This window comes from Nipponia nippon, unplaced genomic scaffold (genome assembly GCF_047370975.1).
Source record: "Nipponia nippon isolate SJK-2023a ecotype South Korea unplaced genomic scaffold, ASM4737097v1 scaffold_24, whole genome shotgun sequence".
NCBI classification, from domain to species: Eukaryota; Metazoa; Chordata; class Aves; order Pelecaniformes; family Threskiornithidae; genus Nipponia; species Nipponia nippon.
The window spans coordinates 7,264,343-7,336,431 of NW_028262341.1; the positions used below are offsets into that span (position 1 = coordinate 7,264,343).

The following is a 72,089-nucleotide window of genomic DNA, read 5'->3' on the forward strand; positions in this document are numbered from 1 at the left end:
TTGTCAAGTTGGACTACTCTTTTTTTCTGTTACGAGAAGCTGTGTTGCCCTGGTGTTAACACAAGCATCAGTTTGAAGAGGAACAAGGAGACATGGTCCCCTCCTCCTTTGCTTTGGAGCATAGAAAGGTTATTTGCAAATCAGTTTGTAACTGAAGCTAGGAGATCAAAGCTAAAAATAATCCTTTCTTTCACATCTATTCTCACTTGCATTACCCAAGTAGAGTAGACTGTAAAATCTTCACAAAGAGATCATAAGTGTTTGTGAGATCGCCTTCAGTGTTTGTAAATTGATCTGAAGTTGAAGCATCCTATCAATATACTCCAAAACGTATGCTGATCTTTTTAACTGAAAAAAAAAAAAAGTGGATCCAAATGGGTAAGAACAAAGCTTACATGTTTCAGTTCTGCCTGTCTGGGCTTTGAATAATGCTTGCTGCCAGATTTCATCTCATTGCTGCTAGCCTGTCAAAAACAGACCCAGTTTTTCTGAGGACTTGCTTTCTGGCTAACACCAGGTATCATGCCTCCAGCTGCATGCATCTCGGCGAGTGCTGGCTCACCCAGATGTTTCTGAAGAATCTTCTTTCTGCAGTCGTGTCCCATCTGCGGTGCTGGGACTGGCGAAATCCAGACCCGAGGCGCTGCCGTACGCTGCCTGCTCCAGAAGAGGGTGCAGGCAGGCAGCAGAAGCAGCCCTGCCTGTGGCAGGTAAGGAGCAGCAGCCCAGCAGCTTCTGATAAGTGTCTCCCATTAGATGACGGAGCGGATGTTTGTTCTGCACGGTGGCTGTGGGATGCGTATTTCCCGGACAGGTGTCCAGGTAATGCTGCTGTCACTGATGCGGGACCAGGGACAGCAATGAGTAGGCGCTTACAGAATATGCAAGGAATTTGCAAAATGCCTTAAAAGCTTTTGAAACATGAAAGCAGTTGGAGTTGTTTTCTCCACCGTGTTGAAATTGTAGGCAGGCTCCACTCTCGTCAGGTACATCCATGAATCCCAGCCAGTGCTGAGGGTGTGCAAGGAAACCTTCCAGCCTCAGGCTCTGTTGACAGCATAATGTCACAGTGGTTTTGTTGCCAGTCTGAGTGAACTTCTGAAAAAAGGGGTGGAAAAAAACCCCAGCAACAAATAAATGGATATGAAATGCTATTTCCCTTACTACATTTGTTGGAGGTTTTTTTTGCTGGTCCTTAATTATTCGAAGCACTGGCAGAGTGATTTAAGAGAGTCGATTCCCTGGATGCTAAAGCATCCAAGCATAAGGTGGTCATGCAAAGGGACACTTCCAGCTGTTTCTGGTGCCTCATCAGGAAGTAATACAGGAGATTTGCCTGGGAAGTGACTATTCCCTCTTTCTGAAAGGGAATGAGGAGGCTGAATATCATCCTTGAAAACTCAGTGGATGTAGATGCCAATTTACTTGAGTATGTCCTCAGATAGTTTGAACTTCATTAAAATGGAGCTTTTGCAGGATTTTAATGCATTACCCTGCCTACAGTGAGAAATCTGTAGCCATGCCCCAGTGTTACTGCCCCTGGCCCATCATGATGAGTGGCCAGGGACGGTGGTTCCCCTTGCTCCCGCCACGCAGGCAGGGGAGGAGATCCCAGTGTCTTGTGGTGCAGCACCCCTCAGGTGCCACATCAGTGCAGCTGAATCTGAGTCTGCCCCCACTTTTGATCATTCCCTCCCCTTTTCCACTGCTGTGTATCTTGAAGGAAGCGCAGAGCTCAGTGAAGCATCAGGAAAATGGCTGAGACTAGCAAAATCTGCCTGATGTGTCAGAGAAATCCTGTTGCATTATTGCTGTGTGGCTCACAACAGGCTCTCTGCATGAAGAGTATGACTTCTTTTTTTTTTTTTATTTTAAATTTAATCTGAGTTTCAGGAATGACCTGTGCCTGAGACATTATCAGCAGGGAGGAGAAGTAAGCAAACCAGGTTTTTGGGGAAGCTGTCCACGGAGAGATGACCTGCTGTTGTGCAACAAGGAGTTCCACCCGCTCCTGCTGCACAGCCTTCATTAGTCAGAGCCCAGCCTTCCCTGCCTCCATCGGCTTGTTTGATCCCTTAGAAACAAAAACAAAAATTCCCCAAACTGGCTTTGGAGGTGGAGTTTCCTAAAAGAAAACAACGTGAAAACTTCAGGTTGCTTTCATCCTCCTGTCAATCTGCAGTGTGATGTTAGTGCATGGGACTCCAGCATCATCTCAAATGCATCCTGCTCCCCGTGGTCCCTCCGGGGTTTCTTTGCCCCAGCACAGGGTGGATGTGCACTCCTCCAAAATGCCTGCAGAGTATTGCAGCAGCTGCAGAGAAGAAGCTATGTCCACCCAAGGTCACACCTAGGAAACATTTTGTGCTGAGGTCAGATGCGATTCTGGTTTCTGACATTTGAGCAACACAGAGGCTCTTGGTGAGGGTTCTCTCTTTACTTTCAGGCACAATAATCGTTCACAGAGTTGAGGCACAGGGTATCCTCAGAGGCTATTTTAAAATGGTGAAGCGCCATCAAAAGGGAAGAAGAAGACATGCTCTATCTGTGTTGTGGTTTAACCCCAGTCAGCACACAGCACTGGGATGTGTGGAATAGTAAATTCCTAACCCAGTGGGATAGGGGAGAGAATCAGAAAAATAAACCCATGGGTTGAGGTAAAGATGGTTTAATAGCACAGCAGAGGAAGAGAAACTAATAATAACAATAAAAGAATATACAAAGCAAGTGATGCACGATGCAATTGGTCACCACCCGCTGACCAATTCCCAGCCAGGCCCCAAGCAGCAGTCCCTGCCCCCAGCCAGCTCCCCCAGCTCTATATGCTGAGCATGACGCCATACGATATGGAATAGCCCTTTGGGAAGTCTGGGTCAGCTGTCCTGGCTGTGCCCCCTCCCAGCTTCTTGTGTGCCGGGCAGAGCATGGGAAGCTGAAAAGTCCTTGACTGGTGTAAGCACTGCTTAGCAACAATTAGAACATCAGTGTCTTATCAACATTATTGTCATCCTAAATCCAAAACACAGCGCTAAACCAGCTACTAGGAAGAAAATGAACTCTATCCCAGCCAAAACCAGGACAATCTGTTGGAGTGAGATTATGTTTACAATGAGGATTTCATTCAGGGTTTTTTTTAGTATTATAGAGGGTTTTTTTATTATTTTTTATTATTATTTACTATTATTATTATTTTTGTTACAGTGATTTTAGTGTTACAGAGAAAATTACTTATTTTTAAGTGCTTTTGAATGAAAAGGAAAGTTGTACCTTACCAAGGTGATAAGCACTTTGTACATACAGAAATTAGACGTAATTCGTATTGTGCTGTTGCTTAAAGGCTGGAATTGCTGTGTAGAGAGATGGTGTGTCACTCAGCATCACAATGATGAACATCTTTAATGTGGAGATGATTAGGGGGCACAATCAGTGGCTGTGTCTACCCTTCACTTTTAGCTGGAATCAGCAGGAAGAAACGTGTTTGGTGCAGTATGTGGTGAAGGTTGGAGAAGCTTAATCACATTTCTCTTTGTTCCTCTCCAGCAGCCCATGTGGAGTGCATCAGGCTGGCCTCAACTTTGTTTTAACAGTAGATGTTTATGTAAATAGTCACTGAGATCTAGCGACACAGTTCCCTCTGAGTCAGTCCCCAAACTATGGTTTAGTTCCAGGGTATTAAGAAGCTGGAAAAATGAGGCATGGCTCAGAGATCCTGCTTTGCTCTTTGCAAGAAGTAAAAGCAGTAAATTCCAGTCTTGGTTTATTTCTGATTTCCAGAATAAACTTCTGCCTAAAGTTCCCATGGAAATTCTGCAGGAATCTTTAAAGTTACTTTTCCTACAAATTTATACTCTGCTACATACACCCAATAAAAATCTGATTTATTCTGGAGACACAAGATTGGGGATGAGGTGTGAGGCAGGCAGAAGCCAAGGGGTGACTGCTACATATTTCGTAAAGGCAAACTTACATTAGAGTAAAGGTAGAGAAGACCAAACTGCAGCATTAATTTAAGGTACAGTATAGTAGGCAGCTTAAAAATAACGTCTGAAGTTCTGCTCTTACACTACATAACGCCATGGCTCTGTCGAGGTTTGTACCCTGGATGCCATGAGAGGCCATGTACTTCATCAAAGTTTGCTTCCTATCTCAAGCCAAGCCAGGCTGCTGAGAAGCAAACATTGTTTTGTTTTTAATGGCACGGTAGTTCTGTGAGGCTCATTATCTATAAAAAACCAAGACAAAGCTATTGCCCCTGGGAGTTTACAGTGTTCTTGGGTTGCTTGATGTCTTTTTTCAAGCAGTGTGCAAACTGTAACTACATGAGGAGCACAGCATTAGGGCGAAGGTGTTTGTGTGAATCCCATTTTCACTGCGTCATTAGGGCCAAAGCACCACCTGTGGGGCTGGCATGTGATGCTGCAGCAGTCTGAAGTGTTCGTGTTACCGATGGCATAGCTGTCTGACGTGTCTGTGCACAAACAGGAGAGTTTTTGTGATCAGAAGAACAAAGTGCAATTAATAAATTAGGTGATTCAGCTCTTTGTTTTTGTGCATGGTGGAGCTGCATCACGTCACAAAGTGCTGCAGGTTGTGGTGCAGCAAAGGCAGGGCAAAGCATGAAAATATTTATCAGTGTGAGTTTGATGTTTAGAAACTGTTGACAAGGATAAGCTATTTTTAATAATCATAGAAAAGCACTCTTGCCAAGTGGCACAAGAATGGTCCTTTTGCTGCCCCCTCCTCTCCAGCCACCTCCACAGGGTGGGCTGATCCACTGCCATGTTGTGCACCATGATTTGTCTCATTTGGATTTTTTTTTTTTCCCCAAGATGTTCTGAGGCCCAGGGTTTGCATACAAGAAAGTTGCACTTGCTGTTCCTGAAGAGACAGCAATTTAATTCTCTATACACCCTATTGCACTACCAGTTCCAGCACTTACTTACAGTGAGACCTTCAATGTAAAGTGCTTTTATGTAGCCCTGCCACAGTTAGGCTGGATGTCAATGGGCAACTGGAGACCTATGTGTTATGGGTGCAAGCAGCCATTCAGCTTTGAAACCTGAGCACACAGAGTTCAGGGAGACACAGAGAGATGCAGCTTGCCCTGTACTCAACAAACCATGCTGCCCTTCTCTGAGAGAGTCTGACCTATTTTCGTTTTATTACATTATGCCTTTATGAAAACTCTGGCAGTCCTTTTTTGCAAGCAGTGGGTCACTGACTCAAAATATTGTTGGTCTTAGAGGAAACTTTCTATGCGTAAGATGTTAGGCAGCTTTTACAGAAAACTCTAGATCCCAGTGCTCTGGATCCAACACTATGTTTTGAACTAGAGAAATTTTACCCCAGCTATGGGAAAAAGGCAGACCCAGCCCCACCAAATAGCTGTAGGCTCCTGCTCTCTCTGCCCAAAGCAGTCAGGGTCGGTGCAAAACTACCTGCCCCCTCAGGAGGAACAGAGTATTGCCCAGAAAAAAGGGGCAGGCCGCCAAGCATCACTCCCAGCACATGTGCATGCTATTACTGCACCAGACGCAGCAGGAGCAAGGGTGAGGGCACTGACTCGGCTATCCAACGTGGTGAGCTATTTTTTAAGACCTGGAAAAAGTGGCAAATTTTGCATTGCAGATGTTCTCGCACACCTTGGTGCATTGGGGATCCAGCAGAGGTCAAAGCTGTTTTTTTAACGCTCCTGGCTCAGCTGCAGCCTGAACCTCCCGCAAGACTGGTGTTGCGAACAGATCTTTGGGTAGGAACAGGCTGAACTTTGGGATACCTGGGGAAAATTGAACCTTTTGATCATCAGTGCTCAACTAATCCCTGATGAAGGACAGTGATAAATACTGTTACAGCAGTCTGCCACCATACCCTGGAAAAACACGCAAGCCTTGCGCATAGCTGTGCTGATAAACACAGAAAAAGGCTGGATTCTAGCAGGGAGCGTGCCAGTTCTTGGCAGTGTGGTTCAGGAAGGCAAGCTGCCTTACTGTCACTCATGGGAGCAGGGGGATTATTGCTGTGCATCTTTCTTGAATTCTTCTTGTGACTGTCTTAATTTCATTGCTCTTATTTCCTTTTTCCTCTGGTATTTTTGTCTCTTGCTATGTGCTTCTCAAAGTGCTTCATCCAGCAAAGAGATGAATTGGACATTTAGTTGAATACTCCACGGTACTACAATGATCCCAGGGGGTTGTGTTACAGGGGAGAAGGAACCCTTGCACTGGCACAAGCCCCTTGACAGAGGTCGTATCCTCTGCACCCTTCTGCATGGTGTACCTGGATGCCTGGATGCTCACCAGTGTGCCACGAAAAGTACCTCCTCATAGCTTTTTCTTTAATTGCTATTATTTGTCTTCCACAGCTGAGGCAAAAGGGGAGGGAAGAAAAAGTGTTATTAGCCACTTTTGACATACCAGGAAATCTGAGTTGAAAAAAGTCAGGTTTGTGGGTACTAGAATTAATGAAATCTGACTTCCTACTGATTTATCTCTTGTGGCTGGTTATTGTTGGAGCATCTAAGGAGGATGAAAGGTCCAATTAAAATTTTTCCTGTGGTTAAAGGAAATTATATGGGTTTTTCCCCATGGATTTTCCTTCTGAAATGTAGTGGAGCATGAACACATCCTGCTGAACTCAGCACACAGATGACAGTGATTCTGTGAGAGTCCTCGGTGATCTGTAGGAAGAAAATAATTTCTGAAACCATTGCCTTCAACAGGGGAGGGTGTCCCCGTATATATCAATTGCTCTTGCATAGAAAGCATCAGCTTGGAAACAAGGGGAAGAAAAGCGATCTGGAAGAGGCATCATGCACAAAGGTGCTTGGAAGGTCTGTGGATTATGGCCCCTTCTCCCCTCCTCAAAAATCACAGAAGAAAGGGAAGATACCACTATAAATGTTGTTAAAATATGTTAAAATTTTTAGAAAATAAAAGCATTAAAAACACTCAAGTGCTTCCAAAGATGCGGTTAGGTTACACTGCAGGAGCAGCTCAGTGGGAGAGGAGGCTGCAGGCAGGTGTTCAGGGAGGTGGGTATCAATCTGTATGAAAGAGATGCCCTTTGGATACAGGTGGAGCAGAGTCAGCTGGAGCCGTTCCAGGACAGCCTGCAGAGACGGCAGGGCTGGCCTTTGGAAAGGGGTTTTGCTGCACATCAGCTCCCACGTCACCCTGCATTGGCAAAGATGCCAGGGAGAGGTGAGATTATTACCCTGCTTCCAGCCAAGGCATTGGCTCCTGCTGTGCCCAGTGTTTGCTTTGCATCAGTTGACCTCCACGGTGGTCAACATTTGCTTATCAAAGGCTTCCACTTTCTGTCATTTCAGAGTGATCCCTTCCTTCCCTTGATTACGCACTCACACAAGATCCCTGCTCTGATACGGCTAAAACTGCACTGATAACTCTTTGCTTTTAGCACCATGGCAGGGATTGACTGAATTAATCAAGAAGTCCTATAAGAAAAACCCTGAAAGATATGGAGAGGTTCTTCTTAGGAAGCAAACCCACCACGTCTTCGCTGAAATGTTAATGAAGGAAAAAACAATTTCAGATTTTCCGTAATCAGTTCAGGTTTGTCTTGTCAGTCAAAGAAAACACACTGGATAAGAACATGGCTCTGTGTGCTTGGTTGTAACCGTAGTTTTTAACTCAAGCCCTCAGCTAATTCTCTTAATTAGTGTGGTCACAGAGAGATCAACAAGCAAGCACAATTCTAGCAGGTGGCAGCAGAGGATGATCAACGTAAGCCCTCTTTGAATAGTACAAAACTTCAGTTGTGGGAATCATTGTCCTCCTATTCTAACATTTCTCTCAGCAACACCTGGCATAAAACACTTGCAAAAGTGATGTTTCCTTTTTTTTTTTTTTTTTTTTTTTTTATGTTGCTAGCATAATTTGTGGATTTGCAGTGGGACTAGGATGAAACGAAAAAAGAGGATGAAACACCTCTAATCAGCAAAAAAACTAAAAACAAAAAAAGCTACATTAAGTGTGCGTTGGCTGACAGGTCACTGATGTAAGAAGTGGTTGAGCACAGCATCAGGAGAACAGAGGTGCAGTGCAGATTCTCTTACAGGAAAAGCTGGTTACTTGAAATGTGAAATGATACAGTGAGTAGTGAGTGAAAACTCCTCTATATGAACAGTAATTGGCAGAAACTGGAGACAAAATGCTGTATTTCTGGAAGGCACTTCCAATATCCTTCTTGTAGGTACCTGTAGTGCATGGAAGGACTATTCATCTTTGTGGATAATCAGTCTGAAGCATTTGTTTATGCAAGATGCTGACTGATAGTCTTTGAAGATAGAAATCTCCTGTTTAGTAACCAATCTGCTCCCTCACAGTGCTTACCAACACAACTCCTACCATTTTAGAAAGATAAAAGGTGAAAAGGTGTCTGTTCTCCACGTCTGTTTGATCTCTGGCCCCATCACTGAGATTTGTTGTGTGAAGAGCTTGGCTGAGGCAGTGCTGGGTCCCTCTGAGCCATCTCCTTCCCTGATGTCATCCCAGATGCCTAACACGCAGGTAGCTGCTCTGCTTTGCCTTTTACCTGTGTATTTTTCATCATTGTACCCTGTCATTGTCAATGAGTTGGATGCCCTGTGTACAATTTACAAGAAAGGGAGGATGAGAGAGTATCGTCCTAGGGCAGGTTTTTTAGAAGAGGAGACAGGCAGTGCCCAAGAGACTGTTGTCAGTGGCATCCCATAACCACCTTCTCAGACGTCCAAGCCTCAGTGTCTCTTGTTTGTGCTCTCTTCTACTCATGACGATTTTGGCTGGAGCCACCCCATGGTCTGTCCTGTGCGTGATTTCTTGGTGCAATGAGTTAGGGATGCTTCTGAAATGCTCTGTGGAGTGTTGCCTTACCCAAGGACCTTGGTGCTTTGGAGGTCAACTTCTACAGTTTGCTGATTCTCTATCGATAGCTGATGTGTTTCCCTTATTTTTATACCATTAAATTCCCATAGTCCTTCAGCTCTGGTATCTGGCATGGATGCTGAATGTCCTGTTGGGTAAGCTGTGACTGCATGAGACTTGGTCTTATTATTCTGTTTTTTCAAACTTTAAAGAATTTCCTAACTCCAACAGGAGTGTGGCTATTGCCACAGCCAAGTTACTGGTAAGAGCAAATGAACAGGTTGTGTATAATTAGAGCATGCGCCTGCAATAACCTGCTCCTTTAGCTGGATGCAGTGGCATGGCATTTGTAAGAGTGACACATGAGCAACAGGCGACTCCTGCCATACCATGATGCTGATCTGGGATGTCAGCAAGACTTCTGAGTCAGGAAACACTTCCAGATGTACTTGTGGTCCCATTCTGCCAGATAGCTAGGAAGATGCTTTCACTGGGAAACCGCACAGCAAGGCTTCTCTGAAGCACGACCATTGTTCCCACACATCATACCATTGTTTTGGCTGTCAATGGGCCTTGAAAGGCGCTAGAAAGGACAACTTTGTGTGTATTGCTCCACAATTGTCTGCATTATCTGCATTTGGTACTTACAGCACTGCAAGACATCCTAGGGGCCACCTTCCTTTTGCTTCTCTTTAAGCACTTGCTTTGTCTTTGCTCTCCTGATCTACAAAATTGTCACTAGTTTCCAGCTCCCTGTTCTGCCCTTCTCACCCTGTACTGGTTCTCCTAGCACTGTCCTGGGGGTGGAGGAGCTTTATGAACATCAGCCTCTCTGCATTTTTCATCATCTGTTAGCATTTTTCAGCAGTTTTGGAGGCAAGAGGCATTTCAGCCAAGGATACTGTTAAGACTGTTTTATCTCATCTTTGCTGCTGCTACTGTAAATCTGTGAAACCTGTCTTCTTCCCAAAAGCTTCTATGATGAAATTTTGACCATGTTGTGACAAAAATGCGCAACTGCAAGCAATTTACTGTGGGAAGGGCTTGATGGATGGTTAGAAATCATGCAGTGGAATGGCATTAAGTTTGCTGCAGATCACAGTGATAAGAGCTGGCACCTTCTTTCTGGGGTTGTGACATGGTATTCAGCCATCAGGGGTTAATCTGGGGGTCGTTTGTGTCCATTTCACAGCAGTGGTAGCAGGGGAAGCTCTGTTAGTGGAGAGCAAGTAACGCAGTAGTTGCGGTCCTTAGCAGTCTCATATAGGAGAAGACCACAGTCTCTCTTAGAAAATGCTGCAGAAAGTGTTGTCAGCATGAAGGCAGACCTATCAGCCAGTTCTGGTCTCCCCCAGAAGCCTCAGAGTGCAAGACAGAGAAAACAAACCCCTAAGGCAGCAAGACTTCACCCAAGTATGGTGGGTTGTTTGGGGTGGAAGACTGAGTTCTGGTCAAAGCTTTATTTTTAAAAGGCTTGCAGTTATTCTTCCTCTCCAGGTCAGTATTTTTGGCTTTACGGTGAAGAGATGTCCTCACAGAATTTTTTACTGCGTGGGCTTAGTACTCAATGTTATTAGTCTTAAAATGGCTATATTAAAAGCATGTATTTCATTAAGGCTCAAAGCTATTCTTAGCCTGTGCATATGGCTGTCATATTCAGAAAGGAGGAGGAGGTTCAGGCTTAGTGATGAAGGGGAAAAAAAAATCCTGCGGTACTGAGACCCTTCCCTTTTCCCAGTTCTACTCTGCTCCCAGCTGCTCGTTGAAGCACAGCTGCCCAAGGAGAGCAGGGAGGGTCAATCTGTCCCACCCCATCCCTGCTGAGAACCTGGAAGGTTGCTGAGCTGGGTGCACCCCAGGCATCAGTAAAGGTTTGGACTGAGCATGGTGTGCGGCTTTCTTCAGAGGGGAGATGATACTCATCTGAGGTGGCTCCCCTTCGTACGACCAGCACGGCAGACAGCTTGCAGGATTGCACATCTCCGTCTCTGCACAGGCTAAGGAAACGTGTAACGTGTAAGTGAGCTTTGATGCTTTTTTTCTTTACAGAAAGTTGGGGCAGTGCACTCATGAGGATGCTTTGAGAGGGACAGAGCCTTCAACAGGGAGGGGGGGCAGTAGAGCTGTGGTCTGCGGGACATCAGGCTGGTGGAGCTAAAAATGACAGCTGAGCCTAACAAGGACATGGCTGCAACCATCTTCATCTTGTGCTGGCTGCTGGCTGAGTCCTTTGTGTGCCAGAGAGGTAGACTTGGCTGGAGGAAAGCCAGGACTGATTTTGACTTTTGTGGCTGGGGGGGGAAGAAGGCTGGGTGTTTCTTAACCTGAAAGATTTTCCATGTGATCTGGAAATTTACCTGGGAACTTCAAGGTGAAGACGAATACACAAAGTTTTCACTATTCTTTGCTCAGGATGAAGACTTGGGGGCTGGCTATGGGCAGTAAGTGCATAATCAACAACTCTATCAGTTCTTTTAAATGTCCAGCCACGCTCTGTTAACATGAAAAAATAGCTGGACGAGTCTGGACCACGACAGCCCCATTCTCTGTGAAGGGCAGAGAAGCTCAAGGTCATACGCGAGAATTTCTAAAGACCATGGTATCTTTTTATTTACGTACGTGCTGCTATCTGCTTTTTCCTACACCCAAAATCTTATCGCTGTCTTACCATCTAGCTGTTTCTGTGACGTGGTAATTATTTTTCGACCAGTTGAAACAGAACCAGAGCTGGCAGAGGCTGTGTTTATCAACCTGCCAGAAAATCCACTGTTTTACTGCCAGCTGCATGCGCAACACATGCAATCTGACAGCTCTCCCACGATAAAGCTGAGGAGGGTTCTGCAACCTGCCTGTGGCTCCAAAACCAGCCACATTGTGTTATTTGAGGAACTCCAGAGTACTTCTCCTTGCTGGCCTTTTGCAACAACCATAATCAGTCCCACCTCTCTGGCAGGGGGAAGGGAGTTATTAAAGCAGTGGTCAGCTGCGAGGCTGCTGGTCGCCCACAGCAGCAGGTAGGTACCAACCCATTCACAGGAGCAGCATCACCACCAGTGCCGCAAGCTGTGATGCTCAATTCTATTTTGCACTGTGGGTGACCCCAGCTGGTGGGGGACAGAGGAGCAATGACAGCCTCCTGGTGATGCCAGCAGGGCAGTGAGGTTGCCAACCCCCTGCCACCTCCTTCCCCCAGGGACACTGTGCCCTGTCCTGGTCCCAAGGATCTCAAGCAGCGTCCCTTCAGGGATGTTCCCCTGCTTTGTTCCCCAGCTACTACCATGCAACCGCAGAGCTTGAAAGTTTGAAAAGTTTAATCATTAAAAAACCACTAAGCTGTTGATCACAGTTGTATTTTGCAGTGTGATTCCCAGAGAATAATTTCACGTGTTGTTAACATTGCATTTTCACCCAGGCTTTAGAGGAAGTTCTAATGGAGATGCTTTTGGCACCTTAGGAGATGACGCAAGCCCACCCGTACATCTCAGTGAAAATGCCCAGCTGGCCACCAAGTCAGTGAAGAACGAGGGTCAAGGACCTCAGTGCCGGGATGTGTGACCAGCACCGAGCTGGGCAGCCAGGCACGGCTGAGTTTTGACCCTCGTACCGCTCCTAGCCCTTTGCTTTCTGCTGCGCTGCTAATCCTTCTGCATAAGGCTTTGTTTAAATGAAAAACATCATTATTCCTATACCTGTTCAACATAGCTTTCAGGAAAATGTAAACTTGCTTCAGGACTAGGGCTGAAATAGAAAGCTGTATAGAAATACACATGCTAGAGGAGCACTTGGAGTTCGGGAGCTAGAAGAGTTAGATCCAGGCTGTGCAGAGCCTACTGATGGCTACAGCTCTCGCAGCACTGACCTGTTGTGCAAATGCAGGCTAACCCTCAGGTGTAGAAAGTATTTTTTAATGGAAACCAACAGCTTGGTACTTAAAAACTGATTTTTAATAGGGATGTATAGCAGTTTTACACCTTTGAGGCAACTATAACTTAGTGGATTGGTAACTTTTTAGGCTTTTAAAAAGAGTGGGTGGTTTGTTTTGGTTTTTTGGGTTTTTTTTCTGTTTTGGGAGGTGTTGTTTTGGTTTTGGCTTGGTTTTTAGGGATCTGGATCAAAATGACAGCCAGAAATGTATGGGCCTGTTACGTATGTGGAAATCACACATCCTAAAACAGTTTATGGGCACAGTGAAATGTGAACCGGAATAAGGATATCTGCTTGCAAAACCCTTATCCATCCATCAGTTTCATATTTACAACCAACAATTAACTGTTGAGAGTGATGCAACCATCTTGTAGCAATGGTTAGCGAGCAACAGATACCCAATTTCTGTTGAAGAGAAAGCCGTGGCGATTCAGCTAACAGCCAGACCTGAGATGGTGCTGCTGCGTCCATCACTGCATGGTGGTGCACCTATTGGCAGGGGAAAAACCCTGTGGCCTACAACAGCTTCCCAGATGCTTAAATTTGCTGGATATCAAAGTGTTTTGTCAGGACGATGCCTTGTGTTTTGTAATAAAGAAGCACAGACAGGAGTCCAAAACTCGGAAGAGTAAGAAAAACAAGAAATGCAATTTAACATGTGAACATTTTGCTCTTTTAGGTTAGAAATTGGCCCCAGCACCAGAAGACAAGGCATGTCCGACATGGGTCATCCACCAGTGTAGGAAAGGGAAGTCATGGAGGTAAGATTAAACTTGAGGTAAAAAGATGGACAGTCTTCAGAAACAGAGGACAACCTACAAGGAAAACGCTTAAATACGCTTGCTTTCAGCTCTGACTAAAGCAGCATGCTCGCTCAAACAAGCCAGAACAAATCACCTCCTGTTCACTGGCAATCGTTTAATGCACATCTTTCTCATGTCTCTATCTACACTTGACAGCAGCACTCTCACGTGCTTCGTAAATTAGCAGGAGGACGTTATGGCGAGGCAACGTACCACTGACGCGACCCTTGCACATCAGCAGACTCCACCCTGCGCTCCCACAGTAAAGCAGCAGTCCCCACGGCAGCGTTCGTTGCGCTGCTTCACTGCAGAGACGCAGGAGGACCCCCGTGCCCCCAGACAAGGAGAGACCAGAGACTCAGGACTGCAAAGGTAACATTTTATTGAACTTAAATTGATGTAGAACAGAGGGGCAACAATGGCTCAAGTGTTCATTCACAAAATGCCCCAGGATGTTTCACGTACAGAGTCTTAACACAGTTTGTATGGAAACAATTGAAAAAGTTGTAAAACACTCTCAAAGTCAGAAAGGGGGACAGACAGCCCTGTTTTAAGCCTTCCTGCTCCCATATATTGTCCTCCCTTGACCAATTTCATATCCTTCCCCAAAAGAAGGTTATGGAATTGCTGGCCACATCCCTCCCCCATCAGGTACACAAACAAATTATAGTAAACTTATAAAAAGGACAATACTTCAAAGGAGCCATAGGTCTTTGCATGAATCAACATTTATGTATCTAGAAAGACTGGTTGTAACAGTACTATTTTAAAAAAGCTAACAAATGAGCAAAGTTACAATATCAACACTTTAACCCAATTTCTGTTTAAAAACTGTTGAAGTAACTTATGTCTACGTGTTTTACAAAACACTTCCAAAAGATTTGATTGCCTTTTTTTTTTTTTTTTTGATAACTGACAAGGTGAACTGAAGACTTAAAAGCAGTCAAGTGAGCTGCTTCAAGTGACAGTTTAGACCATATCTACAATTAAAAAAAAAAAAAATTACTTTGGGCACAATTTTTCTCACTCAAACCCCAGCAAGATTGGAAACCAGTCCTCCTAACCTATGTTTTTTTCAGCCAGCTGAAAAGGGCTATTGCCTCCCTTTCAATTTTTTTATAAACTGTAGTGAGATTCACAGTTTCCACGAAGGAGACGTGCACTGTTGCCCCTTCTCTACATCAATCATTTGCTTCAGATTTGTAGTAGTGTAACCCCAGCCAAGATGCCACCATGGGCAATGTTTGTTTGTCTGAGTGAGTAGGCCAGTTTTACAGGAAAGGCAATAATACAGTCAGAGGCCCCACTTCAGTGGGCGCTCAACATTTGCTGAACAGGAATGTCAACTCCAGGGAAACAAGAGATATGTAGATTTACAGCACTATTCTGCAATACAGAGGCTGTTGGGTATACTTGCAAGGCTTCAGAAATGCTCAATGCAAATGGGCAAAACCTTCAATTAAGGCCTTTACAGTAGCTTGTCAGGTCTGATGATGATATGCAGTGCTGGACCTCTGAAGTAGCACTAACCTCCAGCTGCAACACATACACAGCCTGTAAACCAGAAGATGCATGCGAATACAGGTCAATGGTAGAAGGTGGTGGTGGGAATCAATTAATTGCACTGGGCCTCAGTTATACAGTGATAGCACTACGAATGATCGCAACACATTGAGACAGTTGTAGCAGCATTGTGTGTCCCATAATGGCAGTTAACGTCAGATCCAGGCACACAGTTTAGACAAAGAGCACAGAACTGCCGAAATAGGTCCCAATATCAGGAACTTCACATTATTTTAATCTGAACAGCCACTTTGTTTCTAGGTTGAAAGCTAAACACCCAGTGCCGCTGCAGAACTGCAGTGAATTTAACAGCCCCTGCATTTATACCTGGGCATTACTGTGTGTGTCCGCTCAGGACTGAATTCAGCCGTTAAACCCAGATGAATGCAGCTCTTAATCAGAAGGAAGAAGTCTTCTCTTCATTTTGCCATTTGAAATGTGGAGTTGAAAACAACTGTGCTAATCCAAGGCATCCAAAGTCAACCTAGTCTCGAGTAGGTGACACAAATATCATTGTCATGCAACAGAAAGGGATTCATGTTGCTTGCTATTCCATCTTCATGAATGTAACATTTTGAACCCACAAATTTAAGGCAAGAATTCAATTGCTCCCATTTACCTGAATGCATGTCTTCTGGCAATCAGACATTTTCTGGTTTACAGTGATACACAACAGTTTTTTTTCATGCTGGAGACAAAGTCTACTAGCGATACTACCAACATTTTGGCAAAAATTCTAAAATCAGATTTGTAAACATAATGCTTCCCTTTTCAATTGGCAGCATTTCGAAAAGACAAACACAGTAAGACACACAAAGATTTTGCTCAATTTTGACCAAATAACCTGTGTTTTCACATGATAAAATAAGAAACGGTTTACATCAAAATAAACCAAAAAACTGCATGAAATGAAAGTTTGTGCTGTTTGGTGATCACAGTATTTTATAGTTAAATACATCTGTTCTTTGTTATATTCCTGGCACCCAGGACAAAAATCTTTAAATATATATTTCATGTAGGCAATAGCTTCTTTGCATATCTCTCTTCAAAAAATACTTTATAGTAGTATATAAATAGGTAACCTACATGTTTAATTTTATAATCTCGCCCAAAAACTATATATCTGTTTCATTTTTGCAAAGTATCAATTTCCCCAATATTATTAAAGCTGACAAACTATTGAAATGGAAATGCTCTCATCTTCCACAACAGAAGTAGCAATTCTATAGGAAAAACCTACAGCAACACTCGTCAGTTGTTTTAACCTGAGCGTTTGGCCTACATAGAGTAGCAGCTTTTTTTTTTCTTTTTTCCCATCACACATGCTCACACCCACACATTCTTGCACACACACAGTACAAGCACGCACTTCCAGACACTGGTAGGCCATGTAGTGCTTCCCGGGTGCTTCAGCAAAGTGGGAAGCAGTGTAGCTAATAATTTAACTACACTAAATATACACAAGCAAACACCTTAAGGCAACCACTGCAATGGGGGGTTTAAGTTGCAGGGGTGAGTTTTTGTTGTAACAAAATGGGCTGTATACAGCACATATACATGCCTCTTTAACCCTCCAAAACAATGTGATTTTTTTTTTTTATTTTGTGCAAATTTCTAAACCTTCTACCATTTAAGGCAAAGAGTTTGCATTAACAAGAAAGGTCAGAAAACAGCCTTATATTTATCCCAAAGCATTTCAATTTGCTACAACATTTTCTTAAAATGTGCACAACTTCATAGCAGAAGTACTGGGTCCCCAGCATCTACTGATAAAATTATTTCAATGGACAAACATAAGTCTTGAAGAAAAGAAAGGACCAGAGAAAGCAGCTTCAAATACGCATATAAGCAACATCAACAACAACAAAAGTAATTAACTTAAGTTTGCTAATACTGAAACTTCTGTAACGCAAAAGTTTGATACTAACTTTTAGAATCTAAGAGCAACTAATCTTAAGTTTTAAATAAATAAGCTTCAGTTCATTCACATGTCCTGGTCGAGGCAGAAGACCTAGTGCCATGACTCTGCTTGCCGTTGGTCAAATTCCCCTATTAGTCTCTTAATATGAGACAGCTTGTTGTGGAGATACTCGCATCTGTACTTCTCTTCATAGTAGTTGGGGCTAGACTGTAAAGATATGATAAAAAGAAAATTAGGGAATCAAAACATTTCTGCAAATTTTAGTATTTCATGTCCTTTGGTTAAGAATACCCTTGAGCCAGTCTCAGTGATTACTACCTCCCACAAATCTGGTGTTACACATACCTGTTTTACCTTTCGATACTCTTCTAAGACTTCCTCATGAAGGATCTTCAAGAAAAAAAAAACATGAAGACAATATGAAGAACATTTCACTACTACCAGCAAATGCAAGTTTATGTAAAATACTGAAAATACACTCAGTTTTACTCAAGATACTTTCTTATCCATGAGCCACACCACACTCCCACATTACAAAAATAAACCCCCAACCCCCCATATCACCCAAGATCTGCAATTAAACCTGTAAACAGGTGAAAAAAGGAGCATTTGTTTGAAGATTCCCTTTGAGAAGCTGCTCACACTGCTGTGCGTTCACAGACAGCTCAAACAGGTGGAGTTTGAGGACTGAACAACTTTTTGCACGGTTTTGTCAAGCTACAAAAATCAGAGCTAGCCCATGTAGGGTCTGAGCACATATGCAAATTCTGCAGGGTTTCCCTTTGTCTGATTGAGCAGTACCAGGGATTTTAAAATACTCCTTCTGCTCACCAATACATTTGCGATCTGGGCAAAAACTAAATAAAAGCAACCAAAAATCCTCAGCATGTACACAGAATTAAAGAATTATGATATTGACCATGTGGAATTTCTATGTCCAAATCAGAGAAGTCCAGGCTGGAAAGCTACAATATCAGCTTTTTAACACCCTTCTCAGCTAAAATCGTAGCTAGGATCAGCCACCTCGAAGAGGAGCAAGTTGTGGCTGCAGGTTTAGTTAAGTGTATAAAATCACGGGAAATAAGAGGGTCAGGAAAGCCTTGGGATTACAGCTAGTGGTCTCCATGCGCTTCCCATCATCTCCTTAATCTGTGCAAGAGCACCCCCTCACCTCGCCAGGATGCTGAGGCGGTCAGCAAAGCCTGAGCCAGTCTGATACCTCCAGCTACGCAACTGGTTACTCAGCCTCAGACTTGAACCCAGTAAGTCTTTTAAAACCACGTCAATATCATTTAATAGATAAACATACTGAAGAGTCTGCCTGTGCTGAAAATGTGGACTTTGGGAAGGGATAAGAGGAAGATGAAACACAATCTTCACAATTTTTTCCTTCTGTACCTGATATTCTTTGGACCCTGGAGAAAGAAGCTTTCGTTGTGCATCAAGCTTCATGAATCTCCTGGTGATACTCTCTATCCGAGCATGCAAGTTCCTGTATTCATCATACTCTGCATTGAAGTCATCCTTGTAACTCTGGCGTTGCTCATATGAGACTATAGCTATATATTTTCTAATGGAAAAATAAACACACATGCAATTTTACACCAAGGACATTCATAGTGAATATCAAGCATAGACACCCAAGCTTTAAGTCAGTTAACTATGTGACTGACTTTGCTTCTACATGTAAGCACATGTGCTCCAAGAGAATGCATTTAGATCATTACAGAAATCTACCATATTTTTGTAACTGTTATTTGCTAGTATTTTACTTTTTAGAGTTTTTATTCAGAAGCTGCACAAAAAAAGTATAGCATACTTAAAAAACATCAGCAATCATTCAAATATAGGACGACCAATAAACACATCAGCTTCAGTGAGAGAAGAGAAACTGCTAGATTATGATCTCTTCCTATGAAGGGACAGGTTAATTAAGTTATATTTACTTTTGAAAATTAATTTTCATTACATTTTCCGAAGGGGCTACATTTATGGGGTTGGATGCAGTTTAGTTTTTTGGCTACGTTTGTGCCTATCTAACAACAAAGCATAGTTAATAATAAAATTTCATTATTTTATTGAACGCCAGTTCCATTGTTGTCCATTCAATTAAGGCAGTTGCAATACAGCAACAAAAACAAACTGCAGAGAAGTCCGAAACTAAAAACAGCCCATCATATCACCTCCTAAGGAGGGCAAAACCCATAAATGCTTAAAGCTGCTGATGCAATTGAAACTTCCTTCATTCCCCTCTCCCTCAAATCAACATGAGCGGATTTAACAAGCTCATTATGCAAGTGCAAGATGAAGCGGCAATGTGAGTAAGAGACACCATTTCCCACCGCTGTCACACCAATACTTCTGGTCTTCCTAGCCTAAAGACCTGGTTATCTTTGGATGACACAGGCACCTCCACATGGGGACGAAGACTTCAAACCACGGTTAGATTAATTTTAACAAGCAGTAAAAATTTAACAAGTTGAAAGTCAGTGCCAATACAAATGACAACTTCTGTCAGTGATGTATCCCAGGCCAGATGCTCCTGATTAGAGTACTAGACAGTTTTTAATAGAAATCTAAAGACGCCCTTCAACATTTTGGGAGGTACCTGTGAAGTGATAGTGTGGAATACTGGCTTATGCACAAATACATCCACAGCAAGAGTCCTAGCACAGAAGAAGAGCCAAGCAAAGCGCTGGCAACATGAGTGTGTGGAGAGGGAAGAAACGAGAGTAGAAGTGAGGAGAAATGTGAATCTGTTTTGTTTTTCTAGCTTTTGCTTAAAGTTTGCATAAAAAGCTTGAGTTCCTTTACTCTCATAATCTTTACATTAAGATGGAATGTATCTTTATGCTAAAGCTGTGATTATACTCATAAATTATGTAGCACTTAGAGACAGGAAGAGAAGCTGGAATAAACTATCAAAGTCCTTTAAACTGCGTCACATTGCAGGTGCTCTCAGGTTTCAATCTTTGTAATGATCAGCATGACCTAATTTTTTTCCAGGACACCATGGCCAATAGATTATCTGTGAGATTGTTCCAGAGGTTGTTCCTTTCACAGAAAATTCTTCATTGAAGTTTTTACTCCTAATCAGAACTAAACCCACTTTATGAAATCTTGCATGAAGGCTTTTTATTTTTTTTTTTAAACTTTTAGCAATGGCTATTGGCATCCAACTTTAATATTAGATTATATCAAATAACCATACATCTTAACTTCTTAGTATCACTGCTCTCAGCATATTGGGAAGCAGACAGCAAAGAGCTGAATCTGCCTGTTTTCACCCAGCAGAGGCTGGGAATTAAATGTAGGTTTGAGTTCTCAGCCTAACACAGGAAACACTAAACTACTTCCCTGCAGGGCCAGACTTACTTTCAGTCTTTCCGTGGAGCATCACTTACTGTATTAAATATGATGCAGGGTGCTACCATGCCATCTGCTTCAACGCAGATGGAAGATGCACCAGGAGCCCTGACCTCCCTTCCTGATGTTACTCCTGTGACAGAAGTCGGTGAACCTGGCAATTCGCAGTGTTTTAACAGACTTCTCCCTCCCCTCTTGCACTGCAAATACGACAAAGGTGCTCAGCGCCACTGCTGCGGCTGACACAGCACAATTGAACTGCTAGGAAGTGCCTGGCTCATCCTGGCTTTACCTATCGTGGCACTCATTTCAGCTCTTAGCATAAACTCATCCTTCAACTGAGGAAAGAGTTTTAGATTGCTCCCCACCGTGCCCATCCCCCCACAAAAAAAGCATTTTATTAGAAATTCAAGTTGCACTGATCAAGTTATTCCAGTTATTCCACTGCAGCCTCCTTTGACTTTCACATTTTTAAAAAAAGGCCAGCAGTAAAACAGTGGGCAAAAAATCCAGACACTGGGCATTTGCAGAAGCTATTTCTGTTTTACAACAGTAGAGAAAAATCCTCCTGATAGAAAATTTTTAGTATTATAAAAAATTATTTAGGCAACCACATTATTCTGTTATTACAGCTATTTCGTTTTAAAGCAAGTTCTTTAATACTTGTCACGGATGAAAAATTTTTATATAGCAGGTAAATTTTAACTTTTGGGCATGTTAATCTGACGTGTGAAAACTTGTTAAGGAGCTAAAACTAAACTTACTGATAAAATTTAACTGTAATTTTATAGAATGCAATATGCCAGTCATTGCAGATACGTAACATTTCCCATGCAAGTTTAATGCATTTTTATCTTGCTTTGTAGTGAAAATTAAGCAGCTAAAATTGAAAATTTGAATTGAGGTTTTTCTGTTTTCTCTAGCTCTTTGGTCTGTTATTCTATGGTGAAATTGGATATTTTGCTTTAGCTTCAAGTTAGTCAGTGGCCACTTCACATCAAAGCTTTAGAAATAACCTTGATGGTTAACTCCTGGTAGCTCATATATATGCTTTGTAACGATAGACTTTAAAGCCTGCTATCTTCCCTCCCTGCCTTTCCATCTTAGATGTACTAAGCAGTGAAAACACAGGAAAGATGTTCAAATTTATGTATTCAGTATTTTAGAATTCAGCTTTCCTCCTGTATTGCCTCACCTCTGAAAAGAAAACAGTGCACGTTCATATTCCTTTTTTATTGTGTTCTTGAAGAAGAATGAAATTAAATGTTTTAAGTCTTCTTCTAAAGCATATTAAAAATTCTTTTTAACACTTCTTTTCCCCTCGTAATAATTAAGGGACAACCTCAGAGTTTAAAACTTGCAGGTACTCAAATAAGGCAGCTGGGTGACTTAAAGGAACTTGTCATTATTCTAAAATTACATTTTAGTAAATTTTAAATTTTGTAGCCAAATCAGAGTTTTTATAGGCGATTTCTCAACTGCTTCAATAAGTGGCAAGAGACTCCTAATTGTTACTTTACTCACATGAAGTAGTCTGGTTGTCCACTTGTTAATGAAGGAGGATCTGTGGAGGCAGTGCAAGTTTCTTTAACTCCTACAGAAAAGCAGAATTTTGACACTTGTGATAAACAGGTTTTTAATATAGCCAAACAATACCAACCTGATGGGCTTGAAAAAATCCTTTAGAGTTTTATTCTCACAGTAAATTACTTATCGAGCTTGTTGTGAGTTAACTATAGGGCTCACATGACCTTCTCCACAGTAGGCAGTAGTGGGGTTTAGAAAGAGGGCATGGCTACTTCATTCTACAGGCTCTGCGCTACTGCAGTATTAACCCGAGGTGGGCTTTTCTTATTTGAAGACATGATGTGGCATCTGCGTGGCAATTCGTTATGCAGCAGCAGATGTAGCTGCACAAAAGAAGACAGCTTGGTAGACAGATAGATATATGAACATCCAGGTTCTAGCAAGAAATAGAGTAGAAAGCTGAAGTTCTTTTTGTGCCATGGTTTTAGCCCTCCTTCTCTGCCAATTACAGATATCCAAAGTTAGATGTAATTTCAGTGCTCTTCTAAGCAGGAAAGTCAATATCATTGCATAGGGGTTACTGGCATTCAGGCTTCAATAACCTGCAACAAAGACTTGCTCCTCATTTACGTGGCAATACTGGATTTGAAAGTTATTTGCACTTGTAAATTGCTCTTTTAAATGGCATTATGAAAGCACAGTACACTTAATCTCTAATCCCTCTTTTTAAGGGAATATTTCAAGAGCTCCCTATCTTTTTGATAAATAAGAAAAATAGTGACCATAAAAAAAGGTAGCTGGAACAGGAAGGAACATTCAGTATCTTGGTAATTTCTCTCTGCTTTTCATCTGGGGCTTTGTGGCAAGCTTAAAACACACACAATCCTTTATATTCATTATTCTCACATTGCCACTGTTTAAACACAGTATTTCAGCTAAAGCTCAGCCATTCTTGCCGATCTCTAAGTTATCTGAGCTTTAAGTCATAGGGAGAGAAAAGAGCTATGATGTGATCTTCTACTCAATTCTTTTGCTTTTAATATTAAAATTATTACATGGTATATCAGGAGTATAAAAAGAACTGTAAAAGTGGGAACAAAATTTGAGAGAAATGCAAACAGTAATATTCATAGTCACAGCATGCACAATACAACTTATGTGAACAGTTTTGCTGCGAGCATTTCATTACCAAAAATTCAAGTGCATTTGCTGGCACAGCTCAGTCCATTGTTTATAAATTCAAGCATCAGTATTTTCAAAGCAATCCCAAGCCATGTGGGCACTGTGTAGTATGTCCAGGGTAAATGTGAAAGGACCATCTAAAAGCACCCTTTATCTACAAGCACAAGCCACTTCAAAGAGGCACGCTGCATACTCTAAAGATGCCTTTGGGCTGTGATAGGAAAGGGCTAAACCTGACTTCTAATTTGCGAGTCAAACCTCTGAAATTAGACAACACACAGATTTAACAAAGGAACTGAGCTCTGCCCTGTTTTGTGTGTGTGTGTGTGACATCTTTTGAAGTCGTAAGTTCTGCAGCTATGATGGAGAGGAGCACAGAGCACAGTTCAAACCAAAATTTTAGTAAACCACATGCCAGTTTATGTAGGTTTTAGACTTTCCATGAAAAGGCAGAGTTCAATGAACCTCGCGTTATGACACACGATGAAAGACATTTATGTCTGATCTATGTGCTTCAGCAAACTAGTATGCAATAAGTATATGTGACAGGTTTTTATTTTCAGCGTACAGACTTTAAAATTTGCTGATGGAAAACAGGGAGTGAGTTTCAGCACACTGGCAGTTTACTGGAAATCAAGTAAAAAAAAAAAATCCATTCCTTGTGTTTTTCTAGTACTAGCTCTTCCTTGTAACCACTTGCTGTCCAACAGCAATCCATTTAAGATTTCTTTGTTCTAGTGATTTTTGTACTATTGACTGAGCAGTCTTAAAAATGAACCTAATTTTAGCTAAGGTTGCAGCAGAACAAGTGCAGCTTCTGGTTTTTGTTGGTTTTGTTTTGTCTTGTTTGGTTTTTTTTTAAACTAACAGTTACAATGTAATGCAATGGTAGAAAAAAAAAAAAAACCACATTGATTCTTCAGGACCATAAAGTAGGGATAACAGCAAGGCACTTTATATATAGCAAGGGAAAAAATAGAGCATTTGCATTTCCAGTTCCTGGTTTTACTGGTCCCTTTTCACCACAGTTACCCATATAATAGTTAGGAAAAGCAGCGTATTAATACCTTCACCTGAATCCAAATGGGAGGATTTTTTCAGCTTGGCAGTTTCTTCTTTTTGAAGGTCTTTCTCCTCCTCCTCGCTCGCACTTGTAGTGTCCTGCATTTTACTTTCATCCTTCTTCTTTTGCTCTTTTACCTTCTTGGGCTTTTGGTGCAACACCGCATGCTTCTCACCTGCGGGCTTGGGAGGCTCCACCTGCACCGCGGCAGGCACTGGGATTCCCAAAGGAGTCTGAGAGGTATATTTTTGTTGCTGGTCCTCATAGATGCTACTGCTATTTTGACTGAAGCTGTCCACTGGCAGGTCTTGTGTCCCCCGCCCCTCAGGGGTGCTGGGGGAGCTGGAGCTAGCAGTTTGAGGAGGGTTGGAAGTGGGAAGGAGTGTGGGAGGCAGCGGCAGAGGAGCGGGAGTCGCGGCGGCGGAGGGCGGGGGAGGTGGAGGAGGGGTGGCAGCGACTTTCTCGCTGGAGGGAGGCAAGTGGCCAGTGAACGATGGCTGGACTCGACTGGTCAGGTGAGATATCCTCTGCTTTTTGTTCATCAGAGGACTGACAAAATCAGAACTCAAAAGCCGTTTCTGTAATAAATGAAAAGAAAATTTAAAAACTCAGCAGAATTAAGTTTTGCTTCCATTCTAAAAAAGGAGCATTTTTGAACAGGCAATTGTTGAAAACACATCTTTCTAAAAACAGCTGTCAAACAAGGAAATACTGCAGCTAAATACATGGTTTATTTCATTCTTAGTTTCTAATCTTATAATTTAGCAAGTTGCTCTTCAAATCTACAGCTAAAAAGCTTTGGGAGAAAGATGCTCTCTTCAGCAGCTCTATCAAAGGCTTCACCAAAACAAGGAGGTCAGGGCAGTATTGTTTAGGTACCAATTTCAGTTCGGACATACTGGGTTAAGAGTTAGGTTTTGCTGTCACACAGCCATGCGATTTACTAAAGCAGCCCCAAGAAGCACACAGCAGTGTGCTTATCAGAGTGCAAGAAGTGCACAGCTGATAAGAATAGGCAAAACCTAAAACTGTTTTGCTACAGTTGTCGTTCCAGCTGTTCTCCACCTGAAATGCTGGTTCACATCCTCCTCTCTAGCAAGAATACACCACTCCTGTTGATGTACAAGTGGCAGCTTGGACCAGGAGTGCCAGGCACAGCTCTGTGCCACCCTGTTGAAATAAATCCAGATTCTGTGTATACAGGGGCAGGTCACCATTTCACCCTCTGACGGGAAGGAAGTGAGGGAAAAACAGAGGTGTGCTCTCCCTCCTCTATTTAAATGTAAATATCTCAGTGGTGAAAGACTTTCCATACTTCCCAGCTTATCACTGTACACACACGAGCTCTGATGTTCTTCAGATTTCAATTGCATTTACTGAAGTGCAGTTTTAGTCACAGAAAGTATCAAACTTTTCCTTAAAGTAATGACTTTTATGCAGGGTTTTCCAGGCTTCTTCTAAAAGGGCTTGCATTGTCCTCTTGTATTGATAAGAAGACAGGACATACGCATTTTAAGTCTGAAAAGGCTGGGGGAAGGCACAGGTACTACTTGCTGATTCAGATCTGCCTTGTCACACCTGGGCTACCCTGAATCAAAATGGGTCCTTAAATGATGCTTATAGAAAAAAAAAAATATTCTTCCAAATAAATCACTACTGTAACTTGTCCTTATTCTAGACTTTCCTAAGCTTTATATTTAAACAGTAGCATATGGATGTTTGTGGATATTTTATGTATTATAACTACCGTACAACAAAGAACCTTGAACATGTGCAACCATGTAACATATATATATATCTTGTCTTTAGAAGACCTTCCTACACACTGAAATAAACAAGTTATGTGGCAATACATAACAGTTTTAAGTATTTAACCAGAAAGTACAGGGCTGTGTAACCATAATGGATAGCCAAGAAGTTCAGCAGGTGAGTTTAAACTCTACAAGTGAGTAGAGGCTTCTGCAAGGTCAATGTGCTATGGATGAACAGTTATGATTTAGGCCAATGTGTTGGCTGCTGAAACACAACAGGGGTGGTCTCTGTCAGAGATCCAGATGTATTTACAAAATACTGCACAGACAGGAATTGTTTATTTTTCTGAATATTTTAATAAACATTCTGAAATACAGAACACTACATATAGCAGCCCTTAAGCTACGTGACCATAAGTTTTTTGCAGTCTTTGACAGTGCAGCCATCTTTTTAAAAAAAATATAATAATCCAATTAGAAATAATGCTTCAGTTTTTCATGTGTTAAAGACAGCATTAGTGCTTCACATCACAGCTTTTACATGAATATAAAGTGTGATAAACCTTAATACACTCTAAATAACATAAAAGAAAATACAAAATACCTGAGAAGTTGATGCAGCATCTTTATTAGAAGTTACGGGAGATTCCAAATGGCTGGTGCTGGTGGCATTCTGAGATGAATTTAATTTTCTGTAAGGATGACCCAACATTTCAGGTTACAAGGCAAAAATGTCTATATCATAGTTCTTTCATTATAGGGAAGACAGACATTCATTTCCCAGAAAAAGTTTTTTAAATGGCTATTTTTCTTCCCCTAGAGACTGAACTTACCTAGAAAGTATTAACTCCAATGACTGTTTATCTATTTCATTGTATCCAGGCCAATCTTTTTGAATTTCTTTAAATACATAATCCTTCAGAGTGTAAGAGTTATCCTTTGGATTCAAGTTGGCCACCTATAGGCAGACATTTAAGAAAATAAATGTTCGTTATACCTAAATGCAAACTACAGAAATAAGATTGGTACCACAAAGCTAAATCAAAGCTGAAAACAAAATCACGCACCAGTTTTCCAGGTTTTTTAGATGTGAAGATCAAAGAAGCTCTTATGTAATGAGCACCAATTTTAAAAAACATGGTCAATTTGGGATGCAGAAATTTGGATGTAAGAAAATCCCAAACTGCTGCAAGCATGTACTCTATGAAAACCTCTCTCTGCAACACATATCTGGTTTTGTGTCTTTAATACAGCATTGAGAATCTAGGCAAACTATGCCAAAACTTTAAATCTTCACTGCATGAAATAAGTTGAGAAGCCTAGTTTTAATTTTTATTTATTTTTCTTTTTTAAGAACTGAAGAACACCATCTCCACGTACAAATTCAGAGTTGTTCAACTTCAAGAGGATACTTGCTGTTCTTTTGTTTTACACAGCTATACTGCAATGGCAGAGCACAGACCATGCCTGGAACAATTCATGTTTTCCATCATCACATTAATGACTGCAGTATGTCGTCGTTTGTCTTGATAAACAGAATTGCCTTTCTTTCTCAAGTGCCTGAGCCACACGAAACTCTAGCTTTCTACTGAGCAATCATACACGATAACCTAACTGGCACTGAACTTCTTTTAGTACAAAGATAAATTATTCATCTGTCCCATTAGTTTTAAGCCACATTGAAGTTTTACCAATTGGGAAAAAAGTAACTGTACTCATATCTAACAAGTTATATTTTGAAAACAAGATTTAGTGCTAGAATGGTTGAGGACAGGTGCACAGGCCCAGATGCACTCTTCATTTTGCAGACACAGGGTTCATTACAGCAAACCATTGTCATGAGAAGGTCGCGTGCAAGTCTTGCCGTATACCTTTGAAAATAAAATGGGTTTGTATCTTCCTTAAGAAAAATACAAAGTACACTCAAAAAGTTAAAACGAGCTCATACAACCTTGAGACCATTGACACTTAAAGTGCTGTTTTAGATTTCATCACCTGACATTAGTTCAGAGTTTCAGAGAAAACCTCAAAGAAAAACAGTCTCCATCAATTTGCCTGATACAAAATGCTGAATAACTCATCAACACATCACCACCACTTTTTGCAGCTTTGCCTAGTTTTCCTCCAAAACATGATAGGTAAATACTGCTAAGTCATGTGTGTGTGCATGTCTGTCTGTCCCCAGCTTAAAAAAAAATTAAAGTAACAAAGATATCCAGAAACAGTAATTCACTTGTTAAAAACAGAATTAAAGCTCTATTCCAAGAGAAGCAAATCTGTGCATATTAGATCTTAACAAGTTCAGGCTGCTCATTTTAGATTTGTGAAAAAAAAAAGCTCATTATTAAGCTAAGAAAAACGTGAGCAAGGCTTTTCAGGGTGTTTTGCTGCTAATGTGACCATTTCTGAATGCACACCAGTACCTTGAGGTAGCTCACACCACATACAGGAAACAGACTCCAAGAAAGTCACCTTAAACACTGTCAAGCATAACGGGACAGGAGAAAATTTTTGCACCTTTTATTTTTTAGGGAACTGAGCTTTTGGAATTTTATAATCAACTTAAAGTATAAATCGACTACTTCAATTTGTATGTAAGAACATGTCTTTCATTAAAATTGTGTATGTCTTCAGGGTGAAAAAACCTACCATTGCACTGGACAAACAAAGCAAGAACACTTAACATATTCAAGGAATGAGTTTTTAAAATTCAGTGTAGTATCAACCAAAGCTGTATAAATGTTGAATTTTACTCACTTTAATAGGTTCCAAAACACTTATTTTCTAGATAAGTGGGAAACATTCCTACTTTACATATTAATACATGCATAATTCAGCCACAGTATATGGGTACAGGGAGTATCTAAAAAGTAAGGGAGAAGCCACTGCACCTTATGATACTTTAAGAAGCCTTTTTTGAACTGTTTTAGTAGAAAATTAATGTGACACTCTTGAACACACAGCTAAAAAGCTTCACCTATAACATTATAGGCTCACCAATAATTTTGATGGATATAAGAAAGAAATACAAGTGGAACTTAAAGGAGAACTGGAAAAGCTACTGAATGAAAAAAGTTTTCAAGTAAGACAAAGACACAATCCACACGATAGCAAAGAAACACTATGCTCAAAATTGGACCACCACCTTTTTCATTTACAATTTGGGTGGAACACCCTTCCATGGATTGCAATTCTAATAGATCCCAAGAGAAGCCAAGTACCATTTACAGGCCACCAACTATGTTCGAAGGAAATACTAACCTATGCGATTACCAAACTTCTCTCCTCATAAACTCATCACAAGAAATATTAAGTACTATGACAAACTATTTCACAGAATTGAGAGAATGCATGGTCAGTTTCTCTCAATTGAGCAGTTAAGCAGTCTAAATAAAAGACAGGAAAAAATAAGACATTAGGAGCAACAAAGCTAAAAATAGTTAATTATTGCATGCTGTTCTAGCAAAAATAAAACATCCCCCCAAAATTTCTTAGTATTTCTTTCCTTTCCTCATGCTGACTTGCAGTTTGGGGCATCTGTATAAAGTTGATTGAAAAGCTTAAACAAGGAGCATTACATGAGTTGTTTATTATTTTCTAATTTAAATACAGGAGTAACACACCTCAAGACTATGATTAAAAGAATAGCAGGAGGGAAAAAATGCTGGCACAAACCCCATGATCTCACCTGCTGAAGGATAGTTCCAAGGGAATTCTTGTCCTTTTGGTTGACGCCATCTCTCTGCAAGCGAGCAAGTAACTCTGGTTTCTTGTAACTCTTCAGTGCCAATAAGTGAATCACCCTGTCCCTGTACGGTCGCTGAGAAACAGTATTGTGTGTGTGGGTCCTCCGTATTGTGTTTGCAGGGTTCATGGGTGTCGACCTCTTCCTCTCGGGCACAGCATCTGGAATGCTTTGTGGTGCTCTTCTGACCTGTGCTCTTTTTCCTAAAGTAAGGGTAAAAAAAAAAAAGGAAGAAAAAAAAAAAAAAAAAAAGAGTGACATGGGAGGTTGGGAAAAGACAAGAAAGTTGATTTAAAATAATTTACTAAGCTGGATAAACTCTAAAAACTGTATTTAGTTAGCATTTCAAGATCTGTAAGAATATACAGGTAGTAAAGATGCATCAAGCTAGGCATTAACAAAGAAATACTCAATATAAAAATAAGCTGGTAAATGAGTGATACTGGTATAGCAAGACTGTACCGATTACTTAGATAGATGTTGCTTTTATTATTTTTTTCAGTTTATAAGCTCAAGCACTCAATACCCAAAATCAGGCTTTTTTTTTTTTCTTTTTTTTTTTTTTTTTCAGAAGAGTAAAGTGTGATACAAAGTTCTTCCATACAATTAAAAGATTCCCCATTAATGCCTAGGGACATCAAGTCCACACAATTAATTGCATCACTGCTTAAAGAAACTATCAACCCTCAGTGTTAATCACTTGAGTTACCATAAGTTACACCACATGTTAAGCTGAAATGTTCCCCTTGTATTAAATAAGCCCAGGTTTGTCAGAAACAATACACCAAGAATTTATTTAACAGTTCTTGGGACCAAGGCCAGAGAAGTTTTAAAACATGGCCTGCACAGCATTTTGCATCAAACTCTCTAAAAAGAGATGTTTCTCAACTGAAGGAACAATGCAAGTGTTTGCAAACAATGCATCCAGAATTTAAAAATAACACCACCCAACCTGAACCTCAGTTTTCCAGAAAAAGACCCAAACTTCTCTACTCTGTGTTTTTAAATAGCATTTGAAATTGGACAGAAAAAAAAAAAAAAAAAGATTTAACAGAATATTACAGAAAATCATTGTAGTAAACATTGTTTGCAATCCAACAGAGGATGTGACACAAACTAGGCATTTTTCTGAAACCAACAACTCATGTTTGGTACATGAGGGAGACTTAATGAGTATTGGTGAGAAAATCTGGAGCTTGCTCTCTTCTGTCAGACACACAGGGACTGAGCTTTGCTTATGTACTGCTTGTCCTCAGGAATAGCAAAAATTTGTTTCCATTCTGCAGTGAAGGCCAAACCTTTATAACCTTTCCACCCTGAATGTTCCCTGGACTTTGCCTTTCTGGTTTTCAAGAACAAACCCAATCATGCAAACACACGTGGTTACATTTTTAGAACAGTATGAACTTGCCAGTTATTTATTGAACGCATTACAAACGTTTTGAGAAGTTAAATTCAATGTAGATACACAAAACCCCGGCACCGCAGATAGTGTAAGCAGCATTCAAACACAACACCTCTTAAAGTCATGCCTCTGAATCACTTAAAAAAATTAACTGAAACCTTAACCAAGCATTAACATCATTAACAGCCCCAGTTCTTAATTTGTACTGCATGAAGCATGTTGCAAAGTCACACCTATGCCTTACCAGCAACTAAACCTGTCCCACCTGAGCTTCCTCAGTGCCAGTCTGAAAAGAAAGTATCCCCAAACACCATAATTGTCCTACTGCCAGTCCTCAGACCCCATTTATTTAATGTTAAATATTCACTTAAGTTCTATTTAAACAACTAACAAGAATCACACAGATCATTCACATGTACAACAGAACTTCCCCAACGAGAAGTTTATAAATAGATGAAAGCAGCTCCTCTCACATTGCCATTAAAGAGCAGCTTAGACAATACCGGGGAAACAGTCCCAACTCTTTGTCCTGGTATTAACCCATGCCCAGTTCCCTTAGTGTCAAGGCCACACACACGGCGTTTTGTATCTCCATGAAGCTGTGATGATACTGGCTTAAAATGCTCTGCAGTAAGCTGAGGCAGAGCAAGTGTTACACCATCACTGTCAGGGATGTCCGTGCTGGTGAACGACTGCAGCCAAAGCCAAGTAAGAGCCCGTTTGACTTTATGAAGTTTGATGTACCTGGTTCAGCTCGCTACTGCGGGCAGGACCACTGCTGCCTGTACCACTGAGTGCCTGTGAGGTGGATGCTCACCTTGCATCTATCTGCAGCTGGCTCCAGGCTCCTCGGGGAAACAGTACTCAGGACAGTTTAATAATGAATGATACCACCTAAACACTTTTTGTTTTGTGGAAAATGATGAAATCCGTGGGAAGATCCCAACATCACCTTACTTTAACTTTTTTTAAAAAAAAAAACCAACATGGTCTTGTGACAACAGTTGCTTATTAATGACCAAGACATAAAATAAATAAAATTTAATCAACATTAGCAAGTGTGAAAAGCAAAGTTTTTCATATTAAGCTTATGAATTTGTATATGAGGCTTCCTCAATGTTAATTTTTTTAGATTACAAATTAAGGTTAATGGTTTAGCACAGTATTTATGTACTCAAAAGTAGTTACAAAAACAAAACATTAGCTACTATACCAGAGAATTTTAGTGCATGGGGTGATAAAAACCCTCACCTCAATGGGAACAAGGAAGGACTGGCAGACTTTCTGGGACTAAAAAAGGCTCATGTCTGAATGCAGCAACAGGAGACTGTAAATCTGTAACATGATGGCAAGCTACCTACACCTGCGACCTCTGAACACACCACCTTTCCCAAGAATATGCTGAAAAGATGAATTACTGAGTTTGAAAACTTACAGACATCTAGTAGAAAATGAAATACAACCATACCTAAAAATGGTCCACCAGGTTTAATAACCTTTGCACTTCGATTGCGCGACTCCTCTTCTGCCTGGGTCATGCGCTCTCTGGTCGTCAGATAGGAATCACTTGTTGCACATACTGTAATTTTATTCTGTATAAATCCCAGGCTACTGAGTTGAGAGGCTCCAGAACTATAAAAACATTGAAAAAGGTTGAGCCCAAGCACTAGTTCAGGTTTAGAAGTATGGTTGTATCAGGAACTTTAAAACCTGTCTTAACAGGTGAAGAAAAACATTTTCCAGTTCAGACAGCTAGCTAGGGCGTAAATATATTTAAAATTGTCCCTACACATCCAAATTGTATCAGTTTTACCTGTCAGTGTAACTACATTTCCTCACAGACCCGTATTTGAGAGGCAGACTCGGGGCGATGTTGGTGGCTGTACTGGTAAGCGCTGCCATGACAACTACAGGGACACCTCGGGCAGTTACACCGGCACCCTACCGGCAGGCAGCTCCTGCCCCGGAGGCTGGCCACCAGCCACCCAGCTCTCAGCCCACCACACGTCTCCTCTCCTCCACCTGCAGCAGCCCATGGTGGCCCCAGGCCCTGCGAGGCCCAGGGAGGACAAGCCAGCCTCCCCTCGAGGCCTGCGCCCCTGGCCTCCCCTCATCTTGCTTTCAAAGATGTCCACCCTCGTCATCGCCCACTCTGTGTGTTTGCCAGCGCTGAGAAGTGCTTGTGCTTCACCCGCCTGCTTCTCTGAGGGTTCCCGTTTGAGAAGGGGCACTTGGAGCAAACCCCGCATGAGGGGAAGGACCACGAGATCTCCTCGATAGCGTCGTGGCGGGCGCCGGGCTTCAGGAGGCACTTCTGGAGGAGCCCAGCCCGCCATGGTCGGTCCAAATGTGCTCCTGTACTGCGCTGCATCCAGTCAGGAGAGCACCTCAACTGACTAAGACTGGTTTCATTTAAACTGGCCTATCACTGCTCTTAACGAAGTACACTGTGCAGCACCCACCATTGCAACAGCTCTGACCAGAGAAAGGGCATCAGCTTTAGCTAACCCAAAACACTTTAATCACCCTAGAACTCCCCATCAAGGCTCCAAGAAGCATCAAGAATCTCATGTCTCAACTTACTACCTCATTTCTGAAAGTCACAAAGCTGGACCAAGCCACTGACCAATACTTCAAGATGATACAGCTACAGTTTTGTCCATAGCCTAGAGCTATGTGTTGATTCCTTGCTCCAACACCAGTGCACTTACAACAGAAAAAAAAAGGTCCTTCTCGCCCTCTAAAGCACAGCTTTTACACATTGCCCATTTCCTTGAACATCACTGCCTTTATGCACTTTTTCACCACAGGAGCGGCCAAGCACTGACCGAGACACTGTGTAATCCGCCTCCTCAGGCTGGGCATTTTCAAAATCCGAGCCAGTTTTGAAGCTAGACCTGCCTTGAGCACAAAATTAGACTAGATACCCTGCAGAGGTCCTCTCTGGTTTTATTTTTTTTAAACAAGTCTGCGTGTAACACTACACAAGTTTTGCATTAAGTTTGCAGGCACTTTGCACAAACCGAGAGCTGGCTACAAAGGACCTCCTGAAAGCTAGCCTGAATTAAATTTTGAAGTAGATTAGTAAAACCATATTAAAACTACCTAGGCATGCTATTCAGAATTATTCAGAGCTAAAGCAGCTTAAATTTAGTCTTATTTATAAAGTGAATCCAGTTTAATTTAACTGAAGGTGCTCCTTCCCAAAGAAGAAAGTGCCCTCAGAGGTGCTTGGGAGAGGCAGGCCAAGAGCGGAGGCAGGACCTCTCGGCCCTGGCATGCACTCCTGCCGCTCGCTTGTGACAGCCTCGGCAGCTGTCTGGCCCCTTTCAGATAGGGTTTAATAAAAAAAAAAAAAAAAAAAAAAAAAAAAAAAATCCCCCAAAACCCACACTGCCCCAGGCTCCCCCAGGTCTGCCGCTAAACTATTCGGCTTTTTGCCAATCCCATCAATTAAGTAAGTTCACTGAAAGGCTGTATTGTAGTAGAAGGGACTTAACGCAAGGGGAGAAAGTGGAGGATGAGGATGCTGAGAGATCTCTTGTTAGGCAGAGAGCTATTAAATCAGATCATTTTCTTATTGTTCCCAACACCCGCTATCTAGGCAAATCTCTGTTTTGAAATTGAGGGCAGAAGCTCTCCTCTGACTGAGAACCTGAGCAGCACCGTTTGAAGACGTGTCGGTGCGCCTGTTTGCTATCAGCTTCCCAGATCAATACACAAACACTGCCTGTGGTGTCCTAGTTAATCAAATGGGACAAACAGTTATTCAACACCATTAGACTACATTGATACTACACTAAACGTAATATTCTAGAAGCTGAAGCAAGCTTAATGTAAAAGCACAGTATTTTCTTGCCTTTTCGGTAGATGTTAACACTGTTCACTTTGACTCAGAGGACCAGGACAAGGCACTGCTGTATTATGCTTGGGTTCTGAAACACCACGGTCATGCAATTATGGATAAGGTCACTGATTTACATGGTTCTTAAAATAAGGCAACTATCCATCACGGCCAGCATGCTAGCATGCCGCCAGCCATAATCATATTTACATATGGTTGTAGAATGGATCTGGTCTAGCTTGGACGATGCTGAACTCCAAATGCTTTTAAAAATAGCATTAAGGAGGTGAGAAAGTACTCAAAAGGTTACTTTTTTAAGAGCAAAACCAAAAAGAATTCCATGTAAAAGCAAGTATTTATAATTAGCAAGAAATCATGCTATTGCTAGGAATTAATTTTCTACTGCAGCTCATCACTAGGAGCATGCTTCTGTTAAAGGCTTTTGCTATACGCTCAAAGCCACAGAATCTACTTAAATTTGCCATGAAAGAAAACGTTAAGTAAAACTTACCTTGAGTCCGTTTGCTGGACACAGTCAAAGCTTCCCTGAGGATTATCTTTGCCAACATTTGACAAGTAGAAGTTAAATGTATGCACTTCATTTGGCAGATCAACTTTGGGAATTTTAATAAGCTAAAAGGAAAAAAAAAGTTTATGTAAAAACTTCAATCTACACTCCTTTGCTTGAGATTAACTGGGACCATAGTTTTAAATGAGAAACTGTATTTCGGAAGTTTTGATATGATTTCAGTCATGTCACTGAAAAGGCTGCTTTGGCACAATTCTCCCTCTGAAAGCAGCGCTGGCTATGTGTCTGTTGCAGTGGTAACTGCACTGGAAAAGCTACAGTCGCTCAGCCTCTAATTCAGCAAAGCATTCAAGTAGCAAGTCATCCTTTCCCATTTAGTGGAACTAATATGCACGTGCTTAACTTTAAATGCAAGTGCCTGAGTATAATCAAACAGACTGAAGCTCAGCTAACAAAACAGATGAGAGCACTTTGCACAGACCACATCAGACACTGCCCTGACTTTGTGATTTATTCAGTCCTAATGAAGCACATACGGGAGTCAGCTCTAAGAAGAAAAAACTAGCAACACCCAAATTACAAGAGTAAAACTTCTTAAACTATGAAATATGAATTTCAACTCCAACAGGCACTAAAAGCCTTTTTCTTTTACTCAGCTCTAGATGCAATTATTTGCATAAATGTGAAATGCAAATAGTTTTTGTAAGTTTAGTCAGATGTAACAAAACTTGATTTCCTTGGCTGAACTAATAATTTAGTACAGAATGTGCTGCATCCTGCTGAAGCTTAAAAATGTAAATATGAGAAATCATTAAAATGTTTATTGGCATAAGCACATTTTTCAGTGTGCTGCTATACAAAACAATATTGAAGCACAAAAAACTACTGCCATCCAACTACTTTATTCTGAGGGTAAAATTAGTTTGCAGTAAACCTAAAAAGCTGTTCTTCTGAAATCTGCTTGAATTTTTAATGGAATATTAAATACAACTGACAAAGATATTTAAAAGTAGTATTCAACAGTCTCTTAGAAACCTTTCTCTCAATATTTTGCTTGTGCGATTGGTGAGTCTTCATAAATGTCAATGTCATTGACAAATGTCAACGTGCTACTACAAAACAACTCCATTACCATTCATATTTTTGTCATCAGTACCGGCAGAGCTTACCAACAGCTTGGGACAGTGACTAGATGTGAAGGAGAAAGACAAGTCACTTGAACACCATATTCTTTTACTTAAGCTTAAAGTACCAGTGGGCTTAAAAGAGCAATCTGTGCATTTATATGAGAATAGAAATAAATCGGGTAAATTACCAAACACACAATCTTGGATTCTATATGCAGCTTTACCTTTTAATGATTATGAAGGTTAACCATCAACCTAAGAATATCATAGGGGCCCAAATGACACTAAAATTGCTCTACATTCTGTAACATTAACTACCACTGATTGAATGTTTCAGCATACTGGTTTTACTATAAATACAGCAGGTGTGTATGTATGAATTTGACAATTTTAATTCAACCCACTGTAGAAGAGGTAATGTTTTTTAGCCTGATATACTTTTTGGAAAACCAAGGAATATATACTATGATCAGTCTAAGGCTGGCCCTCAAGAAATACAGCCAAGCAGAGGGAAGCAGGTAACTGTTGCTGTGTATGCTTGGACTTCATTCTCAAAGCTTATTTTGAGCAAATCTTTATTTTCCATTGATCAGCCTAAAGAATGTATATGCATGCAATCATCAGGAATTTTTGTACCCTAATATTTAAAATTGTCTAAGAATTGCCGTGGGTATTAAATCACAGAGTGGCTCAATGTGTGTTGATGCAGTAAAGTGAAGACAGAAGCTGGCCTTAGAGCACGTTTAGAAACGTGTTTGCTGCTGTTCCACTCTCTTCAGTGAGGTTTTATTTCTCCCAAATATTGAAAAACACATTGATAAAGTGTGGAGAAAAACAAGTCTGCCTCCTTACAGGCAGATGCCTATGAAGCTTATCACTGACAATGATTTCCCAGGAGCAAACTCAAATGGTAACACTGAATAGTTTAAAGCTATACAAATATAGCTTTAATACATACAAACTCTGTAAGAAAGACACCAGTGATGATGAGGGAACCAGCAACTGCAACCATTGTGACAGGTTTCTTTGCATGAGTAAAGAAAAGGTCTAGAAATTTACTTTCATTCTCAAATTTTTAGAAATTTTTAGGATATATTTTTCACAAACTTCAGAAGAAGTAGATGACCATTCCTCAGGCATTCATTAATTTGGATGAAGAGAATGCAAGAATTATGGGGGAATATTCCTCTGGTAGAAGATTTCTGGTGCAACTAACCTGAGAATAAAAGTTTAACTCTTTCATCCTCAGTTCCAAAGTCTTACTATTTAATCTATAATGCAGCAAACACAAGCCTTTCATTTTTGTGAACGATTTTTTGGACCCATTCAGAATATCCACACAGCCAGAAGCTTTGTCCCTCGAATAAACAAATTTATTGAAGTCTGTCATAATTCAGATAACCCAGTTTAATAAACTTGGGACAAGCTCTGAGGGAAAAAATACGTATTCAGCTATATTACATGCAATTAAATCAGATAAGCCTATTTCCCACATTGTGGTTCAAAAGTGAAAGCCCAAACATTTATGAAACTGAATGAAGAGTAATTATTGAATCTGCAGGTAATATAAAGGTGGCAGGGACAAAATGCATGAGGATGGAGTTAAAATTCAAAGCAGTCTTGAAAAAACTGAATGGAGGTCTGAAAAGAGGCATGTATTACCCTTCAAAAGAGGCTGTGCAAGGCACCTCATTTTGAAGTAAAAACCCAACACAGGGCAGCAGCTGTACAGAAAACAATCTGCAGGTTACAGTTGAGCATCCAACCAACACAAGCCCGCAGTATCACACTTTTGCAACACCGGGGTGCACCAACGTGACTACAGCAACAAGAAACAGCAGGTTGAACTGCAGGATGATGACGATGTGAGACTTGCATGTGGGAGCTGCTGCTCTTGGTACGCTTTCCAGCTCATCAGAGACTTCCACCACGTTTGCCCCCTCCCACCACGATGTTGCACACCATTGCTCCAGGGAAGCATGATGCTCCAGCAGCCAGCTGTGCAGCACAAATCCCAGCCCCAGTGCACTGTCCGCTACCAATGCCACCCACCAGCTTTGACCTGAGGAGATTTCAAGGCTCCTTCCTTGATTTTTTACAAAGACAACCTCATCCCCTGACAAATCAAGTAAACTTATCTTACAGAGGCATGCTTGAAAGCATGGGGTTCTTGTTAGGCAATATTCAGTCTAGAAAGTATTCCTAGGATATTAACAGATTTTCAGCAACCTAGAGAAAGCAATACTTGAATGGGATAAACTGGCTGACAACACCTAGGTTTGCAAAAACTAGTTACCTTAAACACTTAAGATCAAGTTTTACTGCTGTTGACATACTTGCCATTTCTTTCCGTATCTTGCAAGACAAAATAACACTTTGAAGTAGTTACAAACTCCGCAACTTCTGCAAATAAGCCTCCTGTTTTGAATAAACAGTCCTGCTTTTACATTGTAAATTTATATTATATGGTGCTGAAAAGTTCCATAGGCAGTTCAAGGATTTTTGGCTTAAGCAGGATTAAGATACTGCATTCAGCTTGAGATAAGCATAGTAACAAAAAGTTTGTTTTTCCTATTGGAGCGATACTTACAGAAGAAGGTCAAGGAGCCTTTATTAAGAACGAACACAGTGCAACCACGTTAATCCATAATAGAAAATAAACTTCTGTTTGCATCAGGAAGCAGCACTGCAAGCCCATTGTCAGCACATTGTTTGTTTCAGAAAAGCTGCTTTTGATTTGTATTCAACCTTCCACGTATAAAGAGCATCCTGGCTGGTACATGGCATGCAATACATTGAAAAGGAATTTGTATATTCTCTTACAGCAAAGAGGGAGATTTCTGAACAGCAAACATGCACCGTTATTTATAGCTGATCTACACTCTTCTTCCAGAAATAGTGAAGTCCTTGTCACAATCCTTCATTAGATCTACTCTATCCTTACCAGCAGCCAACCAAATAGGTCAATGAAAGGAGACGAGAAAGCCCTGAAGACCAACCGCATGTTTGCACACCTTAGCCAAAGGGTCACCCCGTCGTGTCCAGACAAGGGAAGAGGCCACCTTAAAAGCAGGTGTATATGAGCACAGTTCACAACAATCTCTTCCCCTGGTTTAGGCACCATCCTAATAAAGTGAACCATGCATCTTTCTCCTAATATTGACCAACTTCAAGCATGTTAACTAACAGGTCTGTGTTGGCAAGTCCACAGCCTATGTATTTCCCAGAATACGTACTAGCATGGAAAAGTAGGGCATAGTTTTTCTTCTCACATGCCCAAACACATTTATCCTTGCACATACTTCTTTCCTCATTTATGAGAGAAGCCCGTCATGCAAAATATTCTCTCCACCACCAGAAGACGTATCCACACAGGCAGCTGTGCTAAGCCTTGTGCCAGCTCCCCCATACATCCCACCTAACACGTGCAGCCCTCACTGCTCTTCCCTCTGCCGCTTCACTGCTCAGCAGCCTTCAGGCGACTGACCCAGCTTCAGCTAACACCCAGCTCAGGTCCTCATGCCTGTCTTAGCTGCTACCTTCTAGCTAAGCCCACAACTGATGAACACTTGAAGAATATCACCGCTCTGTTTCACAAGATAACACAGATAAGTTGTGATGGATGAGGATTTACAAAGCAGTAAATAACGCCTACTCATGCCTAAAAGTCTTAGCATCCCCTTGATGCAATCTGTACCACACGTACGTGCTTCTCCTGCACGGCCAGGAAACAGTACCAGGAGAATGCAGGCACTGAAGGGGAAAAAAAAACAAGCTAAGATGCACCTAAGACATAGACAGGTGAACACTCAACAGTTTTCCCCACCAGGTTTGACCAAATTTTCTGCTCTGTATTGACCAGCTTTTTGTTTCAAACCCTTCCCTTTTACATTTCCTCTCCACTTCCAGCTGCCTTCTCACACCGCTTCACCACCTGTACCATCACCCTCCTCCTTTCCTGTTTAGGAAAAAAAATAATTAAAAAAAAAACAAAAAAAACCCAAAAAAACCCCTGTCTTTAGTGAATCCACGGATTAATAGACTTTGTCATAGGTGGTGCGTGAGAAAAGTGGTGTCAGAAGCCACTGCAGAGGAGTTATTTTCCAGTTCTGGAAACTGAGTAATTGCTTGTTTAGCCTACAGAATTTGCACTATTTTAACAGAAGTGTGCAGGAAGTATTACCATTAATGTCAAATGCATCTCTCTAGGCTAATGGAGATGTAGAAAAGCTATTTTCTAGATCCACACTAAAAAGACAGGAGTGGCTGAGCAGATCATTCTTAATTGATGGCAGCTGCAGGAACCTTGCTCTTTCTGCCTCTGCTCTAAGTTTCCATAAAGAAAATAATTTCATCTATGTTTGCATACAACTCAAAGACAAATTTAATCAACCCCCAGAATCTTCCCTCACTGGCAGATTTTTCACCTGAGCAATGTAGTGGATGATGGGACAAGGGACCTCCTGCTTTCAAGTGCATGAATCTCCAGTACTGACATGACTTTTTAGGACACAAATATTAGGAGAGACTTTAACAACACTAGTGTCAGTTTAATATGACAAGGTGTGCTCTTAAAACACAGTGAAGCCAACCTAACAGGTGGCTGCCAGCAAGAAGCCTGGATCCACGAGCATGTTCCTGCTGCTTCCCCCAGGCCAGCCAGGGCACTTGACTGTGCCAGCCCCGCAGGGATGTGGAGAGCTAGCCTTGCAGAAAACTACAGAAGAAATTTAACAAACAAACAAACAAAAAAGTTTTCCTCTAGGCCATCTTCACTAACAACATCACCACAGCAAATGCACAGTGATGGCATTTGCAGAAGGGTCCTCCTTACCTGGAGCATCACACAAACCAACAAGTGCTTTGTGGCAGTTAGATTTAGCACCAGACGGCAAAGAGAAGTGTAAGCATAGAAGTGCACAGGACAGTAAGGATACCAAACCTATTTATCTATACACGCTTGAATTAAAAAAAAAAAAAAGTCTTAGCACAGGATACAGAAAACAAAAGTGGAAGAACAGACATTCTGTAGAGGTTAAATTTTAAAGTTTTTATGCTTTTGAAATTTGAGACTTCAGGTTAAAATGGTGAAGTTTTCTTACTGCAAGCTGTTTGGAAATAAAAGGATGCAGAGAGCACTATTAAATCTTCTCAAATGAAAATGAGCTTCCACATTTAAGTGGAAAAAAAAGGCAAAACTTAAACTTGGACGAACTCTGGCAAGCTCACATCAAGCAGCTGTGCGACCTGGGGAAAGCCAGACAGATGAAGGTATCAACAGAAGTGTGCTTTGTGGCACACGAGTACCCTGTTTCTGCCTCCCGCCTTTCACCCCTCTGCAGGGGGAGTTTTCCCAGCAAAACCCATGGCTGCAGTCCCTTCAGCATGCACCAGCACACCAGTCTGACATGCACGTGGAGTGGAGTGCTGTGGTCTGACCTGGCCCCACTGTCACCACCAGCCAAGCTGGAGCACTTCAGGATGAATGTCAAGCACTCTTGACCCTCTGCAGCCTACTTGAAAATGTCATTTTAAATTCTACATCTAATGGATTTAGTAACAGAGAATATCCACTAGAACAACTCAGACCCTTGACTTTAATCCCTTCCTCTTGGTAACTGATTTCTGGATCTAGCATTACACTCTCACTCTGACATATCATCCTCATTGTGTCTCATAAGAGCAGTTTTCATAATTTTCTCCTGAAGCTCCTGTGTGGACTCACTCCAGTTTCTCTGGCTTGTAGCTTTTTGTCACTTCTGTCCTCCTCTTTTCCAACATTTGTGTTGATACTGCGTGCTGTTGTAGTACCCTCAATTCAGGCCAGATGTATTTTCCTCTCCAAGCCTGAGTCACTTAATCTCTTCCCTTTCTCAACACATCTACCCACTCTCTCCTCTTATTCTTCCACAGTACAGCATCATGTCATCAGGTTGACATAACCACAGTATTTTTAGGTGCTTTCACTCAGCAGACGTGTTTGAAGTCCTCTCTCTCCTTTGTCTCTTCTCAGAATCATTCCCGCCTTACCATCTCACCAGCGGTTTTCCCCCAAAGCCCTACTTTTAAGGACAAGATTTGGCAGCTCACAAGCCTGAGCTGGAATCTGCTTCCTGCCCCGTGCAGGCATCAACACCAGTGCCCAGCTCATGCCATAAGTCTCTACAACAGGATTAAAGGATTTAAAAATTAACAGTTGCAGGGCCCTCAAAGTTAGGCTTCTACTATTTTTTTGAGAGACAGTTCTAATTAATGCATTTTCTAAGCTGAAGTTTATTCACAGGTTCTTTAGAGCAATGCTTTATTTGCCAAGAGGCAAACCCCTGCTACTGGGAAAGGGCACTACTCGGCTCAGCAGGGACATTCTGCCGCGATTCATCTAACTTCCACTTTACAAATCCCAAGAAGGACAATTTTTGCCACAGCATCATCTGGATCTTTGCTACAGTGGCTTCTGCCCAGGTAAGCTTGCTCCCAAGCTTAAAATTTTGCTTCTTCAAGGAGAGCCTGCACCTTCAAGGAGACAAAAGTGCTCCAGAAACCTACCTGACCAATTTGAAACTCAAAAAAACTGCTCTTAAACATGAGAAAAATCTCAGCGCTGATTTCTTTTGTTTTCATTTTAATACTAGCAATCTTTTTGCAAAATGATGTTTCCTTCAAGTACTAAACTTCCTCCTCCTTTGTTGTAGCTACACTACAGAACATAAGTGGCCTATGTCCCTTTCAAAACAGGAAATTAAGATGCCTTTCTACGGAAATAATGTGACTACAAATGGTTGCCTTGCAAAAAAATTTAAATATTTTACTACATAAAAAAACATTTCAAATGTATACATTTTACTGATTACAATGACCTGTAGACAAGTGGATAACCTTAAGGCAGAAGACTTTCTTTTAGTTTCAGTGTTCTCCCCCCTCTCCTTCCTTTTTTCTCTCTGGCCTTTTTTCTAAGAGCTTCATATTTGCTCCCCCAAATCCATGCAATTTACCTGTTTGAACCCAAGCGCTGGGCACCATGCTGATTTCATTGCCACCAAGCAGGAATCTGTCACCAACCTGCTGCAGAAAAGCTCCTCACTGGGGAACTGCAACCACTGTCCCCAACACCCACACTGCTGCACCTTCCTCTGGTGTGAGGACCAAAGGTTTGCATGAGGCCAGAGAGCAAGGCAGGCAACGACTGTCCCTAAACTGAAGCCAGAGGATTCATCATGCTGCTCAATTCCCCCAAACAGGCGACTGGTTTTCTGTGCTCACGGGAGGTGGGTGAGATCGCGGTGGCTGCCCCCACAGCAGTTGGAGGCACGGGCATCGCAGCAGAGATCAAGGACGTCGCCAGCTGCGGGTACGACACGTGCTTCGCAATTTTATCTCTATATAAGAAATGTATTTGCAAGTTGCAGGATGCAGCAAAGAAAGTTAAAAATACAGGAGGGAAGCCATAGCAAGGGAAGTGAGTTTGTTTAAACTTGTTATCACTACGGGAAGTACATTGGACTATAAACAGACTTTTTTCTTTCAGCGTATCCCTACTGCATTACAAGTCAATTGCCAATATTCACATTCCTCAGGGCTATTGTATCTAGCACAGCACAGCTGCTACATTCTCCAGATTGCCTGGGTGTACTCCAAAATGTTTAGTTACAAGGTATTTCTTAAAAATTAACCTGTATCACCATAATGATCCATTTCTTGCAGTCCTTCTGCATCCTCCAGCTACCTCAGACTCCAGCAGACATTATCATCCAGCCTGTCTGGGACTAAGCTGTTCCAGGAGGAAAAGTTCTCCCTGCTAGGTGTGCTTTGGTGCAAAAGTTTGTTTTAACAATCACAGATATTTTACTAATTCACAAATCACAGAGTTCTTAGCTGCGTTTTGTGCAAACTGTTCCAGTGCTGTTTTAGTGGCTCTTTTACTGAAGAGCATCTAGAGGCTAACTATGCAGCATGTACAGATGATTTATTATCATATCAAATGCAAACCATCTTACTGCATCACTGGATTTGCTTTTGTGCCTTCTGAGACCATCTATATACTTCCAACGCTTTTCAGATCCCTGCAGAGCAACTCCACTGTGCCACAGAAAAAAATTGTTTGCTTTTTTTTTGGCAAAGAGACTGCAGAACCCCTTTGACACCAATCCTAGCTTCTTGTTAAACATATACATGAAATTAAAGCTCATCCCTCACCTCTTCTAGCATAAGGCTCCTTTTCTCAATTCTCTCATACAACACAACTCTAGACCACCCCAAGCCAGAAAGCTCTTTTTATTTCTCTGTTCCAGCCCTTCCCATCATTCGCAGAGGACTGGGACTAGAATGTGTGTAAATAGAGATGGAATATTGAGGGTGCCTTTTTTTTAATGCTAGTATTTTATCCTCAGCTGGGAGTTAGTTGCCTGAATTGCAGAAGAAGTACTCTCAAGAGACAAATAAAATCACTATTTGTTTTCAGCAGCATCGAAGGAAACATCTCGCTGTCGTAGGTAACATGTAACTGATGAAAGCCAAGGTAGCCTTGGCACTGACGAACGCACCTTGAGTGCTCTTCACTCCAGAGACCTCCACCTTGAAACCAGTCCAGAAGAGGAAAGGCGGCCTTTCAAAGGGCCAGGTCAGTCCTCTGCCATGCAATTTGTGTACTCTGGAAACACTCGGAACATGGTTCCACAATATACAGAAATAACGATCTAACCATTTCCCTCCCACTGTATGTACAGCATTAAATGTCCTGTTTTAACGTACCATCTGCCTTAATGACCTTAAATTTCTCTCCCTATTGCAGAGACTTAGGATCTAGAAATCTCCTGCAATAAATTCCTTAGTTTGCATTTCCTTAATTATGGACAGATTTGAAAATTACCGTAAGAGATTATTGCTTCTGCATCAAGCAGTAAAGTGCCTGCAGATGTCTCCATCTCATAGAGCATGGGAGCAGACCTTATTGTTGAGTTTCATAATGAAAAAGCACATACCTGGATTAACTTGTTAATAGAAACAACGGAGACACCATTGTAAGTAAACATCTGGCTCTTCAGCAGTCTTGTGACCCCCAGATTTTGACAGCTTTTGATAAAACCCCTAGATTTTTTACAGCTGAGAAAGTCTCCCCCAACCTAGTAACATCTCAAACCTCACATACTACTGCTTTAAAGCTGCTACTAGAGAACATGGCAGAAAGCAGCACGTGAACTTCTGCAGAGAGGGTGCAGGGTAGATAAAGCATGCTGGTAATTTTTCTTTCACAGCATACTACTTGCAGAACTTCATGCTAACAGCTAGGTTAATTATTTATACTCCAAGAGCTTATTTTGAACTCAGCTCCTGCTCTATCCCTTGCCATGCTGGCATGCCTGCCGCCACAGCCAGTGGGTCAGGAAGCCGATCAGTGCAGCTGACCGGTCCATTTTACTGGATTACCTCCCAGCCAAATTAGCAAGTACGATTTGCCTCTTGATGGCAGCACAAATTCAAATCAATCTGTGCTCCCAGCCACTCTCTCCTGGTATAGCTATTTTGGCTGACTCTCTTAACTAAGATGGTTATTCATTCTAGAAAGGGAATTCTTTTACCAGTATAGTTTAAATATTTGCCAGTATAGTTTAAATTGTGAATAAGCTATAATGAGAAAGGATTTTCTTACAAGTGCAGTGTTAAGACACTTCTGTCTGTACAAGTAGCTTTGTTATAGATACGATTCTTGCAGCATGTGGGTACCCTTCAGCCAAAGTGATGCTGGATCAGGACTGTAGTGTCATACCTGTGGGCAGGAGAACCTCCTCACACCAGCATAAAGACCTTACCTATCCTTCTGTCATCCCTCCCCAGCTACCTCTACACAAGCACCGCACAGCTACATGGAAAACTGGATCCGTTAGTGGATCTGAATTAAGGCTAATGGCATAAAAGGCACAATGCATTGTTCAGTCTTTAAAAATGAGTCTTTAGCCATCCCTTAAAGTTTAAATATTAAACCCAAAATCTTAAATCATTCTACTTAGAGATCATAGCCTGTGTTTAATTTTACCTTCAGCTTTAGTTCTCCAATTAGCACCACTGACTGATTGTTTAAGAGGACCTGTGGCCTTTAGGAGGCCACATTTCCTCATATCTTCCTTCAACTCTTCAACAGGCTTGAAATATTCTGCTTTAGTAGAGTTTCAGAAGAGGGTCAAGAACCATCAGTAGTCTGTGGTATACAAAACCCCACCCCTCAAAACTGCAGTTCTGCTTCGCACCTTGAAACCAACCACTTAAAGTCCATTCTAAAATATTAAATTTGCACTGCTCAGTTATGACTTACAAGTTATTCCCATTGCTTTCAAATTTAGGCTAAAAGGTGACAAAAGCAAGACAAAAAAGAAGCATAGCTGAAGTATGATTCTCTTCCACTTTCAGCTACAACTCTTAAGTAAATATACAATGAAACATATCTGGCATTAAGCAGATCTTAAGAATGTCTGTAGGAATGGTGTTGTTTTTTTTTTTAAATAAGTGAAAGAGGTTAATCTACACTGCATTCATTTTCCAATATAGCAAGATTACAAAATACTCACCCCTTGGGATCCTTGAAACTGAATTGAAGGTTGAGAAGAAACACGATCCTATGAGAGAAAGAGAATAAGTAGAATGTAAGCAAAATGACAAACCTCCATGCTCTGGCAGGAGTTATTTTGCTGCAGAAAGAGAAGGTGGATGCGCTCACAGCAAACTGGAGGGCTCCTCGCGCCCATACCATGATGCAGACCCCAGCGGGCAGCAGCGGCCAGGGCTCTGGCAGCAGGGCTGGGCTCCTTGCAGCACCCAGGGTTTCCTCCACTTGGCGTTGAGAAGCCCGAGAGCTGATACTTTATAGCACTCAGCAAGGACACTAAGGCACCATGGGGAGTCTGAGAAAATGCTAGAAGTTGTACAACGATATTTGCTAGCATGGAAAGGAAAAACAACCCCTCCTCTGCTCAATGTACCACTGAACGTGAGAATCCAAAATGGCATGTTTTCCCCCTCCCAAACCCTTCCCTGCTGTCCCGGTCACATGCAGATTGGGATTGGCTTCATTTCTGAAGAGACTATTCAATGACACTATTTTTACATGTACTTGAGTTCTGGGTATCAGCTCAAGTTGCGTGATGAACACAGGCAACCTGCCTACTCGAAACGTCTTGATAACGATGGCTTTCCTCATAAGGACAACGCTCAGGACCCCGTTGCTTCCCACTGTCACAGGTAAGCTGCTCTTTGCCCGAACCCCCACGCATGCACCAGTACTGCCAGGAGCACTTGCAACACTGGAAATGGAGTCTCCCACCACAGCACCTTTTGTGCTGCTCCCAGCAGTGCACACAGCCCAGCTGTCCTCAGGAAGGCAGGGGATAGCACCCCTCTTCTGCTCTTACACTCTTAACTTAAGCCAATTAACCTCAGCTAGCACATGTCTTAAAGACAAAAAGATATTCAGTACAATCAAACTGGCTCCAAAAAAATTTCAAGCTCCCCCAAACTCTCCTCACTTCTTCAGCTACATATCTGCCAAGGGAAATGGGCAATATGGCCAAAAATAACAAATGCCACCTATGCCTTGTTTCTATAACTTCATGGCACCAAGCGCAGCCTGTTCCTGACCTGCAAGGATGGCAGCACTGCTTCTTGCAAATGTTGGGGGGAGGTGGGGTGTGTAAAATCAAGGAGCTTGCTAGTTGGAAACTACTTTTCTTTGTCACAAGCTGCCTTCTTGTCAGATCTGCTCCTCGACGCAGCCTAAACAGCAACACCACCAGTGCCAGCAGGAGCCCACTGATAAGAATATTCCATTTTAGCAGCAATGCTGACTTTGCTCAGCTTTACTGAATCCTGAAATTATGCTGCTGGACACAAAAACATAGGACAGCTATGCTGACTAGCTCTATTTGCTAGGCTTTGTCCACAGGGTGTTACAGGGAGTTTGCCAGCCCACTGCAAACACTTACACTAAACAGGCTGCACCAAAGGATGACATCCTAATGAATACAGACTTTACTCCAGCAAAAGCAAGTGGTTATGGACTTAAAATTTAGGTGCCATTCAGGAGCATTCAGGACTCAGCATCACTGGAAAGGTGAGGTAGGTCCACCTCCTGTCACCTCCTCCCTTCAGCCACAGGTTCCTCCTCCTTCACTTGCGCTTGTCTCACCCTTTCGCAATAAAATCCATCTCACTCATCCAGCAGAAAACTCCCCATGCTGGGCTTGGCAATGAACTGATGCTGTTCATGCGGGTGCCAGTGAGTGCTGGAGCCATCAGCAGGCAGGCAGCAGGAGTGTGCGACTAAGCTGAGCCTCACTAGTGCTCAACATCACCTCTGAGCAGCACCCGACACCAAAAAATCCTGGAGAGTGACTCAGGCAGAAATAATACCACTGGAGAGTTGGAATTACCACATGAATTGGTGGCAGGGTCTTTAAAAATGGCTATGCTTGTTTTTCCACAATCGGAGGCTTATACACCATCTCAAGTTACAGAGCAGCCAACAACACCTACAACCTTAAGCCCTGAAATGGCTTGCTGCAAATTTGTCTGGTCCACAAACCCTCCAACTTAAAGCCAGAAAGTTTTAGAGGTGAGCCGACATTATTAACATACCTATCTGCTTATCCAGCACATACAAGTAAACTCATTTAAAAAATGCAGTGGGTTACATATGCAAAGTTCAGCACACAGTTATGAATCCTAACCTTTGTCTGAGGTTTTCCAGAATGAAGTTTAACGCTCTACATGGAAATAAACGTATGAAGGCACATCATAAAACACCAAGCCAGACAGGCGATGTCATGATTGCGTACAACCATGCAGCAGCCATCACCTTCTTCTAGTGGCTCACAGAATTTGACACAAGCTGATTTTTGATCCAGAGAAACCATGCGGGCTTCACCAGCCACCTCCTCTACTACAGCACAAGGACATGCCATTAAAAAAACCCCCAAATTTAGCAGGGCATCAAGCAGAAAGGTCTCACCTACCTACTGGCAGGTGGTCTGGAGCAGCAGGCTGCTGCGGTGGGGACAGAGGCAGGGGACCTTGGCCCTCCAGCCAAACCTTCTGTCACCCCCCTGTGTCCAATGAGCCCACTGCTTTGAACAGCCACCACGCGGACCTCAGGCTTCAGGCACAGATGTGGGAACTGCCTCTCCAAACCCCCCTTCCCTCTGCTTCCCCAGGATCATCCAGTTTTCCTGTGTTTCTTTTCTTGCAGCAGAGCACGAAGTTTTGGAGAAGCGGCTCCCTGCTGGAGCCCAGAAGTCCCACCACTTTCCTGTGCCTATTCCCCTCGTACTTCCCCACCACCCACCCTTGTTAGGAGTGTTAGAGCGTGCATCCCCCGTTAGCCCTGTTCTGCATCCATTCACACACTTGTCCACGAATTGGCCTAGTCCCTGCCTGAACCCGCTGATATTGCCTGCCCCCAGCCTCCTATGACAGCAAGGTGCAGTAGTCCACCATCAAACAAGTGAACAGACCCACCTGCTTTACCTTTATCTGCTGGTTCCATCAAGTGCCCTCTCACTCCAGTATTGCAAGATACAAGCAGTATCAGCTCTACCATCACATCACCTATGATTCCCCAAGCTGCAGCCCTGTATCCTTCAACTCCCCAGTGGAGAACCCCAGCCTCCATGGTCTCTTCTTGCATGGCAGATGCTACAGCTGGAGAGAACGAGCAGAGGACAGCTCTCCTCCCTTGCATCCCTCATAAACCAGGCTTGCACAGGGGACTTGAAATGTGGGTTTTACACAGTGCCAAAGGGACCCTTTACATCACCCTTAATGCCGTCCCAGATGGTGCCCAGCTCCCTGTTAGATTTTCTGGCTGCTGATCCACACTGAACAAATGCTTTCTGACGACTGGAAATTGCAACTCCAAGATCTCTCATTTTGTAGCTGCAACTGCCTATTCCAAGTTTCATGTCATGCAGAGCTTATTTTTCTCCTACATGTTACATTACCTATGGTGAAAACCATATGCCACTTTTTTTGCCACCAATCCAGATTGCTGAGGTCTTTCCAGAGCTCCTCAGCATCACTTTCTGATCACCTGAAAAACCCAAGTATCACTTCCAAGCTTTGACATCTCAATATCTTCTCCAGGCCATTGCTGAATACGTTAAGTAAAACTGGTTCCAGGACTGACATCTGGGAAATCAGAGGTGGATGTGTTTCCCTGCTGAAGAGGCACCACTAACCCAGACCCATTTCTGCACATCGTTCCTCCGTTGCCAATCTGACCAGCATCACCTCTCACCTAACGTGTGAGCTGACCCCTCCTCCTAATCTGCCCTCGCCAGTTTGGCCCGTTCAGCCCAAAACTTCTGGAACAGCACAGACTTGAAAATCCTATGATCCCACACCTGGGGCATAAACTCCAGAGTCCCATCTAGTTAATCCAAGGAAGTGATCCTGGAAAAATTGTTAGCGCCCGAAACAGCTGGAGCAGCATGTACATTGCCTCTCTAAAGAGTAGGAATAATCAGGCGCCAACTCAGCTGAAAACCAAGCTACAAACAGCTCCAAGCACACTTCACTTAAGTCATTACTCTTTATTTGCATGTGAAGCTTTTATTTAAGATAAGGAACAAGTTCTCCTCCACAGGACTGCTTAAAAAAAATTAGCTAGAGGAGCTGTGACATTCAGGTCTTAAATCTCTAATTTGGAGGCCAAAACCTCAAGAACTAGCTGGATTGTCTTCTCCAGGTTCACTATTTTGCTTAATAGTCTTTGGGCAGGGACTGTGTCTGCTCAGAAGACTCAAGATCTGTGGACACACATGGCACACTGCAAATAACTCAGATATTTATAAGGCACCACCCTTGTATATGAAGCTAATTATCTACTGTTTTTCAGGCACGTTGACTCAGAGTGAGCAGAAGATGCCTTCGTATCAGCACATTAGAGATCGTAATGTATAATAAAATTTTTCATATGCTTCCATAATTTTTAAAGAGCTATGTATTATGTAGAAGGAGGCTAGGATAAGATACTGGTGCTCTCTAGCAATGTCAGCCTAAGGATTTCCCCGATCCCCTCCTCCTCCTTTTGGCAGCTTCCCTTCCCTGCCTCAGGGCTTACAGCTGCCCACTGAGCCCAAAAGAGTTATTTGTCAATTCAGAGCATGGCTGTGCATCAGCACAACTTATGCTGAGGAATTACAGAGGTCTCCTCCCAAGGAGAAGAAAAACCATCTGGAATGAAAGACTACCTGCACTGATAAAGTCCATTAAATTACTATAGACAGTATATTGCTGCCATGGAGGATCCCTCCTTATGTACGTACTCCAGCGAGCGCATCAGCCACATCATGCTTCCAAATGGCTGCAGCGACTGAGGAACTGAAGCAGCCAGCCAGGCTGCACTTAATGAAGTTCAGATTGCCAACTCTGACCTCCAAATGTGTTATATATTGAAATAACCATGTTGTGAGGTGGCAGAACCATTTTGATACATGGATATGGAGATACAACAGGAATGTAGCCTCCTTTGGTGTATCCATGCTGATTAGTCTTCAAGTTACATTGCTTTGTTGGTGGGGTTTTTTTTAGACATACAACGTCTTCTACGATCTGGACAGTACTCAGTAAGCAGGAAAACCCAAAACATTTAAAAAACCTTAGCACACAGCTCCACGACCTGGTTACTATATAGAGACACAGCACTCATCATTACACCAAGAGTACTTCACAAATACCGGTGCATTTATCCTCTTATTTGCCACAAGCAGGCATTACCACCACTTTACAAGCAGTAACAGAAAGAGACTATTACAATCTGCGTTACCTGGTAGTTTCGGGTGTCAGCTGTGAAAAATCCAAGTTCTGATTTTCACCGACACTCGTTGGCACTTGACATTCTGACCTGTAGCACCTGGTTCTCTTCACTGCACCCATGACCAGCGTACAGCAGCTGCAGTCTACACGAGGGATGCTGCCAAAGTGAGCACTCAACCATCTGATGCCAAAACCAGACTGCCAGCACCAGCACTGGGATAAGGTAAGCAGAAGCAGTGTGCACGTGCAGAGGGGAATGGGCCTCCCTGGTGCATCTCATCAGCTCGCCCCATCTCCTGGATGCTTTCACAGCATTGATGTTGCAGCCCTGGGGCCAGACAGGAACAGACTTAGGAGAGGGGAAGCAGTGGAGATGTTGGCTCAAAAGGTGGGACTGCCCTTCCTAGGGAAGCTGACAAATAGATCTACTTAGCTGTATTGGAAAACAAAGTTGTTTTCTTGCTGCATGGCCATCAACTGCTCAACAGCCCACAGTGCCTGAAAGAGGAAGGCCTGGCTCCTTTCTCTACCTGGTTCCCTCCAGCACTTGTGGGTCTCTTCTGTAACCTCCTTCAACTCGCTAACCTAGAACATTCCCAAAATATAGTTAAACGGGTAGTTTTCTCCAATGGAAAAAAGTGGAACAGGACTTCCCCTTTCAGGAGTCATGAAACCTCAAATCAGTTCAAGCCATCTCAAAATTTCACTCTGGACGTTCAGTTCAGCTGTGTCTCTAGTGATCACCTGTGCAGAGTGCAGGCAAGGCACTATGATCAAGCCATCACATCTGCTAGGACAGTGTTTAACTGCCATAAGTTCTCCCTGCAGTCCTGTGTCTCATCAGCCACAACCTTCTGACATCTGAAACAGGATACACATCTTAGTCACTTCATACCAGACCTCTGATTTATCCAGGGCACAGTCCTGTGCGCTAGATGAGGTAGGAATTCTGCAGGAAGGCAGTGAATCAATACCACTGGAAGGACTACAGCTACCACCCAGCTACCCCAAAGAAACTGTAGGGATTAAGATTTTTTTTCCCCACTAACAGACTTGTTTGAAATCAGACTCAGAAGTTAGCGACAACACAAAAACACGCAGAGTGACATCACCCAGTCCTTGCTGCCATAAGAAAACAGGTTCAAAAGAGCTTGCAATCAACCAGTCATTGATGAAAATGCATTTATAATGAATGCTCGCATTGCTTGAATCGATTAACTCTGCATTATCAGTTACATCATATGTTAAGACACATGCAATCTTAAGATTTCAAGAAATAAAACAAAAATAGACATACAACTTACTATCAACTTTCCATCACTATTTTTAAGCTGGCAACATGAAGGCAAAACCACAAAGATGTCACATAGGCACATCCCTTCTTTTGCACAGAAATGAACATCACTCCTCTGCAGTTTGGATATTGGTGGCAAACATGCTAGTGGCAGATTTTCATTTAAGTGCTGACGGCAAAATGGAATGACTTGGGCTCTCCCAGCTCCACTGTAGGCTCTGGAAGTGCCCTGCAGGAGCCAGATGCTCCTGCACACTCCTGTTCCTAGGATGATCTTCAATCTCTTCCCTCAACCTCTTCAGCCATACTTTTGCTCACTGCTAGCTCGATTCACCCCATTCCCTTTCCCTGGGAGATGGGAGAGACAATAACGAGCTGACCTCAGCCTTTGGCTGCCCACTCAAGAGCTCATAATAATCCTTGCTCCCAGTCTTCTCCATCACTCTCAGTTAACCCCAGTCTGCTTTTCTCTTTTCCTAAGGCTCATCTTCCCAGTTTTCTTGTGTCATCACCTTTAGTTCCCCCTCCAGCCAAGTCCCACATTGTTAACTCCGCAGCTGCTCCTCTAGGGTAGCATCTCCGCACCGCAGGTGCCAGAGTCCATCCTTATTCACCTTAATCTAACTCCAGCACAGCTGTGGGGACATGCAAGCTACAGTTTTGAAAAAAAGACTAACAAGGTGTCCACCTTATAGCTGACCTCAAAAGCAAAAAAGCAAAACCTAAGACATCTGCCCTACCTGTGAGCAGAAGCACATCCTCATTCCCAGCAGGACCCTGCCAGAGCTCCCTAAAAGGCCAAACCTTTCAAACAAATGAGTTCCCTAACCTCCAGCCCAAACCCTGGACATCTGAGGCAGATACAAGCCATGGGAAAATTTGAACCTAGGAAATGAAATATGGCAGAGCCCCATGGCTCCATTTCAATTGCATAGAGCAGGGGAACATCAGGCAAAGATCACATTTCATATGTTTACTGACTCAGCAGCTCTGCAGCTGGAACATCCCAATGACTGTTTGAAGAATAAAAACTTAAATGTAAAACAAATTCCTAAAAGTCACAATTACCCTTTGCTTTGAAAAGCTCAGATTTTATAGGCCAAAACCTTTGCTTTAACAGCATGCAGAATAAAATATACACCTCCAGCTGCTTTTACCTGGAGAAGCACAGCTGAAACATGACTGTAGATAGACATTAATTCTGCAAAAAGGCACATCATTTGAACACAGCCCTGTCCCTGCTGCTCTGCAGACACTACTCAATGCAGTATTCTCCAATCTGCTTCAGAGTAGTCAGCAGATTAGGTCAGGCCACCACCACCAAGAGTGAAATTATGTGCTGTAGCCAAGCCAGGTGAGAGGCTCCATGTGCACCAAGATAAAACAACTCCATTTCTCTTTAGCCTGTTCTCTTTATACTGCTTCTGAGGATCATGTAGTAAGCCAACTTTACAGCTAAGACAGCAAAAAGTGATTTTTGGTTTTTTTGTTGGGCTAAGTTTCTGCACAGAGGGTGGAGTTGCATGCTATAACTTGAGCTAATCTAATCAGTTAGCTGCCACTGAAAAAGGGAGGTTCTGCTCCCACTGCTTATCCTAGCCACGTGCTCTCTGTGCCCTCCCATTGCCTCAGCTCTCACGCTTCTCCATCCAGCACTAAACCAGTGTGCAAAAAGAAATAAAAGAACCTCACAACTAAATAAATTGGTTCAAAAAAGCCCCAGAGGGCAATACAAGGGATGGAGGGAGGTGACGCACCGGTGCCAACAAAGCTGTGTCTGGCAGCAGCGAGATGCCAGAGCAGCTGAGCCCTGGAGTGTGGTCCCACTGGCAGGCGCAGCTCTGCCCAGGGTGGGCAGGGACCGCTCAGCCTTGCTTTTAGAGCAGGACCCCAGACATCCTGCCTGCACATGGGCCTTAGGTACCGCACCAGGGCAAGTCATCCCACGCTTCTCGCCGCTCTCTCCTGCAGAGCAGCTGCAACTCTGGCCTCTGAGGGCAACACACGGCACTTAACCAAACTAAAGCCAAAATACTACTCCCTGCTAAATACAACTTGATTTAAAAAACCTGAGCCATGCTTTAAATTAATACTGCCACAGATGATGCTCAAGGATCTTAAAGCATGCTGCTCAATATTGTTGAAGGAAACCTAGGCAAGAAGAATGTCCTTCATCATCTCAATCCAGTCTACCCTAGGCCATAATGATGGAGCACAGAGTAGGGAATCAGGATTTGTCCTCACCTATACTAAGCTGCAGAGATCAGGCCTGCTGAAGAGATACAATCTCTATTCTGTATTTCTGAAGGTGGAAGTGAAGTTAGGTGTTTTTAATGTAAGAATTTAAGAGTCTTTTGAGTTTTCTTTAACTGTCATGCCAACTAAGAAAATCCTTAGCAGAGGTAACAACAAGGAGCAAGTGCTTCATTCTTTATGCAGACTGTTTAAATTTGAACGTTAAGCAATTAAGTATACAGAGCCTGATTACATGCTGCCTAGGTTCTACAGGTGACGGGATAAGTAGGTCATCAGAGGGTTATCCTGATTTCTCACCTCCACACACTTTCTGCGATATTACTTGTGTTACACGGATAAGATCTTCCAGCACAGAACAGAGGCAGCAGAAGAGCTGTAGGTTACCTTCCTTCCCTTTACTGCATTCCCCAGTTCTCAGGAATGCTGGTTTTAAGCCTTCATTGCAAATTTTTCAGTTGCACAATCAGAACTGAAATGGATCAGCAATGTAGCTGAGCACTAAGCGAGCGAGAAGAAAGGTATCACCAGCTACAGACCATCAGTCCTCTCCTCCTCTGGCACTGGACAGATGTGTGAGCTAGCACATCACAACCAGACCTATTTAACACGGAGGCAACAGAAAGAGATAGCTTCTCCCTCCCTCATTCCTCCCCCTGACACTGATACTCTTGTCAAATGTTAATAAAACAAACCAAAAAGCATCTGCAATAGATAACTCTGAGGATCACTTCCTGAAGAGTGCCACAGGAGTCTTTCCACCAGTGCAGAAGTTAGAAATGTGTGATTTGGTTGAAATGTTTAAAAGATGACCCTTTCTAAACCCAGAAATTCCAGAACCTAGAATAACAAAACTTGAAGTTTTTATGTTCCACTATTCTTCCACTTGCCACTGCTCAAATGGCACATTCAAACTCCAGCAGGACCAGATTACGGAAAGCAGACCTGCAGGAAGAGCTGGAGTCTCGTTTACAGTTAGGGAGAAGAAGAAATAGCGAAATAGGGAAAAGAATTTCAATTATTTTCTTGATCATAATGACCACAAATAGCTCTTTATTCAGTTTGGAATATCCTGATGATTAGGCATGTATTACTCATTTTTCATGCAAGATTACATTAACTTGGAAATTGATCCTGGTTTAGAAAAAAAACACAGGTAAATAATTTACCCAAGTTGTTTCATAAATCAGAAATAATTAAACCTCTTCCAAGATGTATTTACCTGCAGTGAAGAAGGCAGTTTTATTACAGTCAGCACAATTTCCAACTTGTCATGTGTTTGAACATGCAGAAGTGTCCGATTTCAAACGGCGACATCACATATCACACTTCCACAAGGTGTGCGCAACCTTTTGGGATCTCCGCTCCCCGCCACAGTGTGAAATACCCAAGGCGAGGAGCGAAGCTCCTCGACGCTCGGCTCCCATCACGAGGGAAGCGCTCCGATCCCAGACGCGTGTCCCACCTGCATCCCACCGGCTGTGGGAGGGCATCCTTTCTCCAGAGCACAGAACCCGTTCGTCCTGAATTAATGACTTTAGATTACCTGCAAGGATCCCGGCATCACGAAACGCGGCTGCGACTGCAAATATCAAATACCTGAGTCACTTTTAAACACGGCACGGACGCACGCTGGCTTCGAGCCTTTTGCAGCCCCGCAGAAATCCCTGCCGCTGCCCACCTGCAGGGCTGCTTCGCCCGCCGTGACAGCACAGCGGCGCTTGGCAAACGCTTGTATAAATGACGTATAATGATAAATTCACTAATTTTAGCCAGCAGGCACGCCGAAGCGCCGCTGAAAGTTGACCAAGTGTCACAGCGCGGAGAACATGCAACAACCGCCGACTTCCACCGGGCGCTTCGGACCCGTCCGCCGCGGGCCGCCTGCCACCGGGAGGGCTGCGTCCCGAGGAGCCCAGGGAGCACGAGTGGGCACCCGGCCCTGCCCGGCGGGTCCGCCGCCACCTGCACACCCGCCACGGCGGATACTGCGGGAGGGACCCCGCGGCAGACGGGAAGGCGGGTGGGGGTCGGTCGAGGCTGAAGGTGCGGCCGCCGAAACCGCGACAGCCCCCGCCCCGGTGCAAACCCGCAGAGCCCGGCGACCGGCCGCGCCCCCCGCCCCTCACCTTGCAGCCCTGGTAGCTCTCCAGCGTCCGCAGGGCGGTCTCGGTCAGCTTGACGTGCAGCACCGTCAGGTTGGGCGCCTCTCCCCCGCAGGACACGCCGTACCGCTCCCCTTCCCGCAGCTCCGCCATCTTACGCGCCCCTCAGCCGCCGCCGCTGCCGCCGCCGCCGCCGCCACCACCGGCCGCTACGGCCATCCCGCCGCCGCCGGCTCCGCCGCGCGCAGCCGCGTCGCGCCCATTGGCCCGACGGGGCGGAGCCCCCGGTGAGGGGCGGGGCCGGCGTGCGACGTCACTGTGGTCGCTCGGCGGCGGCGGTTGGGGCGGGGCGGCGGCGCCTGAGGGGCGGCGGGAGCGGGCGGCGGAGCGGGGCCGTCAGCGCCGCAGCGGACTTTGGTAGAAGTAAGGGTGCAACGGGGGGCTCCGGCTGGCTGCCCGCCCCCGCCGAGGCCCGCGGGGCCCCGGGGCTTGCGGGGAGCCCGGTGACGGGCGGCCCCGGCCTTGGAAAAGTTAGCCAGCGTACCTGCGGGCGTCGGGAAACACACCGTCCTGCGCGCTCCGTGCGCGTCACCTTGTACCGAAGGGTGTTGGTGCCTCAGGGTCGGTTTGCCAGCTTTACCTGCTGCACTGCTATCACTAATTACTGCTTTTTTTTTTTAGAAAAAATGCGCACACTGGCCGTTCAAATTGTTGAAGCAGCTTTCTAGTTGAATTGAGTGCTTTTGTAGAAAACTCTGCTTCGTTGTCTCATAGGTAACGGAGCAGCTTGATACCACTAACCAGAACATCAACGTGTAGCCCTCCTAGCCCAGGCCAGTCCTACCCTGGGTAAGTCAGTCAGTCAGGATTAGTGCAGATGCATGATCATTCAAATTTCATCTATTTGACGAAATCCTCCAGGGTCTTTTCTCACTCCATCGTTTCCTAAACAGAGGCAAGCCAACAGCATCCAAAGGCCCCCATGTGCTCTGCAGGAGGAGCTGACATGCAAGAGCAATCGGTTTAGCAGTGACCAAAATTACAGGCTGATAGTTCTGCTGACTGCAGGTTGCCATTTAAGTTACTTGCATCCATGGAAAATATTTCGTAGGCAGCTTAAAATAGTTTTACTTTCATTTTCTCCATACCCAGTCTTACTCCTCTACGATTCATCTCACCTGGCACCAAAAAAACCTTGTCCAGTCATTACAGGGTTAGGGTTCAAAAGCATGCTATTTAAAATGTGTTGACTATTATCTTCCAAAGCACGTTTTTCATGTCACAAATTAAGATCTTGTCTTTACCTTCAAGACCATGTCCATATCTGCCCTGGTCTGGTCTCCTGGCTGCCATGCTCGGATGGTAATTTACTGTTTTGATTTTCATCTCCACCAGTTTTGTTCTTTTCCTCCACTAGTAGTTGCTCTTTCTTCTATACTGCCCTAGATCAAAATATCTTTCTGATATATACACACACACACACGTATTTATGTGTGTATATATACACCCTCTATATGCATACATATATATATGTACATATATATATATACACACCCTCATACAACCCCCTTTCTCAATATATAATTTCTCAATATATACCTGTTTAGCTTCACTTTTTTGTGATGATTATTTCCTGGCCAAATTAAGCAAATAAAATATATAAGAAGAAACCTAATGGTAACAATCTCTTGACCATGTCATGCATAATTCTAGCTATAGTGTGTCATTTCTTATTTAGGGAAGGCTTAAGTAACTCCTATAAATGTCATACCTATAGGTGTGTTTATGCAGTGTTCTGTTGCAATCAAGGTTGCCTCTATATGGTTCTTTCCAAGACTGGTTCTCTGGAATGTAAATCAATCTTAACATGACTACTTTATTGTAGAAATAATAACATCTCGGGGACCAATAGGATATGGAGAGCAGACATCAGTGATTTCTTCAAACCGCCTCGATATGTAGGTCTTGAAGTTTTCACCAGGTCATAAGATATGCAGCAAGTGGTAATCCAGAGTCTGTACAAAAATAAAGACAAGGAAGTAGAAGGAAAAATGTACGAGTGCCTTGAAGAGATTTCACATTTTTAGTAAGCCAGTGCATTCATCCTCCTCTGAGCTCTCTGTTCCCTTAACACACTCTGCCATTGCTCAGCCCTTTAGAGAGTTTATTGCTTTTTGCTTTCCTTCTGTTTGGTTTCGGGGGGTTTTTTTGGGGGGGATGGTGGGGTGTATATAATGATTTTCTCTGTATGTTCAAATGTCAGGTAAACGAAAAACTGAGAACAGAGCAGTCTGCTTCAGCTCCCAACTTTGAGATGTTTCCATCCGTTTCCCCTTTAGTAGGCTCCCCAACACATCACCACAGGAAGAAGGTGGCAGATCCTCTCCCCCGCCAACAGCCCCAGGAAAAGCAGAGAGAAACTCATCTGTGAGACACACAACTGGGAGCTTTAGTAAAACAAGCCAAAGTTTTATAGTGGAAAAATAAACACCTTCAGCAATTGCAAAAGCAAAGCCTAATTTATGCTCACTTCACCCACTTGCAGATTTTCTTTCTGCTGTTAATTTTCATATGTGAGAACATGCAGAGTGTAAATAATCTTTTGTAGGAAATGAAACATTTCTGGTCATTCAGTTAACTTAGGATCTGGTCCAGCTGCTGTTATTATCAGGATCAAAGTGAACAAGGATACAATATGAGACTTGCAAAAAAATAATGGACAGCTTACCAGGTTGATGACGGTGTTACAGCTTGCTCTTTGGTTTTACAAAGTGAGTTTGTACGCCCTGTTCCCAAAAACAGCCCCCCAGAAGAAAACCCTGCATGCATCCCTCAGGAGTCAACAGCCTTGCATTTGCCATGCTGCAGATTTTTGGGTCTTTGAGTCTTGCCTATATAGGGAAGAACCTGTGGTCTTGTCAATGCATGAAGTTGCACCTTTTTAATTAAAGGTGAAATTGCATGCTGAGCTACTTAAACTGGTGCAGCTTTGTAAATGGACACCTTTAGGCTAATGACAGAGGTTTCTTTCACAGTAAATTGTTTAAGCTTATCTTGCAAAAGTGAATTAAGAAATGTTGACACAAACTGCTTCAGTGGCAAATGATAGGTGAAATAATTTCTTCCACTGGCACAGGTAGGTATGAAAGAAGGCTGTTTTTTTCTCTCATTTAAAGTGCAAATTCCATGCTGAGATGAGCTTTAACATTTGTGCAATTTCTAGATCTTCTGATAATTAGAGTTTTTTCAAACAGCATTCTGGAAGTGTCAAGGTGAGAAATCTAATTTCATCTTAACAAGCTTAAACTATTGCTTCTTTCTGATAGTTGCTTTCTATAAGCAGAGGCTAGTATCTATTTGCAAGGTTTGGGAGGTTTTTTGTTGTTGTTTGAAGTGGAAAAGGAGAGTGTATGAAGGAAAGGAGCTGACTATACTGCTAGTTTTGTATACTATTTCCTCTTCCATAGTCTACTTTGCCCGAGAAGAGCTGCTTGGAGAAAGGAGCTGTAAAATAAGAAGCTTGGTAGCTGGGCAACGGCGTCATTCATCCCTTGCCTATTGAGGTGTGACAGAGCAGCATGTATGCCGAAAGGAGGCAGGGGGTGCATATGGAAAAAAAACAGACGCAATTCAGAGGTGCACAATTCTGCTCATAGAAAATACAAGAACCAAAGGGAAAAGACAGATGAGAGCAGACTGTTTTCATTCCTTCTACTGCTTTTCCTGTATTTCATTCCATAATGAAATGAGCAAAAATGCTTTGCAGTTTTTCAACACTGTAGCGCATTTATATGCACACACAAAATTAAAGAGCAAGCAACGATTTTAAGGCATATGGCGTGTTAGCTTGCAGGCTGCTGTGGTATGTGGTTTAGTTGGCAGGTGGTAGGAATCGGGCTATCGTTCCTGTGATGCCGTTGCCAAAAATCAGCATTGCTTTGCTCTGTGTTCAGGAAGGGAGGAAGGAGATAGCGATGCTTTGGAAACCCTTCGTTTCTGGCAAGGGTTCCTCCAGATTCCTGTGCTGGTGAGCAGATGGCGGCTCAGCACCCCTGAAGTGCCACTGCCGCAAGAGAGCGGAGCACCGGGGACACAGGGCGGGCTGGTAGGTGCCTGATGAAGGCAACTAATTGCAAAGGACTTTCACAGCTGCAAGTTTTTGGCATGATTTTCCTCCCACTAATGTCAAGGGCAGGACGTCCACACGCTCCTGTTCAGTAGGATCAGATCTCACAGGTGGTTGCCATGACCCAGCGTATGGAGTTCTGGGATTTTCTTTTTTTATGCTTGGTAATTGATAGTGCTATAACCAAAGTTCAGGTGGTTCCAGTCCTGCACGCTCTTATTGTGGTGCAGAATTGAAGCCACTGAAACATGCGGCCAGCTTGGATAAACAGAACACCTCAAGTTCTTATGGCTAGCACTTCTTCTAATGAACATGCTTTTTAAAAAAATAAAGTAGCCAGCATTTGAGGAGAAACAGCCGATTACTGCTGCAAAGCAGTCGACTGCATTGTTTGTTCCTTCTGTAATGCACTGTGAGGTCTTTGTAGTTTGTGGAGCAATGCAGGCTGCAGTGATAATTCATGCTGCTGAAGGAGTGGTGAATGATGTGGGCATATTTTGTGGTCTGCCATGAAAAATTTCCATTTCCTCATTATACTGGTTAAAAATGTGCTCCCACAGATAGTGGAAACAAAGTCTTAAGTGTACATAAGAAATGGTGGTACTTAGTTTTCAGTAGTCTTCAATAGTTACTTAGTTATAAGGATATCAAAATGGTGCTTTAAAATTCAGGGCAGTATTGACTTTTTAATCTGCTTAACCACTTATGTGGTTCTTCCACTGCATTCATAAGATGTCAGTGTAAGTTAGTGAAACACTGTCTATCATACAAGCTATGCCAAATTACTTATTATACAGTCTGTGTTTTTATAGCTATCACTGTAATCCCTAATCCCTGTTCTATACAGCAGTGTTCATCGCTGTAGCAAAAAGTGAAACCTTGCCATCCCTTCTCATGAACCCCACAACAGGTATCATGTGGGGTCCAGATGCGTAATTCCTGTGCTATCCTAGTCCTTTGTACAGCTGCGTTCTGCATAGTGCCAAGGTTGAGCTTGCATCATTTCTGGTTTGCTGTGTGAGACTGAGAGGTGTATTATTTTCAAATTGCCCAAATGGATTATTTAGGTATATTATTGGTCCATACAAGGCACAGGAAAGATCAAGAAGCATTTAGAAAGTGCAATTATTTAACTTCTATGCAGTTTTAAGCTAATGGCTGTTTCCCATCAGTCCTAAAGCTGTGCTTGTGCCTACGTGTGTGTGTGTGTGTGTGTATATATGGTATTTATTTCTGCGGCATATATATCAAAGCATAGGCATGATTTCTGTTTTCAAAAGGATGTCAAAAATATACAAGAACAGAAAAATGTTTTGTGATAACTTCAATCTCCTAGTCATCACTGTTACTTTTTCCCCTGAAATTCAGCTGAATTGTGAAACAGAAATATACCTGCACAATGTATGCTGCAGTTATTCTTGACTCCTTTGATCTTTCCTGCCACTAAATACAATCCTTTCTTTATCCTGCTTAAATAAAAAAAAATACTGTAGGCAAAGAATTAGTTGGATATACAGTGTCTGTGTACCAGCCACATGCCATGCAGGCGTGGTAACTGCTAGGAAGCACCCACCGCATACAGCATGGCATGCTGCCTTTGTTTTAGCAGAAGTTGCATGGCTGCGATGTGTTTTAAATTCCCTTGGATAATGTGAAGTTGCTAAGGTAACCAAGATTTGGACAAAGAAGTAGGAGAACCAGTCAGTAATTCATTTGGCCAAGGACATTATCCACTTCTGTAATCAATTATACACAAACATAATCATGTCATGACAATCTGACATTTCTGAAGCAAATGCTGTGCTTTTGTTAAGGACTAGCTTCAGATGGAAAAGGATTAATGTGTATGCTTCTCTGAAATTATCTAGTGATTTTTAACTGAATTATTGCTTAGTATCAGATAGAAGGGATAACACTGGTGTAATTTCTTCTGTATACAGCTGAGACAGGAAGAACTATGATTTGACTTTATGTTAATACTAATGTTTGAAAGAGGTGAACAGAATGACCAGAGTAGTTCACAGAAAGATCTGTAAGATTGTTGTTGTTGCTGCTCTGTTTTATAGAAGTTTGTGTATTTTAGGCCATGATCCCAAAAGATCATTTCTGCTGATAGTTCAGTACACACATAAGTGTTTCCAGGATGAAAGGTAAACTAAAATCATGTATCTCTAAAGCACAAGTGTTTTCAATTACTTGCTTTCTGCTGTGATAATTTAGTTTAATTAATGTGGTGTTCTTAATGTTAGCATGCTGTTTCTCTCAAAGTCTCATTCATTTTCTTGGTCAGTCATGAAGGAATGAAATCTGTTCCCCTGGCTGGAGTACAGAGAGTTATGGTGTTTTTACTGGGTAAAATAGGCATGTTTTTTTCTTCATGATCCAAGAAATGGTTCAAAGCCACAGCGGATGCTGTGGACGCCATCACAGGAGCCCGTTGCTCTTCACACCATCATCTGAGTGTCTCGTGCCCATACAGAGCCCACGTGGGACCCCCTGCTTCAGCTCCTGGTCCTGAAGCGGGCGGGCGTTGCAGAGGGACCGGCTGGTGGCACGAGGGTCTCTGCACAGCCGTAACGCCAGCATCAATGGGTTGATGCCTGAAGCCGAAGCTGTTACCAGGTGGGTTTCCCACACCTGAATTCTGCCTGGCTCATTAACTGTGGGTTGCAAAGCACAGTGTTTCATCCTCCGTTATTCCCAAGAAAGCATGAGTTTTGACCAGAATTCAGTCTTTAAAACAGTCCTGCCTGTGCTGGGGTCATTTTTCCCTGTTTCTCAAAGAGAAGGAGGTCAGTCCTCTGTGTGCCTCCCTGCTTTCTGGGTACGGTGGTGTTCACAGAGGACTGCAGCATCACTTCAGAGCAGACGGCCATCTAGGAGATGGCTCTCCTTCCACACAGCGGCAATAGGAAGAAGAGCTCATATGCCACACTGTGGTTTAGAAACCTTGCAGATCTGAATGAAAATTTATCTATCTCATTTAGTACCTTAATTGCTGTTGAAGTAAATATAATTTAAACTGGTGTATGCTGGTCCTAGAGGTTTGCACCAGTTCAGCCGAATTCATCCTTAGCCCATGGCTCTGTGTAATACTCTGTCCCACCTGAGGAAGCCTCACACTGGACCCAAACCACTCTGCCTCTCTGATGAAACGCACTAAACATAAAATCACTGTGACGATTTGAGGGACGATCTGGAAACCATGTAGGAAAATTGTGTTTTCTTTCTGTAGAACAGCGGGTCCAGGTGTCCAGCAGCCAGCATAGAGCCAGCGCCAGCCCAGTGCGGTGTCTGCTGGCCGTGTGTCCATACGGCCATGCCAGCACTTGCATGGGGAGGAAAAGCGAACAATACAAATTGCTGAATACAAACTGGCCTGTGCTCTGAAATTATCTAGTGATTTTTAACTAAATTATTGCTTAATATTAGATAGAAGGGATAGCACTGGAATAGCAGTGCTCCAGGCTGAGCAGTGAGAATGCTGCAAATCCTGGTTTTGTGTTTCTTGACTATACTTCTGCTTCACCCAGACCAGGTTTATAGGGTCGGCTTGTCCACAGATGCACAGGCAGGGCTACGAGTGAGTGTAGAGGCATGGGCCATGCTGCCTGCTGCAGATTTTCCCACTGAGCAGAGAAGAGCTCACCTTACAGCCTCTTCACATCCTCTGTCTTGCAAACAGCTCCGATCATCTTCCCAGTGTCTCTGGATCCTGTCTAGTATTTCCAGACTCAGAAATAGGCATAAAATGAAATCAGAAGCAGTCTTGTTATTTCATGAAAAGCGGTAGAGAGGATAGGCCTAAACTTTGGTTTCCATTCACTTTAAAAATATGAGTAATAATCTGTAATATTCTTGGTTTCTCTCATGAATGAACGCTTTGTGATTATACTTTCTGTAAATAGCAAAGTACAAGGCAAATGTTATTAGGAGAAAATAAACATGACTTTTGCTTTCTCTCCTTGCTTTTGGATTTAGAGGTGAAAAGAGACCATAACTGAGTAATTTTCCCAAAATGGGGAAAATAAGACTGTGACAGTGAACTGTAAGAAGTAAAACTTCTTTCCTTATGAGGAAATTTGGATTTTATGAGGAAAAATGCCTGATTTCCAAATTTTTTGCTTTATTTTGAGGTTACAGAATCAGTAAAAGCTTCCAGATTTCTTGAAGTTTATTTTTATATAACTTTTTATCATACTCCATATCAAGTATCTTTTGTTTCCTTGCTTGAATAAAATATAGGCAGTTATGAATATGAAGGATTTTTTACTCTGCACTACTTTTGCATAGTTTGAAACACACCAGCCTTGATGTGCTTTGTTATGGAAGAGTTCAGCTGCTAAACTTGCTCCTTGTTAAAATATATGATTGAGTCCTCATTGTAGTTTTAGTCCTTATTGTAATTTTATTCTATAAATAGAAATACAGCCTCTTTGCAATATAATACGTCTCATGTGCCTCTGTTATGCTGAAGAATCATTAAACCAATTAGAGACATGTTTTTCCTGACTATAATTTCTTTGAGACTTGCAACCTGTAATTTATATGTAACTGAGTACGTAGCAAGACATTTGGGTTTTTTTCTTCTCTGTCTCTGCACCATTCTTAAAAATAAAATTGTCCCAGATGTTTAGATACAGCTCTTGAAATAGGAACATGCAGCACTGGGTTTCTTTACAAAATACCACTGTTAACTGCTGTAGTAATAAGATTTGTTTACCGTTTGCTAGAAATAGTCACAGTCACCATTCAGACGCCTCCAGCTCTGTCAAAATACCACAGATGCTGTAATTTTGACAATTAGAATTGTGCATCCTACTTTGCTATTGTTTATACTATCAGGTAATTGTTAGCTAGTCACCCCTTCCTATTCTACATTGCACTGTTTAAAATGTTTCTTTTTTTTTTTCTTGTATTTTAAACTAGATTTTCTTTTTCTTTTTTTTTGTTTTTTTTTTTTTTTTGTTTTTGTGTTCTTTTAATTGTAGGCTTGGAGTTTTTTTCTACTTTGTTGAAGGAAAGTTTAAATTTAGACATAGGCTGGAACTGCTGAAACCAGCTTATTTATGTTCACTTGGGTTTGGTTTACATTTGCTCTGTAAAGCTTATTCATTCATCCAGAACAGTTAAGTACGACTTGGAATCTTTGCCTTCCTCATTAGTTTCCAGTCTTTAAATTTCTGTTGTACATTCTAAAAGAAGACATGAGTTTTGGTGGAAAAATCAGGTACTCCGTGTGATCCACTGCATGGGACAGTTGATCACGCTGTACTGTATAAATAAAAAATAAATAAATGTCCACACTCAAAAACATGGAAGGAAGGAAAAGGTGCCATATACCAATACTGCTATCATTTGCTGTTGGGGTGAAATTCTGATCCCACTTATACTGTTGGAAAAGCTGCTGTTGACTGCAGAGGAATGCAGGTTTCATCTTAGGGACCATGAGAACATGGCAAAAGAAAATAAAATCAGCTCTCTTCACTCTGATCCTTTCTCCTCCCACCCCTGACCCTCCAAAAAAATGCTTTCTGGCTCAGACTGAAGCAGAGGCAAAGGGAATTTAGTTTCATGACGAAAGCAAACAAAATGAAAATACCAAATTTGGGACTAGGGTTTCAGTGATGCTCAGTGTGAAGGAAAACGGGCTTATGATCAGGAGCTGGTGGATGCTACAATTATACAAGTATATAATAGCAAAAAGAGCAGAGCTTTGTTCCTGCTCCTGGCAGTGACTTGCAAGGAACATAATTTCTTGGCACATAATATGGATTTACCTACCTTTGCAGTGTCTTGAATTACTCTAATGGAAGTTATTCTGTAAATGCAAAAATACAATTACTATAAAATGTCTGCCTTACTATGAAGTTAAACAGGAGAGCAAGAGGTTGGGATTAATTGTATTGTGCCTTACAATAATTAATTTATCCTTAATCCTGAAAATGTTTTCACGTATAAGTTGTCATTTCTGGGAGTAGTTTAATTGCTGGAAAGCCATTGAATGTGATGCCCACATTGGGATTAATTAGTAATTAGTTCTCCAGATAATGTGAGATGATCATGAAGAAATGGCCAGGCTTCAGAAAGGGACTTTCTGGCAATAATATTATTCCTGATAAACCTGTGTTGCTCGGGTGGTGTGTGTGCTGGGGCAGGGGGAGGGCTGTTTCCCAAAGGACCATACAGTCACAAGTGGCCTGAGGTTTTATTTTACAAATAATTCCAAGAAAGGGAAATGCACATGCCCTTTTCTGTTAAGGTATAAAACATGCCTTTTAGGCCACTCTGCAGCTTATGCTGCTGGGTGTCATTGCTGCAGCACTGTAGGAATGAAAAAGCAGCTTCTTGGGGAGCTGCCAAAATGAACAGAGTAAAAAAAATTAATAAGCGGCCGCCACTGAGTCATCCTTCTTTAGTATCCTGAGGCAAGATCTCCATCAGACTATTAGACTGATATAGTCCCCAGAACTGTGTTGGACCACTTCCTTGGAAGCATCTTGTATAGAAATGCCAAGCTTGCAGGCTCCTGTTCAAGAGCCACCATATATATATATATGCTTTCTGTTTCCAGGACACCTGTGGAATAAATCTTGCAGCTTTGGTTGCATAGTAGTCCCTGTGGCATCTCATTAGCATCTTTCTAAGTCACTTACTGTCATCAAAACCCTTAATGACTTTGCTCAGGATTTCATTAAGTTAGGAGCAAATCTAATTAGCTTCTTGGTGTTAACGAGAAGGGCCCTGTAGCTCTTTGTCTGGACCAAAGACTTCACTGACAAGATAAAATCAATGTCCTCACCTTTCAAGGACACCTGGCATGCAGGGGACACAAATGCTGCCAGGCACTGTCCTGAAGGAATCCTTGCAGAGAGACACAATTCCTGAGGGGATCCTCCTGCCGCTCTCAGTGCCTCTGCCAGGCATGCACGGCCTGATTTCTCAATTTGAAGCTTTTCTGTGTGGAACAGACAGACTCTCCAGTCAGTTTTTGGGTTGCTCAACCATGCCACCCCTTGTGAGCAGACGTGAGACAAATCTCCTTCCAACTTATTCTTCAGAGAAGGCAGGGGTTCAAACACCAGAAACTGCTCTTTTTTTAAAGTTTGGGGTTTGTTTGGTACAAGTTTTTTCTCTCCGAGTAGCATTATATTGCTCCTAGCACCATATAATCTCCCTATAATAAAGTTTCTTTTCTGAATACCATTCAGCTCCTCCTAGAAAGGCTGCCCTGGGGTGAGCCCTGCCAGGATGTGCAGCTACGAGGCTTTGTCCTGACTTGGGCTGCTCTGAAACCGTTCAGTGATGTCCACTTTGCTGGAGAAAAGTCACCTGTTGCTAACTAAATGCTAACTGAAGCATGTGAAGCTGCAAAGTACAACCTCATGTTTTTAATGCTGTATATAATAAGAGCAGATATGTACATATACATGCACCTAACTAAGTTTTACCTGAAAAACATGGTGGAAACATGAATTATCAGTCACCAGCTGTTGTCTAGCCACTTACATCTGCTCCTCCGAGAGAAACGCGAACACATGTTCTCGTGGCTGGTTTAGCCACAGAGGCATTGATCCTCCCCTCCCTCGAACACCACCTTGCTTCTGCCTCAGTGGTGGCGTGACTGCATGGTCATCCAGATCAGCTCATCAACCCTGCTGAAAACTTACCTTTCCAAATGTTCTAGTTTTCACTTAGGTCAGGAAGCTGAGTTGGGTGACTGTGTGGGTAAATGATTGCTAATGCAATCACAAGCAGAAGGGGTGGAATTTACAACTGGAGACTGGGCAGAAAAATGCATTCAGCCCTTTTACTAAAAGCCCTTGTTTGAGTTGGGTTGAGGTAATGGACAAATCTCAGCCAGAAGCAGATAAGAACAGTAGCTACAACACTTGACATGAAAACAGTATCGAGTAAATGAGATTGAGCATTTGTACTTTCTCCTGTAATGTCTCTCCACTTTCTCTTCCTTGTGTTGTTACTCCATACCGCAAACATGAGCTTCCAGGCTTAATGCATTTGCAATCAAACATAAGAGCTTTTGCAGAGCCCTCTGGATCTTTGTGTACGAAAGAACTAACCTGAGTGTTGTGGAAGCATAATAAGCCTAAAAATATAGATTGGTGTGAATAGACACACAAACTTTGGAGAGGTACACTTGCTTCAGGGAGCTGCACTTGCATGAGGGAGTCATGGCAAGAGATGTGGTAGAAACAACAATGTGCAAGTCCTACATTGCTTGTAGGGAGTGCTGAGTCTGGGTGCAATACACTCACTGAACCAGAGTGGCTTGAGAGCCAAAGCCTTTTCTGATGCTCTGGCATGCTTACATCCAGTTAATCACTGACAATTGCATCAATAGGGACGAGGTTAACAGAAGAAATCCTCCCAAACTTTAGTATTGCTACCCAGAAGTATGCATTTCATGCAGAGCTAGTAGACACTGGTTATCTTTTCAGCTGATCACTGTGCAAGATCCCCTGTAAAACATCTGGTGCAACCAGTTTCAGAGGTTGTATGAGATATTCCAGCAGATGGCTGGCTGTAGCCAAAAAGTGACCATTGCTTTGGAATGCCATCCTTAAGGTTTTCATTGGGTCTTTGCATAGGGTTGAGACCACAAGGCACATAGGAGACACTCTGGGAGCAGCTCACAAGGAGGAGACAAAGTTGGTTCCTACACCATGCTGGGATGGGACTGTGCTAACTGTACCTGGGTCTCCTGGGTAAACTGTTGATTGAAAGGAGCTTCTTCGCACAGCTGGGGTATGCTTTACCAACAGTCCCTGCTGATCTCATGGCATGACCCAATCTAAATTACTAATGAGCTCCATAAAGCTCAGGAGCCTGCCAGTGCACCAAACTGTAGCTGTCTCTAGCTCAACATCTAAGTTTCTAGGCAAACGCCTGGAAACACCTCTGCACCTCCAGGGAATAGCAACCTGAATGCAGTTACAATGACAATAAAGTCAGATTATTACTAGCCCACCACCATTTGATTGCTTGCAATAGTTTCAGATGATTTCTATTGATATGGCACAGGTTTCACAGCTGTAGGAAATGTCTTTCTTTAGGCTTTGTAAGATTAATCACAGTGAAATTCTTTCAGGAGAGGGCTGAAAAAGCGTGAGAGTGATTCAGCAAAACTTGGCAATATTTTTAATAAGGACAGTGGTCTTTCTCTAGAAAATTCAATCATGTGGATGCTCAGACTCTCAAAACTGCCAGCTATTTATTACTATTTTTAACAACTAAATCCTTTTTGGAGTTATGAAGTCTTCCTTCCATTAGCAGCAGAGAGCATTCAGCACATTGAGGTTTCATGATAATAATAATAAATGTAAATATAGGCTTAATTAAAAAGGTGGCCGTAATTTGCAAATACAGGAAATAATATAAGTACTATAATGAACCTTTTGACTGTAAAGGCCTCCTTTTGGATCTGGTGCATAACTGTAGCTGAGTGAGGTCAAAATAGCTGTTCCTTGAGACACCTCTGAATATGCACACGTCGTTGGGAATGTCATATCTCCTTGTGTGAGTTAGAGCACAGCTCCTCTGCTCGTTTGCTTTGAGCAGCAGAAGAGGAACCTCTTCTGCCCTGCTAACCCACATGTAGACACACCCACCGTGTTCCACGATGCCCACACATCTCGAATCCTGAATTCTCCAATCTCTTTGCAGGGATGAGTAGCGAATGCCTCCATTTACAACTTTATTGGTTTTGTTTTCCCTGCAACTTACACTAAAACCCATGAGCACTTATTTGTACCTTTTCAAATTAAAGGAGCATCATGATTAACTCAGGTGTGTCCAGTTCTCGTTCTGGAACAAAGCTGAGCTGAGAAACAGTTAACATTATTACCAATTAAGTGGTTGTGATTAGACTTCAGAGCTTA

At 42.6% G+C, this 72,089-nt stretch overlaps 1 protein-coding gene and 1 long non-coding RNA gene across 5 annotated transcripts; one reads left to right on the top strand and one right to left on the bottom strand.

Moving 5' to 3' along the window:
- Positions 1-13,956: 13,956 nt before the first annotated feature.
- ELL2 (elongation factor for RNA polymerase II 2) lies at positions 13,957-58,309 on the bottom strand. 4 transcript variants are annotated; one of them, XM_087761425.1, is made up of 12 exons: positions 58,089-58,309; positions 47,174-47,221; positions 35,470-35,591; positions 32,583-32,746; positions 29,653-29,912; positions 26,798-26,922; positions 26,569-26,656; positions 24,224-24,791; positions 21,966-22,035; positions 18,474-18,645; positions 17,421-17,465; positions 13,957-17,282 (listed from the first exon to the last, which is right to left on the bottom strand). In XM_087761425.1, exons 1-12 carry the CDS (start codon positions 58,215-58,217, stop codon positions 17,166-17,168), a joined length of 1,908 nt encoding a protein of 635 aa, XP_087617551.1. In that variant the 5' UTR covers positions 58,218-58,309; the 3' UTR covers positions 13,957-17,165. The 4 variants fall into 4 exon arrangements, with proteins under 4 accessions (XP_087617551.1, XP_087617550.1, XP_087617553.1 ...); XM_087761424.1 differs by having other exon boundaries at positions 24,218-24,791; XM_087761427.1 differs by lacking the exon at positions 47,174-47,221 and having other exon boundaries at positions 24,218-24,791.
- Positions 47,242-52,634, top strand: LOC148055320 (uncharacterized). The gene is made up of 3 exons (XR_015705596.1): positions 47,242-47,843; positions 48,531-48,716; positions 50,739-52,634. It is a non-coding gene; the product is annotated as an uncharacterized LOC148055320 (long non-coding RNA).
- Positions 58,310-72,089: the final 13,780 nt, after the last annotated feature.

What these genes read in the sequence shown, in the direction of transcription:
- ELL2 (XM_087761424.1), bottom strand. Translation starts at nt 58,217, where the DNA reads ATGGCGGAGCTGCGGGAAGGGGAGCGGTACGGCGTGTCCTGCGGGGGA. An exon ending in TTGGAACTATCCTTCAGCAG is followed by an intron (nt 26,923 to 29,652) that starts GTGAGATCATGG and finishes GTCTGCCTATAG; the next exon opens with GTGGCCAACTTGAATCCAAA. An exon ending in TTGGAGTTAATACTTTCTAG is followed by an intron (nt 26,657 to 26,797) that starts GTAAGTTCAGTC and finishes TCATCCTTACAG; the next exon opens with AAAATTAAATTCATCTCAGA.